Source organism: Folsomia candida, unplaced genomic scaffold (genome assembly GCF_002217175.1).
Source record: "Folsomia candida strain VU population unplaced genomic scaffold, ASM221717v1 Fcan01_Sc016, whole genome shotgun sequence".
Lineage (NCBI taxonomy): Eukaryota > Metazoa > Arthropoda > Collembola > Entomobryomorpha > Isotomidae > Folsomia > Folsomia candida.
The window spans coordinates 2,966,230-3,038,318 of NW_019091208.1; the positions used below are offsets into that span (position 1 = coordinate 2,966,230).

Consider the following 72,089-nt stretch of genomic DNA (forward strand, 5'->3'; position numbering starts at 1 on the left):
CTATGTACTACTTATGAGCCAAGACAAATTGCATACCAAAATTACATAATTTGATCGTGGAAAAACTAATAGCGAAGTTGGAATTATTTTGCAATATTCCACAAATTGAAAAAGTGGGATCAAAAATCAAGGCGGCGGCCAAATTCTGGTCCAAAATAATGTTTAAAATTATTTCGAGCCATACTAAAGCAAAGGTTTAGTCAAAATTTGAATTTCTCAAAATTAACTAAAAATTCGCACATTTTGGCTCAGATCTCGAAAAATTCTGGCGCCCCCCCCAATTTTATTGCGGAGTTTTGATATACTCTTCATTACGGAGATTTTAAGCTATCAAACTTGATCATACACGTTAAAAGGTTAACCCTTTAACGTGTATGATCAACGAGAAGAAAATGCATTAAATCGGGGACACTATAAGCATGTTGTGGTCATGGCGCGGGAGAAGAAATTAAGGAGTTTTTAATAAAACTCGAAAAACTGAAAAATCAAAAATTTAACATTTCGTTGTATAGGGAAATATCCAAAGTTTTGGGAAGAAAATGTTCAAATTTAGCATTGTGTTGGCATAGGAGAAAGGGGTGCTGGGGACCGTTGTTTCCTACGGTCTAGGAATTGCAATAATTTGGAATGGTTTCAACGTCAGGTTCAGAGAGAGGAAGCCGTGACCGTTCCTGTTGGGATATTGAGCCTTCAGGGTCTGCCCTGCCAAGGCCGGTAGGCCGCCTACTTGTTGACAGAATTTGTTTATACAAAAATTCAAAGAAATAGCTCATGTTTTTCTAAGATTTCTAAAGGCAAATCTTCCAAATTGAATAAAATGTATGATTCAGAAAAGTCTGGCAGATTTCAATTTTACAGTTTTTAAATTGAATTAAAGCACTGGAAATTCAAGTTATGCGATTTCAATATATTTAGTTATGTGATTTCAATTAAAAGTCTGGTGGATTAAAAATAACCCCCAAAATTCAAACATCTAATATTTATGTTGTTAATAATAAATATATCTTGTAGGATACGTTCATAAATTTTTTGTTTGTGCTTGCTTTTAAAATTGTGTGTATCAGTCACTTGAATATTTCTATTAAATAAATCGCTCGTTCGAATTAAGTAAAATCCGGGTTCTAAGAAACCGTTATATTTTTATGTTAGTAAGAACAATTTATTAATTCCCACTATTAATGCACCACACTTAAATAAAAATTACCACAATTTACTCAAAGTTGGGTAAAAAAGAGGATGACACAAGAATTAGGTAAATTTATAACAGTTGTGTAAATTTCTTGAAAATTTATGCAATGGTTGTATAAATTTTGAAATTCATGTAAAAGTGTGCTTAATTTTAATGTTTTGAGTGGAAACTTACTTCGTGGAAATTTACGATGTACTTATTCATCTGGGAAAATTGTGCTTGGAAATTTATGATGGCAATGTGGGAACACAAAACGACTTTGTTTAGTTTGAATTCAAGCACACGGTATTTTATTAGAACTTGTCAATTCTAATGACAACCCTCAACTGAGGTTGAGTTCCTAACGTTTAATATTTGGATGAGCTGCATTTATTTGTGTGAAATTAAGTACGTATTTACGTAAGAGATATTTCTTAACTAATTAAAGGATGCAACATTGTGGCTAACTAAATAGTTGTCCTTGCATAAAGATTAGAGATAAGGTAGGCTGCTAAGCACATAAAACTGCAAAGTTGCTGAGTGGAGATCTCACCACTTTGCCTAGTAACTCGGCTAAAGCAAAACTACCTCAGTTACCTAAAAATAATAAAAAGCAAAACTTCCCTCATAACCGTAACAATATTCTCGGTACAGATGGACGGACGGCCGCACAAAACGATCACGTTAGGTGGGTGCCACCACTAATATAATAAATCTTTACAAACGAATATAAAAAAACAGCGGCTGCCACCACTAAATGCCACTAATGTAATAAACCTTTACAAACAGCAGCGACAGAACGATCGAAATTTCCTATAAAATAACCTCATATCGGACAATTTTTGACTCTTAACCTCGTTCTTAAGGTAAATATGTAGGTCAAAAATGTTAACGTCCTTGAAAAAGCGACCAAATTTCCTTCATTTAAAGGCAACAATTGTCATACGTATGGGATGTTATTTTTAAATAGCACCCCATATAACAATTATGTATCTTTTGACCTGTGACCTGGTCACAAGGTCGCAAATCTTAACGGGATTGAATTCGTGGTGAAATGTCCTTTAAAATGACAACCCATATGAAAATTAAGATCAAGCTTTATTTTGGACCACATGGCGTTGTGGGGTGTGGTCCTGATCATTTAAATAAGAGACTTTTTTACATGAAAAGCTTATGTCGCCATTATCTATTCATCTAAAATATTTAATTAATAATAAATATAACAATTCTTGTTTCTTGCCAAAAGCAATTCTTTGCAATGCTGGACAAATTTGGCAATAGTTAAATTACTATCAAAATTATGGGGATAATAATACGGGTAATAAATTTATTATCATGTGGGTATAGTCACATATGTATGTATGCATGATATGCGTGGCGCGTGGTACTACGTTATTACTAGTTTTTAAAGTGTAGGTAAATGGACGAGGGAACAGTTATTTCTGGGTCATAGTTACTGGACGTTTCCTACAAAAGTATTGGTAGGTACGCCTAAGCGAACTATTTATTCCCACAGATTTTTCAGTGGATTCAAGAAAGAAGACTACTAAACCATGACATTTTTATTCATGTAAATTTATCCTTCTAACTAGTTGGAGACGACAATGGGCTGAATAACGTTAATATTAAATGCTGCTGGTGACAAAAGTTTAAAATATCACCGATTTTTTTAAGACTATTTCCACAAATAATATCATTAACATATGTTAACTTCACCTTGTAAAAAATATAAACATCTAAATTATGAGTTTTACGTTGTTTAAAATAAAGTGAATAGCTGACCCGTTTTATAATTCAAGAAATATCGGACACCACCCAACCCGTAGTTCTAATAGATCTGGTAGAATGGAACAAAAATGCTTGCAAGATGTTTTATGAGCATAAAACTGAAAATGTCGCAATGCCGGTTTTTAACGCTTTCAGGGGGCCATATACCCAACTTACATAGGTACACACTCAAAACAAAAATTTGTCAAACCAACACCGCCGGTGTCAATAAATGACTTAACCGACTTGGTTAAAATATTGAATCCGAGTTATGATGATTTTGATACCGGTAGTTTATAATGTTATGACCGGACGGAAAAATTTCATTACCACTCGGAATCACAAATGTAACCAAGGCGGTTAAGTCATATATTGACACCGTTTTGTTTTGAGTGCAGATTTCTGAAGACAACCAATTTAAGAAATGATGTTACTTCCGAAGTCCTGGGCAGGATTATATGCTTGCGTGTGTACGTTGAAAATAATAGTTAATATTATTGAGTACAAAAGGAATTGAATAAATAAATATTTAATTTTACCTCAGCAAAGTCTTTACTTGTAAGTAACGACTTTTATGTAAACATAAAAGTGAGCACTTTAAGAATTAGTTGTATTCATTACTTTTATGGGGCTTGAACATTTAGTTTAGGTTTTAGGTTTGCTTGTGTACACTCCGTCACTTTTCTACCGGACAGGTTGTATTTTGGGACGCCATTTTTTAACACGTCAAAAAAAAGAGTATATATTATCAAATAATCGTATATTGAGGATTGTATGTACATACATTATTTGAAGCTGCTCAAGTTTTGGCAAAGTAAAGAAAAAGTACATATTATTTTCAACTATCTTTCCTGTTCGTAAATCCAATAAATTGTTTCAAAACCGAACCTAATCGAATATCTGATAATTTTTCCTTGGGTTTATCTGGGGCAGAGGTCGACGCCGACAAATTTTCTGCGGCGGCGGCGCCAGTTTTTGATGATATTTCGGCGTCGTCGCAGGCGCGGCGCGCTGTCGCAATGTTGAAGGCACAGGAAATTAAATTTTTCGGCGGCGGCGGCGGGTAAAATAGTTCCGGCGTCGGCGGCGTCGACCTCTGATCTGGGAGTACGTTGAAACTAATTGATATACCACCCAGGTACAATCCTAGGGTATGTATGCTACAAAGAACTTAGGTCCCTCTGTAGGAACAAAGTTGCAAAATTGCCGACAAACACACCGCGGTGCAATAATAAAGTTGCGTATTGTATGCAAGACATTCAAATGCTTATGTATTACCAAGTAATACAACGGTGGAAATTGGTTGCCTGGATATATTTGCAAAATAGTCCAAGTTTCAATGTGTACTTCTGAAGGTACATAAGAAAAAAAATAGTTAAAATCGTCGTATTTTATCCAGACTTTGGTGAAATTAGATGTGGTTGTACATATAGTAGTTTTGTAAATACGTTCGTTCTTCATCTTATCTATGTACCACGTGCTTTACAATTATGAAACTAAATAAATTTATACAAAAAACTTCATTTGAGCTTTGTGGAGCTTAGTGGAGCTTAGTGGTATCATAATTTATCCTACTTGAAGTACTTAAAGGTTTCGTAAACTTTCAGCTGTACCAGGAATGGTTATTCGAGTATCTAATGAAATTTACATATTAGAAGTGCACATTGTTACAATTTTCTCAAGAACACTGATTTCTAGATTGAAATATATGTATAATGCAGTCGAACAATTCAATATTCTTATACTATTTATGCTTTACCCTTGCTTCTACACAATTGGGTCATGCTGAAACTCCTAAGACAGTCTCAAGTTATCACGATCTCCTGGTCAATTTAAGTGCTTGTGACTTACAAATATTTCATTCCTGGGATTATGATAACCAAATGTCTTTCCCTGACTTAAACTTGGTATCGACCACTATCTTCATACCCAAGTATGCACACGTGCCATTATTTGCCATTTGGTCAAAGCTCCTTCCTGTACTGGACGTTTTTAAGTCACGTGTTTCTCCCTGTCGATTATGTTTTATCTTCCTGACTCCAAATACTTTGAATTCTAGGGATTCGTTTCAATATCACGCCGGCGGCTGGATACACATTGCCTCAATGTATCATCTATATTACCGCATAGCATACTACAGCCTCTTAATACCAAATACAAACGCCTTTATCAGTGTGGTCATAAATAAGTCAGCCATGGAACACTTGGCATTGAGCAAATTTGAACAGCCTTTGTTTCATTATTTAATTTTACTTGTTGTCTCGTGGGGAGAGGAATTTGAAATGTGCTTTCCTACAATGACAACCATGAGGCAAGATTCAGTCTGGGAGAAAATGACATGCATAAAGAAAATAAAATTCACTGAAAGAAATTATCCTTACGCCGTTGAAGTGCATAGATCAAATCGGGAGGAATGGTGTGTCGATGAGACCCAGATTTCCCCAAACATTATGAATAAGGGATATCTTGGAAGAACCGAGATTGCGGTTAATCAATTAGCATTCCAGATTTACTCAAATGCGAATGTAACTCTTGCCAAATTTATAGCATGCTCGACTCCACGAGATAGGCATGTCCAATTGAAGTTCAGCCTTGCAAATAGGCCTAACAGTCTTGTACTTATCGAAACAGCCTTTGAAGGATACCAGTTTCTTACTTGTTACTCTGAACCCTACATTTCACTTGATTTCTATATAAGCCCGTTTCAAACCGAAGTATGGGTCGTGCTGGGGACCACCATCAGTACAATTATTGGCTTAACGACAGTCCTCCAACATTTCAGTACCCTATTGGAACAGCAGCCTTTCTCAATATGGATGTACGTTTTGGCGACACTTTTCGACGAGGGGGGCTTCATTCCAAGTCGCGCTGAGAGACATACCTTCTTCCGAATCTCGCTAGGAATCTGGGGTATCATGTCGGTTGTTCTAACCAATGGATGTAATGGAATTATGATCTCTGAATTAAACTCACCACGAAAACAATCCCATCCGGATATTTTTGCCCAGCCAGAATGCAATAGTTTATTCAGAACCGTAGTAAAAAATTCGCATGTCGACCCAAAATTTCTTTCTGAGCTAACTACAAAGGAAATAGATCGAGATAAGTCCAAATGGTTATCTGATATATTTTTTCCATTTCGTACCCACATATTAAACCTCCACGAAAGGTTGCCGTTAAACCCCTATTTTCCTAACCTAAGTTGACGTTAATCTCACCGGCGTGAATAATACATGTTTCCGAATACTCTCCGCATTTGAAGATATTACCCCTTTGAAAGCTCTGCCAGAATTTTTAGGGGTTTTACTAAGTCTCGCATCCCACTATTCCCTAGACCATGTTATTCCAGAGGCCTTCAAGGATTTAATCTTATGGTCTCCAAAGCATGCCTTTTTCCGCAAGAATTTCAGTTATTTGGATGGCACCTTAACTTTTTCAATTTTACGAAGAAATATTGAACGAGAAGTTTTACAGTGTGGGAAAACGGTTTTCGTAGGAAAGTCATCCGAAATTACTGTAGAATATGAGTTTTTGTCGAGAAAATATCCCGACGTAAAGTTTTTCATGAGTGGAGAATCAATTCAGAATTACCCGAGTGGAATTTCCATACGAAACGGGTGGAATTCGCGAGTTATTCGAGGTTTTAAAAGCGTGGTAGAAGCGGGGATTTGGAGCTACGTGGAAAAAGTGGAGTTGCGGGGGAAAAATTTAAATCGCACACCTGCCTTTGTCAGTGAGAAAATGAAAGATGACAGGCCAGTAAACATTGCTACACTTAAAGGAACATGGCCAACGGTATTTGTTCTTGTGGGATGTTTGATAAGTGTAAGCATTCCTGTGGTTATATTGGAATGTAGACGGATCTTGCGTAAATCAATTGCGAACGTTGGTCGTGTAAATTTTTGGCGACTTATAAATCCTATGAGTACGATTGACAAGGTTTCTGCATATTATTCAAGGAAGCATAATTAATTGAGGGATCTATCTTATACATACATAAACGAGAATGTCTGTTTGCAGCGGAAATATTACGTAGTTATAATATATAATGCATATGAAAATGTATACAGTGATTAACTCATTTATAATGTATATAATTATAATATATGTGGTAATAGTATATGATATTATAATTATATTATTACCGTAATATTATAAATATACATACATATATGTATATACATAATATATTCAATAAATAATTATATTTAGTAATATGATATAATATTAAATAATACATTATTTTAACAATAAAACGTTTTAGACTTTTTGCTTTAATTCGGGAGACCGTGAAAAGCCGTCATAAAAAAAGTCTCTACCTTCGGGGTCAACGGCTTTTCACGTTTCCATGTCAGGTGCGGGACAACGGATATTTCCGTGGTAAAAATTATTTAGCTGATTCGGGAAACGGCAAAACACATTGGCACTAAAAACTAAAATTTTTAGGGCCTGGGATCAGAATGGTCCGTGGTAACACTTGGTCACTTTCATGTAACTTCGCCCCAGCTTTGCATTGGATATTTTGCATGCAAAATTTTTGACTATGATTTACTAACTGCTAAAACTATTCAAGAAATTTATAACGGAAAGTTATTGAGCCCAAACCACACCCATCTCGTGTAATCTTGGTTTGCCAGGACATGTTCATTTTTGCTAAATTTCAACGTTGATGAAAAACTAGTGGGAGAAATTAGTTTCGGGTTTTCCCAGAAGCTCGACAAATATTTTGGTTAGTGTACCAACTATCTAAGATAATTTATAAAGGTATAGGGGATTATTTAAGATGCAAAATATGAGGTAAAACTGGCGTCGGCAATAATAAGGGGTTATATACATCTTTTCTTTTATCAAACTCATAAATTATCCAATTAATCTCCTCGTCTGGATTGAGTTCTTGGCTGCATTTGAAAATTAAAATATACCAAATGTACGCATAAATTTAGTCAGAACTTTTGATCCGAATAAGAAAAACCCCTTATACACATCCACAAACATGTGTGGTTTAAGATCAGTAGCTTTATTTTACAAATGTCCTGAGTAGTTTTGTATCCCATAATTTTGCCCATAGTATAGTCATAGTTCATAATTCTCTAATTATCATGTAACTTTGCTTTACACTGTAAAATTTTAATATTCATCATTTTAAATACCATATTTATTGACGTTGTCCCGCAGTTAATTTTATCCCAACGTGTTATGCCGCTCTCCCGAATTGAGCATTTATAAAATCGTCCCGAATCTAAGCAACTCATATAATAAAAGTTTCCAGATTTAGAACTTGTCAGATTTTAATTATTTTTTGGCTTCCCGAATGATCACAATTGTGGTCATCGAAGCGCCACGCAGCAACGCCAAACATAGTTACCGTTTCTCCTCGGCTAAGGGTTAAAACTGCAAAAGTTGTAGAATTTTGAATGATTCTGATTTTGGTTAAAAATTCCGCTACAAGAGCAAATACGCGCATCCACGAAAATGCCAAACTGTAGATATTTCAATTTCTATGTTTCAATAACATAAAAGTCGTCCGATTCAAATCGGAGAAAACCTCTTGATGCTTATATACATACATACGTACAGATATTTTTAGTGGCGTTATTATTTTTTAGTCCAGTTTTACGACGCTTACAAAATCTTAGTAAATAGCTGTCTTTACTTATTTCTCGATAAAAATCCTAAAGGCACGAAGTTATAACGAAATCCCCTAATGTGTAACATATAACTTCGTGCGTAATTTACTTTTTACTTTTTTTTAATTTTCCTTTTTTGCAATTTTTTTTCTCGGGCTCTGGGGGGGCTTGAGCCCCCCCCCCTTGGCTACGCCGCTGATTATAGATAAGTTTACTACTCGACTGAGCTAATCCTTAAACCCATATCAGTTTTACAAATATGTTATCATCACCATTTGTGAATTTATTATCTATCCATGTATGGCATCTACATAGATAAGTTCGACCAGGGATGGGCAATCCCAACACTTTCGATGGATTACGGATTACAGATTAATTAATTTAAAAATTATCATGGGATTACTGGATTGGGATTACTTCGTTCCTGAAATAATGTGGATTACTTGTTGGATTACTGGGATAAATTAATGACGTGGATTACGGATTACGGATTACAGTAATCAGATTATGGATTATTATCTGGATTACAAAAATCTATATTTATGTATTAAGGGGTGAAGAGAAGCGAAATCCCTTCATGGAAAAGTGTTGTCTAACGGTCTGCATTCACGATAACTTTAGAACGGTTTCGAATTTCAACATGCAGTTTTCGCCAACGGGTTCCTAATTTTTTTTAGATACGGATGTGTTCGAAAATGGGAATTGTAGGTCATAAGGTCACGGCGTCACGGTGATGACGCCACAGGTCAAATATGCCATTTTTTGTTTTGGCCGTCTTAGACGTAGTTTCGGGCGAGGATTACAAAAATCTTCATAGTTTTGACGTGACATGACCGAGTGACCGTGTCGACGACGCCAAAGTCGAAAATGTCGAATTTTTGTCATAATAGTTTTAGACGCAGTTTTGGGCGGGGATTTCAAAACTACAATCTAGACATAGTTTTGGCATGCCATGACCGCGTGACCGTCTCGCTCCACCCCTTTTCTACATTTCGCTTGCAACAGTTTATTCTGAATAGCGTCACACTTATATTTCATGATGATGATTAGTTCAAAAAACAAGAGCTTTGAATGATTCATCCGACAGTCGATTTCTTAGGGCAGACAAAAATGTGTTGCTAGTAAATAAACCCCTCTTAATATTTCCAAAATTCTCTAAACTTTGCACCACTGCTGAAGAATCCAGAAAGTAGTTTAAGCACCCAAGTTCATCAAGTAACTCTGACTTTGGAGAAGTTGCAAGATGGAGCTGTCATGCCGTTTACAGGAGCAAAGTAATCCAACAAAGTAATCCGTAATCTGATTACATTTTCCAATATCGTAAATTGTGGATTACGGATTACACATAATTTCGAGATACAGTTAGGATTACGGACTACGGATTACTTTAAAATATGAATTTTTCGTGGATTACTGGATTACGGATTACATTCAATGTAATCTGATTACTTAATCTGATTAAAGTAATCCTGGGATTGCCCATCCCTGAGTTCGACAAATACATGATAACCTACATTTTTACGAAAATGCATATAAAAGAAATAACAGGAAACGTTGGAATCATTTTTTATCCTCTTACTCAGGACAAAGATTCTGAATCTTTTAATTTTGTTTCTATATAGATAAACTCCACAAATATCTTACAAAATATGTCGGCGATTTCTCCGAGTAGTTGTTCCATGAACAATTGTTGCCCCACGTAAGAAAAACATTATACTTAATATTGTTAATCAAATCTACATATGTCTGTATTCGCTTCTTTAACCTCCTCACAGGTGTGGAACACTAATCAATAACTGTCTCGACTTTTACGAACCGAATGTCACTACACATCGACACCGCTGCTGTTCTGTTTTCATCTTGTTCCTCTACAGTGTCATATTCGTTTGTTTGCTTGCGTAAGTCATTCCATTTATATATTTCGTCCTAAAAATGAGATCCAGATATATACCATGCAATAAAGAACGGATCTAGATAAGAATATATGTCTTCAAGGAAAGATCAAGTCCTATCTTACAAATCGTGCTAAAAATCGTTATCACGCTTAATCTACAGGTATTTATGTAACGATCCCATCTCGGTAATAAACTAGTTATCGAATGATAATAAGTTCGCTTGTACATAGTAAATACAACCATGGGGTACAATTTGTTGTAAACTTGGTAATGTATGTATACTGTAAAGCATCTGGTATTGATTTGGTAATAATTCCTTACCGGATTGGTTGTAGTTTGATTCTGAGTGGTATAGATTTCATTACCAGCTCATTACTACGCCGTAACGAGCGATAATACCGATGACGGTAGAGTCGTATATGTACTCCGTCCAGTAATGATTCGTAATAATTCAATACCAGTTGCCTAAGAGTGTATGTATGTATGTGAGCCTTTATTCAACTTTCAACCAATATCAACTAATGCAAACTGGTTTCCAATTCATGACAGAAATGCTATATTTAACAGTTAACCGTCACTGTTCAAGGTTTCTGTTGGGTGATATTGTCCAAGATGCGAAGCAGGATGGGAAGAATGATGAAGGATTTGACAAAGTGGCGCTAGATTGAGGCATATTTATGCTCAAGGTTGCGTAAGACTGCAACATGGACGCCTGTAAGCTGGAGAACTGTCTACCAAGATACAGTTTTAGCCGAGTTGACGTCCTCTCACACGATAGCCATCACACAAGCCTCGATGGGCTATTCGTAAGTGATCCACGAAATGAAGTTGTATCAGATTAGATATAAAATTACTGCTCCATTTGTTGTAAGAGTTCCAATCGATCCACGATTACTTTAACCGAATTATTTTATTATTTGCCCGCAGTTAATTTTATTTTGGCGTAAAAATCATTCGATATTGAATAATTTAAACGCCAAAATACAAACAACTGGTGTTAAATAATAATATAATTCGGTTGATTTGGCTAATGTAATCGTGGATCGATTGGAACTCTTATAACAAATGGAGCAGTAACACTCAACGTTTCGGATCTGTCAGCTACTCCGCGTACAATAAAAGATCCGTCGTTATTTATGATGGGATTCGAATAGTTGTGCAGGTTGAAGGATACGCGAGAGAGTTTACTTGGACAGCACTGTACCTTGAGCTGGGAATCTTCCTGAGTTGGCGAACATCAGTGGTTAGTACAAATCAATAATTTAAGGGCACTCCGAAATTGGCAGTACCCGATTTTAATTCCTGTAGGTGTTATAGTACCACCTGGGTGTACAAGAGACTCTGAAAATTTATTCTCTATTATCCTATTGTCGCCTGTCACGCAAATTTGAAAGTACGCCCCATACATAATAGACTAACCACACTTAAACAAACCTTCACTAAAGATCCAGATTTGCTTGTTCATATTTCCATAATGTTTCAAATTATTTATCCCAGATACGTGGTCGCTTTATGATATCCAATGTCCAATGTTTTTTTTTTCGTGACTTCGAAAGAATTGGAATGTTTGAAAAAGTTTAACCTTTTGCCCTGGAGTACACTGGTAATAGCTACATATCCCAACGTTGAATGTAGACTAGAAATAATCAGTTAAATGAGCCTTAGTGCATATTAGTATGTTTGTATCTTAGGTTGGCGTTGGCGGAATTCTCACCGGTTGCTGTCTGGTGCCTTACCTGGTAAAGACGAGGGATCCGTCGAACTGTAAGAAATGCAAGGGTAAAAACCGCACATGTGGAAGTGTCCACCCGTGGACTCGAAAGGTACTCCGGAACAGCCACTACTTCCCGTTCCAGATATTCCGCTCAGTCCAATAGCTGAAAATCAAGCTCGCGAGTATAATTCGATTAACCAAGTGTAATTTTGTCCAAAGCATCCGAAGTACCACAGTGTTTTTTATGTAAAAAAAATTAAATCAAGTGTATAAAAGTGGAAAATCTGTCTTAATCTGATCAACAATTTGTAAATCTTTTGATTTTTTATTATGAAACTTTATATCCGCTATATTCCTACACAAAATCAAACAATCTGAGCACTCTTTCATAACGTTATGATTAACAACTTCCATTATGTAAATATACTTTCTTCGTCTTTCATTATCTATATTATAATTTCGAAAAGTCCGTCCCGTGAAATTTTCCGTGACATCCCAGCATTCTGATTGGTTGCCAGCTTTCTGAATCCGCCAATCACAGCACGCATGTATTTTCGGGTACAATTTATGCAGCTTACAACCGATGTTACAATCCATGTTACAATCGACGTTACAACCGATGTTACAACCGATGTTACAATCGATGTTTGATGTGACAATCGATGTTACAACCTGTGTTACAATTTATGTTCAAGCAAACACCTTTGCAACGTAAAAACATTAGCTTAGAAACGTACAAAAAATCCATCATCAACGCCTTGAAAATTCCTTCGTAATACAAAATTTCCTTCGCAAAGTTACAACAATTCCTTAGCAACATAAAAAAATTTCCTTAGCAACGTCAAAAAAAAATCCTTAGCAACATAAAAAAAAATCCTTAGCAACATAAAAAAAAATCCTTAGCAACATAAAAAAATTTCCTTAGCAACATAAAAAAATCCTTAGCAAGGTTAAAAAATTCCTTAGCAACGTTAAAAAAATTCCATAGCAACGTTAAAAAACTCCTTAGCAACGTTAAAAAAATTTCCTTAGCAACGATAAAAAAATCCTTAGCAACGATAAAAAATTCCTTTGCAACGTTAAAAAAATTCCTTAGCAACGATAAAAAATTCCTTTGCAACGTTAACAAAATTCCGTAGCAACGTTAAAAAAATTCCATAGCAACGTTAAAAAAATTCCTTAGCAACGTTAAAAAATTTATTTAGCAACATTAACAAAATTTCTTAGCAACGTTAAGAAAATTCCCTAGCAACGTTAAGAAAATTCCTTAGCAACGATAAAAAATTACTTAGCAACGGTAAAAAAAATCCTTAGCAACGTTAAAAAAATTCCTTAGCAACGATAAACAATTCCTTAGCAACGTTAAGAAAATTCCTTAGCAACGTTAAAAAAATTCCTTAGCAAAGTGAAAATAATTCCTTAGCAACGATAAAAAAATTCCGTAGAAGGGTCGGCAACCAATCAGAATGCAGGATTGCCGTAGACTTTTTGTATGTATGTATGTATGTATTCAGTTTATTTCTTGAACTTTTTCAGGCAAACGCCTATAAAGTTACATTCAGTGGTTGATCAATTCAATTACATGAGAAACAAGTTACATATCGTTACGTCAAGTTTCATATCACAATCTTACGTACAGTTACGAGATCTTAAATGTTATAACATTACAACGTAATATACAACAGCGTAACCGGAGACGTGTGCTTTAATTATAGCTAAAGTCCAATTCTTATTCTCAACGAAGTGACGTGGTGATGCGAAGTTGCTCATAATGTCGGTACAAATCACATTTTGCAAGAATACATATTCATGTAGGTTAGGTATGTACATATGTATCTACGAAGGGGTAGGCGTTATTCAGACGGTGTTAGGTTGCACATTCCAGACATGGTGAGGTCAGAATCCCAACAGAGAATGATCCACCCCCAGCTTCCGACAGAAATGATGCATGCCAGGTTCCATGGGTGCGACCAGGCGTCCCCAGAGACCCGATGGTTCCCAGCGGGTGACCTATTGGGCGTCCCCTCAAGGTCGAGGTGTGGAAGGCAAGGCGTCCCTATCCCCGCCACACCCAAAAATCTATCGCGGTTTGTAGGACGGCAGCCAGGGAAGATTGAAGTGATGCGACGTAGTTGACAACAGTTTTTCACAATACAACAATTTGATAACAATTTTCGAATGCAGTTATAAAGATACATAAATATTCAACGTATTAACAGTTTTTAATGGAACTTTTTGTAGGTTTAATATATTTAGATGTGGTATGTTTCTTCTGGAATTATAATGTCGATACAGATTAATACATCACATTATATAATGCTTGCATCTAATGATTTACGTTTGTTGGCTTAAAACTTTAATTGTGGACCGTCTTTAAGACGGGCTTATAGGCTAGTTTTATATAAGGTTAATTAGTACGTACTACCTATTTATTCAAGATTTTATATCATACTGACATCTAAGTAATATTGGTCAAAAATTTATGCCACATGGCAATTGTAAGGCACAAACTTAGGAATGTATTGACACCAAAACGAAATAAATCTATTTTGTTTTATGTAGCTGAAAATTTGAAGCTTTAGTGACAAAAATCATTTATGCTACTGATAAGTGGCGAGGAGAAAAAGTCAACTCGCTCACAAAGATGCACAGACTGTACCCGAACAAAAATCTTAATTTGTATTAACACAATAGCGGAGTCGATTTTTCTTCGTCGATGGTGACAATAGTTCACACACGTCGGAAACAAATTCATTCCGTCGGGGTAAGTTTTTGTTACAACAATTGTAACAAGTGGGTGTGGCCCTCGACGCATTGTCCAAATTTCTTTAAGTATGTGGAAGGAGTGCTACTACAAATATGTATGTAACCGACATTTATGTAAAGGCATTTATGCAACGACATTTATGTAAACGACATTTATGCTACCCGGCGAATATGTAAGCGACCAATTTGCAACAAATTTGCAGAAAGGTTGGGAGGTAATTATTTTTTCATCAGTTCCCGTATGTTTTTTTAAAGATTTCTTTGCATACGCTTTGACCTAAAATTCCTAAAGTGCACCTTATAATAGTACATATATGTGTCGTAGTAATTTAATTATTTAATTAGCAATGATGCATATGAAATACGAGAGCTGTTTGTCAATCATAATATCATCAACAAAACTCAATCCTCGTAATTAGGTGGAATTATTAACAACCTATTCAATTTTCATAAAAATTAACTAAACTCTCGCTCGGCTGGAGACGGGTTTATACGTTAGTTCATCTTCATCAGTAGCGTACTCTAAAAAATCAGGCAACAGTTTCCCAATACCGCGTATTACCGCCTTTGTGGTAAGATTAGGTAATACAGTTCTGTCTCTAGGACCCAAATACTAAGACCTATATAAGGTCGGGGATAATTAATTTTGCTTCCCTGCATCACATACCGCGATCGCGATGCACGTCTCACGCTTATCTATCTTTCTCCTAGGTCTTCTATATCGTTTCAAAATTACAACGCCAACGTTCTTAACTAATTTACCCGCGATCCGCCTGCATTCCACGATAAACACAGGAATAGTGACACTTATGAAACACCCCACTAGCACAAACACTGTTGGCCATGTTCCCTTAAGTGTGGCAATATTCACCGGCTTGTCATCCTTGCTTTTCTCACTGGCAATGGCGGGTTTTCGGCTTAATTGTTTAGCGCGCAATTCCGATTTTTCCACGTGGCCCCAAATCCCCGTTTCGACCACACCTTTAAAGCCTCTGTCAACTCGCGATTTCCACCCGTTTCGTATCGAAAGTCCACTCGGATAATTTTGAATTGACTCTGCACTTACGGCAAACTTTATTTCGGGATATTTTCTCGATAAAAACTCATATTCTGCATTAATATGTGATGATTTTCCTACAAAAACCGTCTTCCCAGTTTACCACCTCTCGCTCAATATTACTCCGTAAAATTGAATAAGTTAGGTTCCCGTTCAAATAACTGAAACACTTCGGGAAAAAGGCATGCTTTGGTGAAAATAAGATCAAATTCTTGAAGACATTTGGAATTATGTAAAACGGCGAAAAATAGTATGAAAGGCTTAGCAAAACTTCTAAAAATTCTGGGAAAGCTTTCAAAGGAATGTTTTCGTCGAAGGGGGAGAGTATTCTAAAGCACTTATTATCCACGCTGGTGAGATTAATGTCATGCTGGTAAAGGCTATGAAAGTTGGACGGCAACATTTCTTTCAGCAGCCGCAGATCTGTTTGAAATGGATACAATGTTTCAGATGACCACGCTGACAGATCGCGATAAATTTCTTTTTTATCTGGTCCAGAAAATGATTCGAGATCGAAATGTCTGTATTTTAATGATATTTTAAATAAACTATGGCATTCTAGTTGGACAAAAGCATCTGGATGGGATTGTCTTCGTGGCGAGTTTAATTCAGAGATCATAATTCCATTATACCCATTCGTCAAAACAACCGACATGACGCCCCAGATTCCTAACGAGATTCGGAAAAAGATTTGCCTTTCAGCACGACTAGGAATGAAGCCCCCCTCTTCGAAAATCGAGGCCAAAACGTACATCCATATGGAGAAATGTTTATGTTCTAATAGGCTAGTGAAATGCTGGACGACTGTGGTTAACGCAATAATTATACTGATCGTGGTCCCCAGCACGATCCATACTTCTGTTTGGAACGGGCTTATATAGAAATCGAGTGAAATATAGGGTTCGGAGTAACAAGTGAGAAACTGATATCCTTCAAAGGCTGTTTCGATAAGTATAAGGCTGCTATCTTGAGGCCTATTTGCCATGTTGAACTTTAATTGGACATGCCTAATATATGTAGTCGAACACGTAAAAAATAAGGCAAGAGTTACGTTCGCATGTGAGTAAATTTCAAATGCTACTTTCCTAACTGCAAGTATGTTTTTCCCATACGGATCGGGATTAATAGTGTCTGAGGTAATTTGAGTCTCATCAATACACCATTTCTCCCGCTTTGATCTATACATTTCAACCGCACGAGGGTAGTTACCTTCAGTTAATTCGACTTCCTTAATACAATTTATATTTTCCCAGATTACGTTTATCAATATAGTTGTTAACCGGCGAAAACACATCTCAAAATCCTCGCCCCGTGAGACCACTAATACAACCAAATAGTGAAACATAGGCTGCCTAAATTTGCTTAATGCCAAATGTTTAAACTCCGGCTTATTTATGACAACAGTGATCAATGCGTTAGTACTTGGTATTGAGGGTCTGTAGTTGGTCACATGGTAGTAAAGATGAGACATTGCGGCAATTTGTATCCAGCCGCCGGCTTGAAATTCAAATGAATCGTTGGAACTATAGCTTTTTGGGCTCAGGAAGATGAAACATAATCGACAGGGGGAAACACGAGACCTAAAAATGTCCAACACAGGAAGCTCACTTGACCAATAGTCGACCAATAATGGGAAGTGTGCATACTTTGGCATGAAGATATTAGTTGATACCAAGTTGAAGTCAGGGAAAGACATTTGGTTATCGTAATCCCAGGAATGAAATATTTGTAAGTCACATGCACTTAAATTAACCAGGAGATCTCGATAACTTGAGATTGTCTTTGGAGTTGTAGCATGACCCAATTGGGTAAAAGCAACGGTTAAGCATAAATAGAATAAGAATGTCGAATTGTTCGACTGCATTATATATTTCAATCTAGAAATCAATGTTCTTGAAAAAATTGTAACAATGTTCACTTCTGATATATGAGTTTCATTAGATACTTATAGAGTATGAGTATGAGAACGAGTATGAGTATGAGTAATGTAATACTTATGAGTATTTCTCACAAGGGGTTCTACTTCCCTAGTAGAATCCACTGTCAAATATGAGGTGGGGAAAGTCGAATCACCGTTCTTGGTACAGCCGAAGACAAACTCTTTAAGTACTTCGTTTAGGATATATGATTAAGCTTATTTCGTGATTTCTAACGAATTTGTAGAAACTTACGAAGATAAACTAATTGCTGTCATACAGATTTGTTTGTTATTTGCTTTTATCCCCTCCCGATTCTTACGTTCCCGTGTTAGCTGACCATCAGTGTGTCCGTCTGTCGCTCTGAACTCCAATAACTCACTTTAACCTAATCCAATCAATTTGAAATTTTTCGAACACTTAAAATACGCAAAATAATTACCATACTTCCAAGATTAGCTTAATCGATCAAGCGGTTTGACAGTGGGAGTCAAACAGGTGGACGGGACTACGATTTTCTGCACAAACATTTTTGTACAAAGTTGACCGTTGACACAGGGTTAGATAATGGCTTCTAATGGGAGAATACGAAGTGAAACTGCATAAATCTAAATAAATTAAATCTAGATCTTAAATGATGACCCACACTGACATTTTAAATCGTTCAAACTAGCAAAACTTGGCATGAAGGTAATGATATCTATCAAATAATCAAATTGACAAAAATACAACTTGAGAAAGCCATGGTGCATATATACCGACTTAATGGTACATACTTACATAGATTGTCGAACAATTCATGCAGAAGTCAAAATACTGGGTCGAACTCCACAAAGCTCTGATAAGTTTTTTATATAAATATGTTTAGATTAATAATTCTAAAGCATGTGGTAAATGCATAACATGAAAAACGCACGTATTTACAAAACTACTATACAACCACAACTAATTTCCCCAAAGACTTGACAAAATATGGCGATTTTAACTATTTTTATCTTATATGTACCTTCAGAAGTGGCCACACACCGAGACTTGGACTATTTTTCAAATATATCCAGGCAACCAACTTCGACCGTTGTATTACTTAGTGATCCACAATAACTTGTATGTCTTGCATAATGTAGGCAACTCTATTATTATTGTAGCGGGGTGTGTTTGTCAGCAATTTTACAACCATGTACCCCCAGAGGGACCTAAGTTCGGTGTAGCATACATACAACGTAGTATTGTACCTAAATGGTATAGTATAAGTATATGTATGCAATTTCAATTAGTTTCGTGGCAACCCGCAGATAAACCAATGAATTCATTTCCACAGCCTCAAATTATCAGACATTCGGTTTTGAAACAATTTACCAACGGGAAAGATGGTAGAAAATAATACTTTTTCTTTACTTTGCCAAAAACTTCAGCAGCTCCATATCAGAGGTCGACGCCGACAAATTTTCGGCGGCGGCGGCGCCAGTTTTTGGTGATTTTTCGGCGTCGTCGGCGGAGCGGCGCTGCGTCGCAAATGTTAAAGGAATAGGAAATCAAATTTTTCGGCGGCGGCGACGTACGTTGGCGCGGCGGCGTGTGATCACCGGCGTCGACCTCTGCTTCAAATAATGTATGTAAAATCTTCAATATACGAATCGTATAATACGATTAATTGATAGTACTTATTCTTTTCTGTAGTATTACGTGCTATGCTAAAGTTTTTTGATCTAATTATCACCGGTAGAAAACGGCGTCCCAAAATACCCCCTGGCCTGTAAATAAGTGACGGTACACAAACATACCTCTTTGCATACGTGTACAAGGCCCATAAAAATAATGAAAAAAAAACTAATTCCAATAGTGCTGACTTTTATGTAAGTAATGTAATGACTTATGTATGTTGAGATCCAATTAAATATTTATGTACAGTGTCGGACAGATGTCTACGTCCACATAGTCGCGTCAATTTCATTTTCAAATTGTCACTGAACTACTGAACCAATTTTCATCATTGATATATCAAATTCTCACAAATTTAACGTAATTTCATAGCACATTATTAGTTTTCCGCTAAAAAATTTATTTTAGGCCAGAGATGTATTTTAATTCAAAATGAAAACAATTGGATGGACAAAAGTCAACGTCCAGTAAGAGAAAACATACAAAAAAACTGTAATTTATAAGGAATGTTATAACAATTAATTTTTAATATTTGGTTGGGCCTCCGTTCGCTTTAAGGACGGCTTCAAGGCGTCGAGTCATAGAGTTTACCAAATTCTTGGTCACATCTTCAGAAATGGTTTCCCAAACTTCACGAATTCTGGATTTTAGGCCCGGAATTCCTGAAAAAGATTGTTTTCTTATTTCTCTTTCAATGTGGTCCCACAGATGCTCAATGGGATTCAAGTCTGGAGATTGGGGAGGCCATTCTAGCTTCGGAATTTTTTTTTCTTGAAGTATTCCATGGTGGACTTGGCAGAGTGTTTCGGATCGTTGTCTTGTTGGAAGGCAAATCGTCGTCCAAGTCCAAGTTTTCGAACAGATTCCTGGATATTACGGTCAAGTATTCCCTGGTACTTGTATTGGTCCATAATTCCGTCAATAAATTCCATTTTTCCTGCCCCACTTGAAGCCATGCATCCCCACACCATTACCGACCCGCCGCCGTGCTTAACTGTGGGGTTGAGATTTTTTGGATTCAAAGCTTCTTTTGGATATCTCCACACTCTACGACGCCCATCTGACCCAAAGACATTGAACTTTGACTCGTCAGTCCATAAAATATGTCCCAGAATGTTTGTGGCTTGGAAATGTGGTCTCTGGCAAACTTCACTCGTTTGGTTGCATTCCTCGGTACAATAAGAGGCTTCCGGACTGCTCTGTGGGATTTCAAATTTCCCTTATTCAGTGTTCTTTGGATGGTCATAGGACTAACCTGTTTGCCGAACATCTCCTTGATCTCGGTAGATAGCTTTGGAGCACTAAGTGAGGGTGTAACGTTGACTTTGTTGAGCACGTGGCGTACTTCTCGGTGAGCCAAAATGGGTTTTCGACCACTTCTGACCTTGTTTTGGACTGAACCATTAGCTTTAAAGTTCTTAATGATTGTCTGGATGGTTGTCCTTGCTAATTTATACTTGGTCCATATTTGTCTCTGCGACAGCCCCCTTTTTGTCCACCCTTCCAGTCCTGAATGACAAGATCTCGAATAGCGATAGGAATTTCCTTGCGTGTCGACGCCATCATATTTTTCTGGAAGAAAATTATTTAAAAATTAATGCGGCATATGTTATTGATAGATTTATTAAGTTACCTGATTTTATAAATTGGAGAGATTTTTGTTGTTGACAATTAAAGTGAAGTGGACGTAGACTTTTGTCCGCTCAAATTTCATCCTCTCTCGCTCTGCACTATGATTCTCAGTTTTCCCAGAATTTTCAGAAATAACTCATATGTTTTATGAAATTACGTTAAATTTGTGAGAATTTGATATATCAATGATGAAAATAGGTTCAGTAGTTCAGTGACAATTTGAAAATGAAATTGACGCGACTATGTGGACTTAGACATCTGTCCGACACTGTATCTATTCAATTCATTTTATGCTCAATAATTACTAATATTTTCAGTGTACACACGCACAAACATAATCCAGCCTAGTATGTACATGTAGCCAACCGAATTCGGGAAAAATTGCAGGCTTAATTTATCTCACGCGGTGGCTATGTTAAAAGCATAGGGAAAATGGCAGGTCTTGATCCAAATATTTCTTGCCAAATATTTCTTGGCAAATATTTCTTGCCAAATATTTCGCGAAAATTTGACTTTGTACCCAACCCTGGAAAATCTTAATATTCAATCTCAATTTTCAAAATCTCAATTTTCCAAGTGTACTACTAACACTTTGCTAGTGTACTAGCATGAAAAAGTGCGTTTTTGGTCAAATTGAAGTTTGACGCAAAAGTAAGAAACCATGAACCTCGAAATGGGGGTAACCTAACCTAACCTAACGCCCCTTGAGGTGCGTTTACCGTTACCTCTATAATATTTTCATAAAGGCAGTATACTTTGGACTGATCCTTCCCCTTATGGTCACAACTGAATGGTTCTACTAATTTTCAAACCCCATGGAATTCGGCAGGATAATGGGTACAAAAATAAATCCCGACGATGAAGAGTCTGCGTTAAGCTCCGACGAAGTATGGCTTTATCTTCATGATTCTTCGAAAGTTATGCTACTCTACGAATCAGCAGGATCCTAAGCAGTGGGTTCGGGAAACTTTGAAAATATTTTTGTGTATATTATGGTTCCGGTTGTGGTTGTGGTTGTTGCAATGAGCATAACTCTACCCTAGAAGTGAGATATAGTATAATCTGGAAATAAGCACACTCGATTAACTCATCGCCAACTTTTTAAGTTGTGCGTGAATGTTTGATAGACTTTGCGCCCTTACATATCAACACATTGTCGGAGAGTATTTGGCCCCAGGGATTTTGTTCACATCAAACTCTAGTAATAAAGTGCTAGTTTTTTCCTTGAACAAATTTTCCAATTACTTATATACGAACTAAAAATCTTTTCAATAAGCTACATTTGCAACCGTGTACTAGCGTTCGACCATTTGACCCCTAAGATTTCTATCTATAGATTTTAGGCTTAGCTAAATCTATAGATCTTAGGATAGATCTACAGATCTATCCCTAAGATTTCTATCTAAGCCCATGTAACATCCGCTGTGGGTACTCTAAATACTCTATTTGTAACCGAGTCTTGAGCTCAAGTTTTCAAACTTTCATAACCTTGTCTATAATCATTTCATTCCCTTCATGCGTTTTAACTTCTTCAAGTTATGTACATATGTATAACCGAGAAACAATGATCCCGGTCTCTAATTCTTTCCGGTTTGTAACTGTAGCCGACGTGATCCGGCTTGGCTTTTGAGCCCCCTATAAATAGAGTATCTACGGTATGCCTGCTAGGACGTCCCATTTGTATTTTTATCCGTGCTGGAAATCCGTGTCAGAGGGGTTAGTGGAGAGCAGAAAAAACAAAGGAAAAAGGTTTCCAACTGCGCGAAACGGGGTGAAAATGAGACCGAACTGAAAACCAAATGAATGCAAATACCGTAAAACCTCTATTTATAGCCCTATTCTAATTATAGCCAGGTCTAGAGACCAAGATTTCAAGATTTTAGCCGGGTCCCCAATTATGGCCGGGTCTCTGTATAATTATGACCTATGTCTTATCAGCTCTGTCCCCGTTCACAGCCCATCCAAAAATGTTGTACATTCCTTGATTGTACGAATGAGGTCAAAATGTACAAAACTTTTAATTTCATTTGACCAAGAATGTATCTAGGTAATCATAACAGAAAGTGATTTTATAATATTATAAATTAGCGCGGAACAAAATTTGGCCGGGTCTCTAATTGTAGCCAGGTCTGTGACACCTAGTTTTGGATTTTAGCCCCGCCATAAATAGAGTATTTACGGTATATATGTATAAATTTCAATCTGCTGTTGGCATGGCGGCACTTTTTGGTGAAAGGAAAATAAATCCGACGATAAATAAATTGTGAAAATCAAATGAAAACAACGCTAGAATGAAGGGTATAAAATAGGCCTTAAAGAGGAACATCCAATAATGTAAGAAATTTTCCGAGGGCGTTCGTTGCCGATAAACTATTCAAATTTTTATAAAGTAAACGTTGCATTTTTATGCCTCAATTCAGTAGCTTTCCAAAAATCCTGCGCACATTATTTTGTATCTTGTGTGAAGTTAAACCGTCAAATAGTATGAATTGAAATAATAAAGCAGAAAAAGAGTAATTCAAGAAGCGAGACGTAGAATTTTTATTGATTCCTCATTTTGGTAATCTCATTCGCGCTACTGTTTTTCTAATAAAATTTCCGTCCGACACGATGCAAATTTCATAGTTACACCTGCTTACAACCAATTAAAATTTTCAACCAGTTCTCAAACGCCAAGATGTAAGAATACAAACTTCGAGAAAAACCTCTTTTTTATTATCGGGTTTTCCAGAAAATATCTAAGAAATACTTTTTTGAGAAATTTTTATGTGAGGCTAATTTATGCAGTACACATATTTTTGTCGTGACGTCAACGGAAAATAAAATACTACATAAATGTGTGTATCTACTTCGTCGTTAAGAGGCTAACCTTTAACTTTAAATTTGTGAATGAGAGGGCTTAAAATAGTAACATTATTTCCTACGTTAGAAGGAAATGGGTTTCCGAAAACGTAGGACCCGAAAATCTAGCTGGTCAATGAATAAGTTATTAACCATTATTAAGTCGAAAGAGCAATAAAAACTGTGACCAGCTACAAAACTAAATGCAAGTAGCGTTCATATTAATTGAAGCGACTTATCACTCGTTGTATCTCATAAACTAGGTAATAAATTAAGAACAAAGAAAAGTGCAATTAAGTACAAACTCGTTCAAACGCATTGATGCAGAAATGATATATGATGCATATGAAAAAACATGTGAATCTGGCAAAATCAAGTTTGGGCAAAAAATTGAAGTCGTTCATAAATGTAAAAACTGCAACTAATTTAAATTGTCAACTTGAATCGAATTAACGCAGGTCTGAAACTTTATTTGATCGTTGGCCAGCTCTGTTATCTAATATTGTGAAAATTACCAAATCTCAAACAGATTTGCGTAATTTTCGTCGACAGAACAGTTTGGGATTTCAATTTGAAATATAATTATTAATATATTTCGGTGATCTAAGCGTATTTCCCAGTTCTCGATGCGTACTTTTCTCTGATTTTTGTGTTGGCCAAAGTGTACTACCCTTCGATCGTGCATTTTTTCCAGATTTTTGGTGTTGGTGGAATTGTACTACAATTCTATCGTGTACTTTTTTCAGATTTTGTGTTGGTCGAAGTGTACTACCAATCGATCGTGTGCTTTTTCCAGATCTTGTGTTGGTCGAAGTGATCTTCCATTCGACCGTGTACTTTTTCCAGATCTTGTGTTGGTCGAAGTTTACTTCCATTCGGTCGTAAATTAATTTTCTCCATATTCTGGTTAGTCGAAGTGTACTAGTTCATCTAGTAATGTGCATTTTCTGCTCATTTTGTATCGGCCGAGGTGTACTAAATTATCGAGGACAGGTGTATGTTCTATTTATTATCTAGTGATCGATGTGAAGTACACCATGTGTACTACTTTCAACGATTGGTGTGCTTTTCTATCAATTTTGTACTAGTTATAGTGTACTTCCAACTGGTCTTGTGTATTTTCTGCTCATCATTATATATTTGCTCGAAGATAATTTCGACCGGCCTTCGGCCGGTTGAACTGTACTACCCGGGGTCCAAGTGTACTACCAACCAGGTTCGTAGGTAGGTAAGATCTTCCAGGGTTGTTTGCACGGCATGTGGTATGACAAACTTTTAATTTCACTAAATTATCTGTCGATTCAGGCTATTCCGAAGGAAATCGAGATGGTATAGTAGTTGAGGGTTCCTTGTAAGAGGTCAACGCCGACCAATTTGGCGGCGGGGGCGCCAATTTTGAGGATTTTTCGGCACGGCGCGGGGTGGCGTCTCAATGAATAAAGAATTAGATTTATCCGCGGCGGCGTTTAAAATGCGATCGGCGTATGGCGGTCCGGCGGCGTTGACCTTTGATTTATCCGTATTATCCGTCTCTAATGCATAGTATGGAAGTAACATCAGCAATATATACTTACTTAGGCAATGTTGAAGTAAACATGTGTCCATGTGTAGCTTACACAGCGGAATCAATGCAATGTTGGGATTTTATATCGGTCCTATTAAAAAAATGATACATTTTATTACGCTGTCAGTCAACTATTCCAGTTGTGTTAGGGAAGCGCGTAATGTAATACAAATATATTTCAAGATACGTACACATTTTTTTAACAAATTAAAGCACCAAATTAGTTTTATTTGCGTCTTCAAATTATTTTTATGCATAATTATAACACAAGATTTTATATATGATTAAACAAATAACACTATTCTTGGTATCAAATTCTTACCTTGGTCCATTAATTTGTTTTCAGTATTTCTGAGATAATTGTATTTAGTATTAGACAAAATTAGAAAGAGGTTGGGTTAGGCTAACCTAACCAAACCGACACTTAACAAACATTATGCAGGACAAAAGTATGTTGTTAAATAGTACAGGAAATGCAATGTATGCATTTATTTATTTATGTTTCCCTTATTCACCAACTTTAGCAATGTTAAAACAAATGACAGTTTTACAAATCACTAGCTAAGATAAGGGGTTAAGGTTTTCTCTTAACTAATTTTTAATCCAGGTTGGGTTTAGATAATACTAAGAAACAATACGTTGAGCATAATTTAAGTATGCATGAGATGCAGCATAACTGATGGTCTCATGACCCGGACAGTCGTAATTTGGAGTACGGGTTTTTTGCTACGATTTCCAGTTTTGATTGTTTTTTTTTTAAATTTTTGAGTTGAATTTTAAAAATGTTTTATTCGTGTTTTATGAAATGACGTTCCCGTTTTTAATGAATATTGACTTGATACTGTGCCATATGCACTACACTCAAAATAACCTGGTGTCAATCCAGTGCGGTGTTGTCACATATAGACACCACGCGGTGTTAATGCGGGCAATTAACACCGAGCGGTGTCTATATGTGACTTCACCGCGCTGGATTGACACCAGATTATTTTGAGTGTATGATCCAAGACGGGGTACGAGGGTGCAGTTCCCTCACTGATGACTGGTTGCAACCAGCTTAACGTCTTATCTATCATTTATCAGTGATACAATTTTTCCGGCTAAGCATAGCCGAAACCTTCTTTCACGTAAAATTGAAAATTGGGAAAAACTTTCATTGGTGAGAAATTCTATGGGTGATTCATGCAATCATTTTTTGCACTCCTAAAAGTTCTGACACTTTCATTATGGGGACAGTTCATAAATGGTAGAAAGATATCAGTTTTCAATACTGATTTGAAATTCATGACACAAAATGCATATAAAATTTGTCTGATTTGTCATTCTAAAATTTAGTAGTTAGTGCAAAATAAAACATTAATACAAACCGTAAAAACTCTATTTATAGCCGGGCTAAAAGCCCAAACCGAGGGTCACAGACCCGGCTACAATTAGAAACCCGGGTAAAATTTTGAAATCTTGGTCTCTAGACCCGGCTATATTTGGAGACCGGATATAATTAGAATTGGGTAACAAATAGAGTATTTACGGTAATAATTCGTCTTAAATTGAGTAATCCTCAATGTGCATACTATTTACATATTGCGCACTTCTCGATACTAGTCCACTAAAATATTTCACAATCCCAATCTCTCCAGCTCATAACCTCGTCGGGTTCAAAGATAATTTTACCATGTTGCCCTTCCCCAAACTTCAAGGAAATATTTCGATCTTCAACCTCTCGTTCCAATACCAGAATGAAAATCGGATGAACAACTAAATTATCATTTTGTTTCACGATTACGGACTGATTTTCAAATTTTTCAATTAACTCCAATATTCCCTTTTCATTCTTAAATCCTATCCTGGTCTTACATATTTTTAAGCAATATTTTCATTGGAATGCCCCTTCTACCAGAGCGGGACAGGAGGAAAATCAAATTTGAAACTTTTTGGGTATAGTTAGTCCCCGATATTATTTGTGACAGGACCTCAGAATATTTATCAATTACTGAAGATTCACAGGAAGTTGAAAAATTTGGAAATAATCGTGACTCCAGAATTTCCAGGGGATTCTCACCGTTGAAGGCTTTGGGCGATTCTCTCATTGAAATTAACAGTGCTCGGAAATCGGTAATTTGCATAAGAAAAAAACTGATGTAAACCTAGAGGATGCCCGTCCAGAAGATTGCAAATTTCCTTTCCTTGGTGGATTTCGTTTTTACTCAGAATTTCTGCGAAATCCAAGCCGGGTAAATTTATATGTCTAATATTCCCTGCGTTTGAATTTAACAAATTAACGTTTCGACTAATAATAACGACGAAAATTTTGCTGAGGTTGTGAAAATCGTACACAAAATATTCCAGATCCTTCGTACGAAGGGATATATTGTCTAAAATGCAAACCCAATATTTTTTTGGAATAATTTCACCAACAATTCGTTGCGATTCAGTTTCCGCAGTACTGTTTCTGGAAGGATAGTCGCCAATACAGACACTTCTGCAGTTCTGGCGAATTAAACTGTAATATAATTGATACCAACAAAATGCCCCATTTTTGCAATCAATCCAAGAATACGATAACAAGTCACTTTTACACTTATGCTTCATAAATTCACAAATTAATTCCGACTTGCCAATTACAGGTGGACCAGTAATGAAAACAAATTCGGATCTATGCCTACAATTGGAGAATGATTCCTCCAATTGCACTAACTCAGCACGTCTCCCATAAAATGGAAGTTCCGGTGTTGGATTTACCCGGATGAATTTTTCATTCAGCAGTTTGGACTTATTTCGAACTTCATTACTCCTAAAATTGTGGACGATCACGGTGTCGAAGATGAATTTAGTTTGTAGTTGATCTAAAACGGTAAAAAGTCCTTAAAACAGTATTTTTTATATAGTATTTATTTACACACCTGCCAAATAATTCCAATCCAATTGTTGGAACGCGTCTTTTAAATTATCCACTTTGCATATCCGATTTATATGAACCCAATACGAAATTATGTTATGGACAAGGACACATGGAATTAGTTTTTAGCCAGTCTGACCACGGTAAATACATACGGCTTGGTATTTTTAGACATTGCACGAGATCCAACCAGTGTAAGAAAAGAAATTGATCATCTAGGTCGACTAAAAATTTGCTACTTCAGGAACCTCAACTTCTTGCGACATGACTTGAAATTACTGCACCTTGGAGTTTGGGTTCCTGTAGAAATAGTTAGAATGAAAACAATACATTTTGAAAAACACGACAAAACTATACTCGTTATTTTATGGTTTTGAGCAAGGACAAACTCCGAATGAGTAGCATCCACATTTTTCACACATGTAAAGCACAGGTGTAGATTGTATATGCTCACCTATTATTTAGAATTTTTGAGCAACAGTTAATCAACTCGTGTGTTTATAAGGCTACGTTTGTAACACTATAAAACTGGGGTATTTATTTTGGCAATATTAAAAGAAGAGTACAATTTTTAAGGTTTTGCCAACCTTTATTCCTCTTCAGTGACCTCGTTCGGGTTCGGGTGATATGAAAATTATACGATCAATATATCACCTTACAGGTAAGGCTTAATTAATCGCAACACTTATGTCAAACCATTGCCCTCAAAGGTCACTGAGGAAGGTTGACTCAAAAATTGTACTCTTCTTTTAATCGTTGCACCATATGTAGGAGTGTCAAAAAATTTAAACCTGACGACCTGACACTAATGATGAAGCATTAATACGAGCTGTAGACTATATAGCTTTGTCAACTACCTAACAGGATGCCTGAGTGATAAAATCTACATACATACGTCCATATTTGCCCTGGAGCAGATAACTGTTTCATTGCAGGAAATAAACACTTGAATTTGGTGCTTTATTCAATTTTTCACTTAACGAAATGGTGAGGTAAACCTTTGTAATTATTTATACCCAGTCGATGAGTATCTCCAAGGATAGGCTTGGATATATAAATGGGTGGACACGTAGGCGATTACTGACAAAACGGCAATGGTGAAGACGACGGGATCGATGACACCCCGTAATTTGAATTGCCAAGATATTACGACTGTACATACATAGTTGTGTGAGGTAGAATGAACGATATACGTCAATGATCTGGCCAGATAAGCATGTCGACATATGCACTTTGTGATATGACTCATACCACGCAATGAATCATATGGGTGTACATATGTGTTCATCTAATCATTTGAGTGCCGAAAAATTTCATAAGTAACCTAGCAAAACGTCACAGGCATTTATGTATATATGTAAATCGACGAAGTAACCGCTAATCTAGGCTAATATTACGACTAATTGTGCAATATACATACATACACAATTATGAGTGGAGGAAGTGTACTTAGAAAGTCAAGGTCAGACGTCTTGAATCCCAGATTTTAATTCCACTTGGATGTTGTGGGGCCCAACATAAAAGATTACAGGTCACATTTAACTAACTCCTATAAAATGCTTCCAGTTTTGGGTTAGTAATAAGATTGTGAGAGAGAGATAAAGTTTGTACACATTTATCATTTAAATTATTACTGATGACTTGTCATGTTCATCACAAGGCGAGTCATATATAGTGACTCACTATATATGTATGACTCGACTACATATAAAAATGAATTTTTATATGTTCAGGGATGTAATTCTGAACAAATATTGGGTTTAATTTTCGAAGTTGGGTTAAAATTCGAAAAGTTACAGGATTTTTAAAAATCCTGTTTTTTGGCTGAAATGTTTCCATTCAGGAAAATGCAAAAATACGGGTCCGCTTATTTCTGGGCCTGAACAATTTAAAATTTATCCAATCAATATCGGCGATAACCGTCTCACATCTCCGCGTTGTAAGACTGCACCCCAAATAGGTACATATATTTAAAATACTGTAGACATAAAAGTAAATGCATACATATTTTTTATGCATACAAATTTGTCGTTATCATTTCCATTCAGTGTTAAGTAAAGATATATTTAAAATACATCACAAGAGTTGACTCTGATTGAATGTTTAGTTTGCACAAAAAATTAAATGTTGAATTTTTTGTTTTAAAAACATGTTCATTTTTTTTAGGTTTGTCATGGTATATTGTGGCACAAAATGATATCAAAATGATATACACAAAACGACGATTTATTCATGCAAACAAAAATTTGAGAGGGACTAACAACTTGTTAGTAACAAGGCAAGGCAAAACCTATCCTATTTAGCGTGGTCTGTAAATAAGAATTTATTATTTTGTTCTATTCACTGGTGTTCAATTCATTGAACTCCGCTTCGTTTACATTTAGATTATACAAACTGCTGTATGGAGATGATAAGCCGAATATAATTTAACTAGTCAATGACTCGTCGAGTCGCTCCAGCAAATAATCTGGATAATGATAACCAGACAGCGCAGGTCGTTGCCCATGATGCACAACAGAAACGGGGTAAATTCACAAGAATTGTGGGATCTTACAATTTAGCGGTGAATAGCTCTTACATATAGCTTACTCGGCTACGTCAGAGTAGTACAGGGTGGTCCAAGAAGCTGTATAAAAGTTTAAGCCACCCCAGTTCAAAGCCGGGATAATAAAATTCCAATTTGAAGCCCAAATCGTGGAGAGCAACTCAGAAAATAGTTTTGTGATTTTTTTTGTAAACCTAATTTCAAAAGTGCTCCGACGGTGATCAGGTGAAGGACAGGTATGTACTAGTGAAGGGCTGTTCCAGTCGATTTTTCACGGGAAACGTTATAAAAAGAGCTTAAAGTATGTTGCCATGGAATGAATTTGCAATTAATTTATAGAGTGGTACCTGGTAGACATATGCAAGGTAAATCCAAGGGTCTAATATCATTGTTACCACTGAGAAACAACGCAATGCTAAACGCCCGAAAAAGCTGAAAATTTGGTTTATCTGACTTAACCAACCACCAAGATTCCTTATCCCAATGCAGCACGGTCCAATGGTTAGATTGCAATAAATCAACTATCCAGAGAACCATTAAAACTGATTTAGGAAATATTATAACAAACATGACCTACAGTGGGTCGACGCATTGAGAGAAATCAAACTTTTTTCCGCTTACTGCGGAGAAATCTCACCAGTGCGCAAAAACGGACAACGATAATTTTGGTTCTGCATTCGTAAAAAATCAAGACACATCAGGTTGGTTATCAGACATTGACCGATTGGATTATTTCGGATGTTTCTTCGTGGAATGACAATTTTTACATTTGACTATTTACGAATTTTCACATACTTTGGAACGTCTAAAATAATCAGTGGAAGAAAAACACCGTAGAAAAGTTCCTGGAAGTTTTTTTATCGGGTAAAAAGCGATATATTCTTAAAGATAAGAACAAGGACCATCACACCCAGCAAGTTTCGAACCCATAAAGTTCCGCCTGCGGGTTAGAAAAATTATGGAATATTTATACAGCTTCTTGGACCACCCTCTGTATTAATTCTTAATTTGTATCAGTAACGAGAAACACATCTAGTCAAAGTTCCATAAATGAATTAATATTTATTAATTCCATGTATGTGAGAGGGTAATAGCCTAAGTAATAGTGCTGAAATTCAGAATTCCTGACGGCAATTATGCTAGCAAACTCATTTTTCGAAGTTTCAAATGGTCAAAAATTATTAACCGTATACATATTTTAGCTCCGAAAGATAAAATGTATTGATTTCTATGTCTGCATATACAGGTACACAAATACACATCTGTTTGAATACAAATATCCCAACTATGTACATACTTTGGAACTTATCGTAAACATATCAAATATTAGGTACATAATAAGATCGATATAAAATGTGAGATTTATTGTGTGCAAAGAATTTAGCATGTTCTGCTACAAATTTGCTGGATTGCTTTATGTACCAAAATTATACGAACATACTTAAACAAAACAACGATCAATGCGTGGAAGCAGAAATTTAAGGGGCATTAATATTTCCTTCCGAATACAGACCTTAAACTACATAAACTTTAACTGATCGTGGGTAAGCTATAAAACTGCCCATTATTTTGACAATAATTTGAGTAAGTATTGCTTACTTGTGTGCCATGTGTCCACATACAATCTTAGAAATGGGGTTACTATTATAACCAAAAAGTAAACGCATATGCATGACTCTACCGCCATGGTTATGAATTTATCACCAACTGGTTATAAATTTATTAGCTCTGATGACAATTTAATACCAAGTCGGTGAAACTTTATAATTAGTCCGTGAGAATTGTAACAACTCGATTACAAATTTATAACCACGGCGGTGAAGTTACACACGTTTACTTTTTGGTTATAATCGTAACCTCATTTCTAAGAGTGTACATACATATATCGTGACTGATACCCAACAGCACATTGAATTGGTTCCATTGCAATTGTGAAAATGGAGATAACAAGGTGATAGTAACAAGTCAATGACTCGTCCCAACAAAATGTTGATACGGTATGATTAGTTGGCAGAGACGTCCGATGCCCGTGATGTGCAATATCGATCGCACAAATTTACAGAAAACGTGAAATCTTTCATTTTAGCAATTAAATAATATTGAGCTCTTTTCTGGCTTGCAATTATTGACTTTAAAATTGGTAATCAAGTAAGTATTTACCAATTGTTTTAGATTATACTTCAATTTTATAAATTATGATAAGATTATAAAACTGTTATTATCTTCCAGCATTTAATCACCTTGAATTGAACTATGGCGGACAGCCCAATTTATACTTCACTCCTTGGACAGGGAGCTTTTGGCATTGTACTAAAATCAATTCTTTCGTGTGAAGCTGAATCTGCAGTCAAATTTATTTTCCCTAATGACAACGATGAGCGTGTTAAGCTTCTTCGTGAATATACGGTAACCAAAGGATTAGAAAAACATGCAAATATTGTACAGATAATTGATATGGAAGAAGAAAGGCTCTACCGCCAAGATATCGAAGAAATTTTCCACAACCTACCAAAAACTGAACAAATTAAAACCCTAAAATCAACAATTACCAAAAAAACGAAAGGTTACAGCATACAATCAATCCGTATCAAGATGGAATTGTGTGGACAAACTCTTAGAAAATGGCTAAATGAAAGCCTTAATGGAAACGACTTGCACATCCAGATCAGACAAAACACCATGGTCCAAAATCTGATAACCGGCCTCAAATACTTACACGATAATAAAATTATTCATCGAGATTTAAAACCAGAAAACATTATGTTCTCCAAAGGACGTTATCAATTACCGGTAAAAATCGGTGATTTTGGACATTCTCGAAAAATTCATTCTGAGGAATCCAACACTGGAGGATTGCTTACGACCGGAGTGGGAACCAGGAGCTACATGGCGCCAGAGGTTCGTCATGGAAATTATAGCTACGCAGCAGACATTTATTCCCTGGGCTTAATTATTTGGGAAGTGGTTCAATTACTAGGAGATAAGAGAAATATTGATTTTGATAAACTAGTATATGATAAGAAAGAGGAATTAGTTGAGGATCACGTTATTATGATTGGGATTCGAAACATAATAATCAGTATGTCTAGAAGAACGGTGGAAGAGAGAATTGGATTGGAAGAAATAGATTTTTCTCCTTGGAATGATAATTTGTCTAAGATAATTGAGGATCAAGGTTGTAAGTTTCTATGGGATTGTATTTTAAATTCCAGCAAAGAATTCGTTGTCAGAACTAACACCCAGCTTAAATTGGCACTGGATAATGCAGTGCATGGTTGTGTGATTAGATTAAACGAAGCAGTATATACAGGCAGGTTTAGTTTGTTGGAGGATAAAATAAGCATTATTGGCCAAGGAAGTAGATCGCTGTTAAAATTTGGTGATGCCATGTCTTTAAATATCTACGGTGATGAGATAAGCATTAGTAATATAAAGATAAGTGTTGCCAAATATAAAGCTAAATATTGTCTTCGGTTAGATGGGTCCAGAAATGTAATTAAAGATGTTGAGTTTAGCAACGGTGAAGCTGAATATATGTTAATGGTTGCCGGGGATGATAATAAACTCGAAACCTTAGCAATTTCTGAGTCTTATGGAGGAATATATGTCACAGGACAGAACAACACAATCACTAAAATCCTGATGGACAACGTTAGAAGCATAGGAATTTTCATTGGTTACGGTTCCAGTGATACCAAAATTTCAGATATAACTTTGTCAAATGTTATACAAGGAATTATTGTCAATGGTTCAAAAGCTCACATTTCTAAGGTCAAACTAACCAAAGCATCCTTGGACACATCTTCTTTGTGGAACAAACCTCAAAGATATATTGGATTGGTAGTTTACGGATCAGATTTTAAGGTCGAGGATATTAATTGCTCAGATTATTCGAGAATAACAAATGATTGGGGAATGATTATTAACGGGGGCTCGGGGGAAATTACTGATTGTTTTGGTGGCTCGATTCGTATAGCTGGAAGTAATGTAAAACTAATAAACGTTAGTTGCGGGGAATTGCTCGAAATTGATAACGATGCTAAAGATGTCACATTAGTCAGCTGCTGTGGACAAAAATTAATGTCCATTATAAAACCGGTAATGATGAACAATCAATTTGAGCTCATTGTGATCCCACTTAGGATATAAACCTACCTTGTAGATTTATGAGTTTCAGTAATTAAAGTAATTTAGTCATAGTTACGTTTACATATCTGCTACAAATAAATAAATAAATATATAATATGTAGTTCTGTCATGACTTCTTTATTGTCCATTATTAGCTCGTCCTGCGGAACATGAGAGCTATTGAATTCCTCTTGTCCGTCTGTCTATCTGTTAATGAGTTTTTTTGCACAAACTGCCAGAATAAACGTTGGTTAACATGAACCACATAATTTCAAAATTTCAACCAAATCGGAGGGTTACACTTCACACCATCACATTGTAAGTAAGGGGCAAGCGAACCTGTGCCAGCCTAAATGTATAGTTCCACCACTGCTTATAAGCCGGGCTAAAAATAAATTATGTTTGCACAGTGATAAACTGGTACGCATTATTTTAGAAAGCTGAACTTTGTTAAAAAGAAAACTCGGATTTGGATTTAATTTAAAAATTTAATCCTTAAAAAGGTTTGGGTTCTTCGGAGTTCAGAGTTTTTGAGATTCCTAAATTCCATCAGCATCCCAAGAAGTTCAATCTTTTTAGCTGGAGTGAGAACTATTTACCCATTTTTTCTGTCTGGACATACTTATATTTATCCGTCGCCACCATAACAACAATTACATAATCCGGTTTATGTAAGTACACTTGAAATTTTCTCCACCTAAAAAAAGAAAAACATAAGGTTGACGTGTAAGTGGTTTATAACTGTAGAATATGAAATGAACCCTGATAATTTTTGAAGTGCAGGTACCTTCGTTATTTCGTAATCATTTAATCCAACTAAAATTTAGTATGGAGGTCGCCAAGCAGTTATTTTACGATGAAGTCACATTTCTAAAATTATCAACCCCAGTCGCAAGACTCACAACGATTATAAAATTTTATTAATATCTTAAACTGAACTTTGGCCTTGTCAGTTATTATTTTTCATTCTAAATACGCCAACTCAGGTTCCATACTGAAATAGAGTTTATTTAGTACACTTAAACCCTTGCCTGTGCCACCCTCAGTCATACCTCAACCAAACAATGCCCATTATTATGTTAACCCTTTTTGGGAACTGTAGACCTATCTATATTTATATGGCTGGCAGGAAACTAGGGTTGCCGCGGGTAACGGGTCGGGTACCCGTTACCCGCATACCCGCACGATTCTTGCGGGTACCCGTTATCTGCGGGTAGCGAGAACTACCCGCAAGGGTAACGGGTAGTTCAGTTTTTGGTTAATTTTCGACATAAATCAGTTCATAAGGAAAGTTAGCAGCAAATTAGTCCATTTACCAGCAAAACCGCCAATTTATTATTTATCTATTTCAAAATTTGCCATTTGCGAGCAACAAGCGTTTATAGCGAGGATGTGTTTTCGGAAGCCACAGAAGCCAACGGCAGCCTCAAATACTTTTCACATCCCGAAAATTCAGCGAAATGATTGTTTCTCAAGCATAATTTGCCTGCTCTAAAATATCAGTAATAATGTGACTTGTATTTGTATATATTTATGTAAGACTGGTGCGATTTTAATTTGTGCTTTGAAGGTGAAAAACCTGAATCCGATTGAAGGCAAAAATTTTATTTGCAGACAACTTTAAAGATAATAAAAACCTCATTTAAATCAAAATTTCAAAAAATCAAGCTATGAATTGAACCTCTTTTCCAGCTACGCCAAGATTGTCTAGCCTGTATATCAAAAAGTCAAGTCAAAAATTAGGAATCGCATGATACTTCCGTTGAATGTCCACTGTGAAGAAAAATATTTGCGGCAAAGTTCAATTTTTAAGTCAATGTTCTGCATCATTTTCCTCCATTGGACGAAAACCACGGTGGACTTTTAACTCTGACCCCAATAGTTTTCTTTAAACGGGCTATTCAACGGAAATATAAGTGATAATTCCTAATTTTTGGCTTGATTTTTTGACATACTTCGCTAAGAAACCCCGATGTAGTTTGAAAACGTTCCATTGTAAGTCAGAAAGTTTGGTTTCAGAAACAACTGGTGACATTTCCATAGCAAATTATGGCATTCGTTACTGGCATAGCATTATCCCAAACTACATATGTATCAACCCAAGTGAGCAAATAATTAATTAAATCAAATTTATTTTGAAGGTGGGTTAGGTTTTAACTTAATTCTCATAACGGGTAGCGGGTAACGGGTACCCGCACGGGTACCCGTGCGGGTACGGGTAGTTGTGCTGCGGGTAACGGGTAGCATTTTTGCTACCCGCGGCAACCCTACAGGAAACTAACATTTTATGTTGTGGATACTGATGAATCTGGAAATTTTCTGAATATTCAACCCAAGACACTCCTATTTATATGTAAAAGGAGGATAGACTTAAATTATTGTCTTCCCATTTTAGTCGTTCTTACACTCTCTTCATAAAATTACATGTCTGCAGCGTGCTTTATTTATTTCGTGCAGCAAGAAAGCCACCTTTTCGCGTATCCAAAAGTAAACTGTGTGCATAATTAGCAACGAGGAATAATTAGCTCAAAAAAACTTTAATTTGTTTTCGTCCACTGGGGTGAGTACATATTTATTTACTTGCTAGCTTATTTTTTCGCACAAACAGACATGCATATATTACACCCTTCTCATATACTTTTCATATGTATGTACTCCTCGTTTTCAACTTTCCATGAACCCAAAAGAGCTTTAGGGCGAGCAAGTCGACGTCAAAAGAAGGCGTCCAGGCACGACGTCCAAGAATTATGTTAGCTGAGCAGCCGAATTATCCTATTATTTAACACCCGTTTATTTGATTTTGGCGTTCAAATTATTCAATTCGTGCCAAGAATTTGGATAGTTGAATGACTTCAACGCCAAAATAAAATAAACGGGTGTTACATAATAGGATAATTCGGCTGCTCAGCTAACATAATTCTTGGACGTCGTGCCTGGACGCCTTCTTTTGACGTCGACTTGCTCGCCCTAAAGCTCTTTTGGGTTCATGGAAAGTTGAAAACAAGGAGTACAATTCTATAGTGTGAACATCAAAACGAGAGTCCATTTTTACCTGGAAGGCTTATGGTATGGCGGACAGGGGTCTCCTTTTAATGTTCGCATCATCTCCGCTTTTGGTTATACACTCTAAGAAACCCGGTAACTAAGTTATTACCAGGCGGAGTATCTATGTAACTCTATACCGAATGGTAATTTATTTATTATTGAGTGGTATAAAATTAGTTACCAACTGGTAATATTTTTAAATTTCGCGACCGGGGTTATTACCAGTTTGGTAACTAATTTTCTACCACTCAATAACAAAAATTAATTACTTTGCGGTAGACTCACATATGTAGATACTCCGGCTGGTAATAACTTAGTTAGTTACCGGGTTTCTGAGAGTGCACCTCTTTCAATAATTTTTCTTCATAGACGTATACAAACATGAAAAATTTTGGTGGGAAATGTATTACCAGTAAAATTCTATCTATCTGTATTTAGTTTTACACAAAACTGGAATATGACTCACGCAGCCATCAAATCGGGTAGTGTTAAAAATGGCAGTATTTGTTCCAACGGGTTCCAACCACCAAACTGGGATTGGACCGGAAATCATGAAGATCGAGTATTGAATCTCCTCGAAACAGGGTTCCAGCATGATTTGATTCTCCACCTCCGCCCAGAAGGGTTAAAAGTGCGTTTATTACCTATATAATTTAACTTGGCGATTTCTTATTTCTATTTCACACACATTTTTTGGCAGATTCCCGTCCACAAAATATTTCTTCAGGCCGGCTCTCCCGTCCTGAATGACAAGATTACTTACGGCGACCTTGGGCGAACTAATCATTGAAAATGTGGACAGTCACGTTTTCAGGTTGCTGCTCAAGGTAAAAATTATTAAACATGAAAAAGAGACAAAAGTGTACACTCTTAGAAATAGGGTTACCATTACATATAACCAAAAAGTAAACGTGTGTGACTCTATCGACGTGGCAATGAATTTGCCACCAACTGGTTATAAATTTATTAGCTCTGGTAACAATTTAATAATAAGTCGGTGAAACTTCATAATTAGTTGGGGACAATTGTAACCACTCAATGACAAATTCATAACCACGGCGGTAGAGTCACACACGTTTACTTTTTGGTTATGATCGTAACCCCGCACGGTGGTCTGGAATATTTAATTTCTTGGCCAAAACCTATTCTCACCGATTCGAAAACAAATTATCCTGTTCAGTACCTTTGACATAGATGTTCAATTGTGGAAAGTTTCATTTGAATAGTTCAAGTGGGTATGGCGTGGCGTATGCCTAAACTTGGGTTATAACATTGGGCTAAATGGGGAAAACTTCAAGTTGAAAATCCTGTCTAGTCCTGTGGTGTTTCGAGAAACCGTGAATACATTATTAATCCCCCATATCTCATCTACTAAAACTGCTGCAACCTGCTGCAACCATCGCACATATCAAAAGAAATTTGAGTTTATGTTAAGGAAAATTGCATATGAAAAATATCTAGAGTGCTGTCATCATAGCTATGTGTGAAATTTTAGAGTGTTCCAAATAAAACAATTATTTCCAAATATGTTAAACACTGTTTGGGGAAGGGAGCATTGCAAAACAAACCCCTCTAAAAAATTTATTACGGTGAGGGGAATTTTATAAAGCGGTGGCCCCTTGAGGAGTCATAACGAAGTTTTTACTTTTGGGTCTATTTTCACTATTAATGATGTCAGAGGACAGAAATAGTTAATAAAATAACCCAATATTGTTATTTGATAAAATTACGTCTCCCAATGCATCGAAACAAAATTTTCAAATTTTTATTTTGACCACACCCCCTGGCCGTGGGTATGCCGATAATGTTCCAATGTTAGTCAGAGTTATATAGAGTTAGATGAGACCTTTCTAATGACACCCCACTTGATGGTGTAACGTGAGAAAATAATTATTGGCCTTTGACCGAACCCCAAGAGGGGGTGGTTTTCAATAAATGTTGCATAATTTTCATTCCTTGAAACTTTATACTTCAATTTCCAAAAGCAGAATTAGAAAAAAACTCGATTGTTCGAAAGATACAGGTTTTGGCACGAAAATAAGCTAATCCAGACCAGTGTGCCCCGTTTCTAAGAGTGTATGTCAAGTTAAATATTTGAGCTAACGGTTTTTTTTACCTTACTCCAGTTTTTATACACCGGAAAGTCTGAGGTACAAATGGGCGATGCACTGCAACTAATGAAATTAGCGACGGATTATCAAGTAAACGGTTTAAGAGACGCTTGTGCCGCCGTCCTGAAGGACGACTTGACCTTGGAAAATGTACTTTCTTTATTTCAAAGTGGAATGGAATGCGCTCACAGCGAATTTATCCAGTCAACTCTCAAATTCATTTGCAAGTAAGAATGGCCTTGTCAAATGCAAATTTGGCAAAATTATTCTTAAGTATTTATTTTCCCACGAATCACAGAAATGCACGAAAGGTTTTGCCATCCAGCGAATTTTCCACGCTACGACTGTTTGATCGAAATTATTCAACAGGATTCTCTCATTGTGAAGGACGAGCTGGAAGTCTTTGAAGCCGTGTACCGGTGAGAGGATGCATAATTACCTAATTAATCCATACCTACAGGCTACACTCTAAATAAAAATAACTAAAATTTACTCAAGTTTGAGTAAAAAAAAGAGGACGACACAACCGAAAGGTAAAACTTGTTCAACAATTTGCAAAATTTACGTACCCGTTGACAACTTTGGCCAATTTTTACCAATTGTTGAGTAGATTTTCCTTTTGGTTGTGTCCTCCTCTTTTTTAACTCAACTTTGAGTAAATTTTGCTCAACTTTGAGTAAATTTTACTCAACTTTGAGTAAATTTTACTCAACTTTGAGTAAATTTTACTCATTTTTATTTTGAGGGTATTAATATTACGCTAATTATCTATAATGAATACATATCTCAAAATAAATATGTAGCTGGGGCCTAGCCGAATGCACCAGACAATCTCTGGATCCCGGAAACTGCGAACATCTCCGGAAATGTCTATCCAAACCGCTGAATTACATCCGATTTCCGTTAATGGATCCTACCCAATTTGTATTAACGGTTAAGCCAAAGAATCTTCTCGAAATGGGTGACACCCTCGACCTAATGACATTTTTCCTATCTCCGCCAGGTGACAGGTAGCCAAGTTAAAATTCGTAGATACCCGTTAAAAAATAATCGACATAAATTTAAAAACTAAAAAAATCCTTGCTATCCTGGAAATATGCCCCCAACTGGAAAACTCGTTTCATACCCTCGCCAATACAAGAATCTCAGTGGTTCGGGAGTCCTACTCACTAGAAACGTTACAGGAGGCAACAGACAAACGATTTATCATGGACCTTCCTCGGAAACTATCATGTCAGTTAAAAAATAACAAGTATTCCTCCACTTTTTAGAGAATACGTCAAATGTTTCAATATTTTTCAATAATCACTTATAGGATTCGTACCAACGAGAAAGTATTGCTCAAGTCTATTTCTATCCCCAAAGCGATTTTTGCCCAGTGTGGGTCAATTGATTATTATTGCTACCATTTGATCAAAGTTGATATCACCGCCACTGTTCAAGACGAACCTGCATCCATACTTAATCATGCCAGAAATGAGGACGTGGATTTTATACGTATTTTTCTCAACCCTCCGTACCAAATTGATGCGGAGGTCAAACTTACCGTCTCACTTTCCCGTCAGATCAAGTACCAAGTTCGAGCCAATCAGTTCCAATCAAGATATAGTTCGAATGAAATGCATACGCGCCACGTGGACGGATATGTTAAAATAGTTTCAAATTATGGAGACTTTGTCGATACACCATGCACGACAGAATTTGGTGTTGAAATAGAAATTAAACGAAGGGACGAGGATAATCTCCCTTTGAATTATGGTTTTCTTGAGAAGCTGGAGTTTGAAGTTGTTTAATAATATCAGTAGTTTTCCTATGGAGAGGGAATCAGGCGTACTTTTATAAAATATTAAATACTTCAATTTAAAACGTTTCATGAAAAAAACAGAGTGGTTTAAATGTCAGGTTACAATGTAAATTTTTGTTGGTAATTTTTTTCGGTAATTGGTAAAACTAATTTCGCTCAAAAGATTTGGTAAATCGGTAAAAAAAAATGGTAAATTTTGCTTGGTAATTTTTGTGTACATTTTTTAAAGCTAGCAGCATTTTAATTATGGTAAAAAATTGGTAAAGTGGTAAAATTGTTTCGTCAATTTTCTTGGTAAAAATTTTCGGTAGTATTAATAAAAAAATTCATTAAAATTGCCAAAATTTCCGATAAATTAGTAAAACCTAAAAAAACCCAATAAAACTCTCCCCCCTAAACTAAAATTTTTTAATTGGAAAAATTTAATTTCCATTAGTTCCGGATTTAGGGTTGAGGTTATTATTAACTTTTATCAAAACTTATGGAATACTGATGATAAAATTCTTATATTGCATTTCAGTAGCAAAATTTTGGTAACTAATGGAGATTTGCGAAGTTTTCCCATTGAAAACCTTTCCATTGTAACCTGACATTTAAACCACCCTGTATAAGTGCTGTGTACATTTCTTATCTAAATTTAATTAAAATTTGGAATAATTATGTCCTATGTTACAATTTATGAGAATCAGGGTATTCCGACCTGGGTTTTAATGGGTTGGGTTTTATTGGGTTTTAATGGGTTTTAATGGGTTGTAAATGAATAAAACCCACTGGGTTTTACCATGTTAAGTGGGTTTTATTTGGGTTTTAATGGGTTTTATTGGGTTTTAATTGAGTTTTACCTTAAAACTACATTCTAAAAGTTAAATACATCTCCTATACGTTAGAAGACGTTATCTCAATTCATTCTTAAGCAGTTTATTTTATTACTATTCTAATGTATGAAAATTCGGAACAAATCAACAATTGACTCCATCCTTTAGCATCACAGATTTCAAGTGTTATAAAACAAAAATAATTTCCGAATAGATACAAATTCCTAATTATTTTTGTTAAGTTATTACTTAAAACTAATAAAACCCATTAAAACCCATTTAAACCCAATAAAACCCAATAAAACCCATTAAAACCCATTTAAACCCAATAAAACCCAATAAAACCCATTAAAACCCAAATAAAACCCAATTAACATGGTAAAACCCATTAAAACCCATGGGTTTTATAATTTTTGATTAAAACCCTGGGGTTTTCCGAACCCTGATGAGAATCATACATGTTCAAGAAATTTTCTTCATTCAAAATTCATTAATTTAAAAATTTGGAAAAAATCATTCGTTCATTTAAAATTAAAAGAATATTCATTCAATATTCAACTACTTACATAAGTATTCATTGTTCATATGCATTATTCATTTTACCAAACCGCATTACTTATTGTACGGATTTCTTACTTTGCGTTCAGCTTATGTAGGAGGAAAGGTGAATTTTAAAAAAAGCAAGCATTCATTCTCTCATTAAATGAACTAAATGGATATTCATTGATTTAATTAATATATACTTCAAAAAATTGAATAAAATACTTATTAATTCATTCGTGTATGCATATTTTTTTTAATTTAATTAAATTTAAAATGACAATGGTGTATTATATCTTTAACTTCAAATTACGAAATAGAGTACACAAATTAATTTCCCTACTGTTAAATGTGTACATATAATTTTTTACCAACAATATTTGTGTTTATTGAGCAATGTACTTTTTTAGCAATTAAATTACGTAATTAATGACAGCAAACTAACACAATTGTATTTAACTTTCCATTGATTCTTACATTGTTCAAAAACTCGCAATGGAGCCGAAACAATGGTCGAAAAATTTGTTCAGACTCAATTTAATTAATTGTTCCCAGTCTCCCACTTTACATTTCTTCTTCGCTCCATGACGACCTACATGACCTTGTTGCTCTGCTGCACTTTGCTCCACAAATTTTCGGGAGGATTCCACCACAAGTTTTCACAACCAGATCATGGGCATAGCAGTAGTAGTCGCCAGATTGAGATATCTAATTCGTAAAATATTAACTAATTAAACTTAAGTTATCCGTAGTATATAATTTTAATAAATATTGAATTTATTTATGTAAATGAGCCAATTATATTTCGGAAGATGAGAATGAAACTAATCGAATTTTGAAAATCCAATTAGGTAGTTATCAGAGCGAAAGATCGTCGGTTAGATTCCGGCCAAGGCCACAATTTTTCCTCATACTTGGTTTAATTGGCTTTTCATAATTCAATGAATTTCATTGTCATCTTCCCAAATAAAATGTAAATGTCAACATTTGCTACTTAAGCAGCACTGCACGACGGATTGGCGAGGTTTGGCTCAAGTCACCACCCGTCACATCATGGGGCGACTGGGGGGAGCAAAGTTTTTGCCCACGTGCCGCATACGCGTGGGGAATTCGCGTGAAATATGAGCCATTGTCATTTTGGGGTGACGATAACTCCGCTATTAATGGGCTCGGCCTCAACTGTATTTTCCGTAAGAATTTTAGAACTTTTTATTTAAATGAGGCAAAGTGAAAAACAATTACACGTGTATAAAGGGTGGTTTAAATGTCACGCTACCAAGGACTTTTTTAAATGAAAAAGTCCCTAAATCTCCATTAGTTACAAGATTTGAGATTGAGATTTTTTTAATTCTTATCAAAACTGATCACAAAATTCATAAAATGCTGAATTTCAAAGACAAAATTTCGGTAACTAATGAAAGTTTACGAACTTTGCCCATGTAGAATTTTCCATTGTAGCGTGACATTTTAACCACCCTGTTCATAAGGAATTATGGTCGGTATTTGATAATTTGACCATTCTTTGTATTCCTTTATCAAAAAAAGGTATAATTATAATATATCGACCATAACATGCACATTTTCTTAGCTGATGGCAATCTCGACGGGACAAATCCATCCAGCAACGTTGGTGACTTTGGAAAGTGGCTGGAATGCATCTGCCCTTCTCAATCGGACCGTGTTGTCGGGGTAGGAATTTGCCGGCAACCCCCACAAGGGGAGGACGACGACATTTCCGCGTACGGATTTTACATCATTTGCAGGGACAGCGGAGAGAAAGTTTGCGTTGATGAAAAACGGATTCGCAAGTCTTGTTACTGGATGGCATTTCGGAATCAGTACCGGGGCATTTGCGGAATTCACACACAAGTCCAGGGCGACCAGGGGTGTAAGTACACTCTAGGAAACCCGGTAACTAAGTTATTTCCAGCTATGTGACTGTTACCGCGTGGTAATTAATTTATTATTGATTGGTAGAACATTAGTTACCAACTGGTAATAAAGATTTTCAAATTTCGCGTCCGGGGTTATTACCGGTTTGATAACAAATGTCTATTTACCACTCAATAATAAATAAATTACCATTCGGTAAAGTCACATATGTAGATACTGCGTTTGGTAATAACTTAGTTACCGCGTTTCTTAGAGTGTGTGGCAATAATCAAGCGCGTTTGTAATTAAGTAAACCATGACATTTTTTACTGATGAAGATTTGTATTTTTTAACTAGTTGAAGACGACACTGGGCTCAATAATGTTAACATTAAATGCTGCTGGTGACAAAACTTTAAAATATCACCGATTTTTTCAACAAAATATTTCCACAAATAATATCATTTCTGTTTATTACCCCTTGTAAAAATTTAAACATCTAAATTATGTTGTTTAAAATAAAATCAATAACTGACCCGTTTTATAAATTTAAAAAAATGCAAATCTGAGCTTTACACACTCTAAGCAGAAATAAGTAAAATCTACTAAAGGTTGAGTAACGAAGAGGATGAGAGGGTTTTATCTATTTAATAAAAGGACTGGAAATTCACTTTTGAACTCTTGATGTGGCTTGTCTATTTTTACGTGTTGAAAAATTATTCGTCTCTACAAACCCACTTCGTGTCTCTTGGTTCTTAGATTTAATCAAGGTAAGTTTTCTCCGTTGTTAACTTATACATTTACAGGACTTCTGGATAAGCATAAATATTTAAGATGCCTCTTATTGCTTCACGCATTGGTTAGGTTCATCTACCACGCAAGGAACTACATGTGTATGGACGCACTGAAAATATGGTTTAAAAGAAAATGAATTGAATAAATAAATATTTTATTTTATTTTAGCACATTACAAAACTTATTAATTACATAAATTCTTTACAAAAGCACTTTAGCACTTTGCAAATTAATTCCTTTTGTAATCTCCGTCGTTAAACTAATACATAGACCTATGAAGCTCATCGTCTGATGCTATATCTTATTCGACGTGTTTTAAGTTTGTGTAATATTCAAAGCTATCGAATAAGTTTAAAGCTGCTTATTCAGTTATCTAATGTCGAACTGATTTACGAAATACAGACAACACGGGAACATTAGGCTTGGGTGGGGTTAAACAGCAAAAAAAATTATATATTTATTTAGCAGCCGTTAGTTTAGTTTCGTAAATTTTCGGTTCTTTAAGTTTATTAGCAATTACGAAATAACGCTACTCGTATATGTATACAGAGGATCACAGATCGTATTTGCACAGGTTTTAAAATTGATCTCAAACCTTCAGTCGGCGTCGATGAATTTGTTTCTTTTGTTCAATGCGTTCCTTAGACCTTTGGCTAGCCAGCCTATGTCGCCGTTTTCACGAATTCATTAGTTTTCCTATGTTTTGGAGGGCAATCTTCTTCAACTCCTCTTGAAGATTTTTCCGAAACACCAAAAAAAACTTGAGCTCATCTGACATGAGGCTATGGTTTTAGTAGTCTAACCCCATTAAAAATCTAAAGTAGTGGCATCAGGACTTGTCACAGGTATCTGGGAATTAAGAATAATTGAAATCCCAAACTTTCGTTTTAACCCGGCTGCAAAATGGGTCGTTTTCCCAGAGATTTTCGTGGTGAAGTTTGTTTTCGCGTGAACTTTGGCCCTTTTTTGACTTGTTTTTGAAGTTTGTTGTTGATGGCGCAATTCGCATGCAGCTGACATATTTTAACAACTTTTCCAATTTAAGTTTGGGTCAGAAGATTTTCTCGCCTTGTCAGGGCGTCGATTTTGCGAAAAACGGTACGCGAAAACTTTTTTGGGGGCTGTAACTTTATTGGGGATGCCACTCCCGCTAATTTAGATATTGATCTAATTAAAGCGGAATTAAGTTCACGATATGTTGACGAACGAGCAACACTGCATGCGGATATGTTCAGTTTCTCCACAATTTTCATTTGTGACAATCTTCCTTCGGAAAAGTGGGATACAAGATGGTCGACTTCGGTCGGTCATTACTTGGTCATTTTTTGACCGATTTTTGTCAACTAAACGTCTAATTCACTCCAAACAACTATGTTTTGAGAGTAAAATTGCGGAAGTAAAAAAAAACCTAATCCGTCCACGAGTTTGGTCAGTTTTCTCACTGTGCAAATAGGATCTGTGACCCTGTATATCCTTAGTTTACATACATGCTTCAAAGTTTCGTACATATGATGGTTTGGACTGTACCAGGAGCAATTACGATAAATTCCTTATTAGCTCACCCTGCGTAGCACGGGAGCTATTGAATTCCTCTTGTCCGTCTGTCCGTCTGTCTGTTAACGACCTTTTTCTATCAATTGATGCAAATTAAAATGTACCAGGTCCATTTTTTAATAAATTAATAGCACCGTTGGTATCTAACAATCACTAACACAAAATGATGCGAAATAATTGGTTGACACGATCTACTGCGCACCAATAGTGCAGAATTTCCGGGAGAAAGAGTCATACAATTTTGACAAAGTTTTCAAAATTTAAGATGGACCATTGGCACACATGCTGCAAAGGTGGTGCATACTACTTCGCCCTACTCATCTTTTCTCCGTTTATTTTGCCCCCTTAGTGCAAGAGTATATAAAAATTATGATCTCTTTTGTCGGCTTATTCTGCACCTTTGGTGCAAAGTTGTCTAAATCATTATGAACCTTATTTTGTCGCATTAGTGTACACTATTGATGCAAAAAAATCTTAAAATTCTACACCTACATATTCCGATTATTATGCACCATTGGAACCAAATTATAGAGTTTTATACTTATTTTGTGCACTTATTCGGCACCATTGGTGCAAATTTATATACATCCTAATTTATATTACAGGGTGAGCTACTTCTAACGTTACTACGGTTTATTCTAGGTGAAATTAATTAAAAGTTAACATAATATTGTTTCAAGTAGGGCATGCAATACCGGTATTCGAGTACCGGTATTCACCGGTATTACCGAATACCGGTATTGACAACCTCAATACCGGTATTTAATTTATAAATTTGACATATTGATACCATCTTTCAATCAAGCAAATTCCACTTGTTCAATGCAAAAGTTTAAATTTTTGACAGATAACAATTATATACAAATTTATCGCTCACATCCGACATATGTTCAACTTGTTTTTGAATATTCTAGAACAATTGCGGACACTTTCCAAAGTTTAAAAGATTTCTGAAGATAAATTTTAAAACCTGACACCTCAAATAAAATATCGAATATGCATGTAAGACTTTTAGGGAAGATTGGCGTATAGAAAATTTTAAATAGTTTAAAGCTTAAGCGATTCAGATAAAGCGTTTTACGTATATGCGACTTGTAAAATACCGCATATCTTGAGAAACCGTAAATTCAAAACTTTAAATAGCCGAATCATCATTGTGTAGAAGATACAAACCAAAAGAATGCTTCACTGGTACCGCAATTTGATAAATTGACGCATTCAACTAAAAACTCAACTAAAATTATACGACACCATGAGCAGTTTTTAAATTTACGGAAAATATTTCTCGCATTTATGAAAAATAGGTGTTAAAACTCAGTAATTCAAACCTGATTTAATCTTTCCACACCCCCTGCTACACCCACAATTTTTTTAATGACCTTAGAGTCAAATTTTTCCACTCCCGTAAGTTGTTTGATTTAATAATTTTGAATCAAATTCGCGAAGAAGTGTTTTTAAGAACGATGCAATATTTTCATTTTTAGAACTTGTGACCTTGATTTCATGTCACCTAGGTCAAATTTAAAAAATTTGAAATTATATATTGTAGCCAAAGGTCAAATGTTCCAAAAGCATATTTTATTTTTAAAATCGGCGTGGAATTGCAAAAATGGCTAACAATCAAAGTTCCAATGCTTATAAGCATGGGCGCCATCCGCCATCCGCCCATTTGGCATCCATGGGCGGATGCCAAATGTTTCAACAAAATTGAATAGGAAAATGCTGCGGTTTTAATAGATGAACCATAGGAGCAATGCTTGCACAAAATTCATTTTCGGGTCATGTTAGAATTTTAAAGGTTTGGGAAATTTTCGCTCAAGGATAAGCGCACATACTTATGTATGTACATATGTAAAAAAAATTGATGAGTTTATGACATTGATCAGGTCAACATGATCCTCGGGAACATAGTCAGCATATCGGATAATTCAGTAAAAAATTTGAACCGGACATAATTGTTTGACAATGCGAGAAGCTTGGAACCTCCATAATTTCAGGTCTAATTTTGCATTACTAATTTTGTGTTTGACTGAACTATCTTTAAACTTGTATGCTTATTTTTGTAATATATGATTTCGCATCAGCATTTAATACCTTGCAGATTTTTTAACTATGTATTGTCTTCTGTAATAATTTTCATAGGTGAATACATATTTAACATATAGTGTCGGTAATACCGGTATTACCGAAGGTCCCAATACCGAAAATACCGAATACCGGTTTTGGAAAACAGTACCGGTATTGCATGCTCTAGTTTCAAGCGTTTCAAGAATAATCATTTTTAGATCAAGATATAAAATGTGGCCCACGAATTAAACATTCCTGCACTACTTAAGCTTAACCATTATTTTATCAATTTCGGTAGTGCGGCAAATACTGAGGCAATCTCAAGTTATCGCGATCTGTTGGTTAATTTAGGTGCTTGTGATTTACAAATATTTTATTCTTGGGATTATGATAACCAATTGACTTTCATCGATTTAAACTTGATATCAGCTACTGTCTTCATGCCAAAGTATGAACACCTTCAATTATTAGCTCACCCTGCGTAGCATGAGAGCTATTGAATTCCTCTTGTCCGTCTGTCTGTCTGTCTGTCCGTCTGTTAACGGTGGTTTTGCATCAATCGATGCTAATTAAAAATCCCCATGTCCATTATTGACCAACTTAATCCCTCCATCGGTATCTAACAATCCGTACGGAAATGGTGAGAATCAATTGGGAAAATTGAAGGAGGAAGGATTACAATTTTGTAATAAGTTGGACCGTTTGTATCGAATAATCGGTTATCCAAAATGATGCGAAACAATTGGGAGAATCGATACAAAATGTGCCAAAAGTGAAGTATAAGTGGAAAAAATACTTACGAAAATTTGATACCACTATTTCATGGATTCGTAGCAAAAATTAAAATTATGTCAAAATTAGATATATGTATAATTTGTCGCCTTATTCTACACTATTTGTGCAAATTATATGATTATCAGATATCAATTCATGCCGATTATTCTACATCAATGGTGCAAGATTATATAACAATTACACACTTATTTTATGGGCTTATTTAGCACCGATAGTAACACTTGATGCAACTTTCCCCCATTCCATATTATCCAGCAGCAGCAGAAAAGCAACAACAACAACAGCGACAACGACGACAATAGTGCTACCAAGTCTTTCTCTAAACGGGAAGATAGTTCTATAGAGAGTTGAGATCGAGAGAGACAGAGAAGAAAAAAAGTAGTGCTAGGAAAAGAAAACGTCTCCTGACTTCAAAATCCAATGGACATGATACTCGAGATATGTTATTCTCTATGCTTCGCTTTCTCTCTCTCTCCACTGCCACAAGGAAAGTGAAAAGAGCGAGTCGTCGTCGTCGTGGTGGTGGTGATGAAAGCAATCACAGGAAAATTAGGTTACCAAAAATGATGCGAAACAATTGGTGGATTCGATGCAAAGCGCACAAAAACTGCAGAATAACTGATGAAAATAATTAAAATGGACCAGCTCCATTTCTTAATAAATTAATAGCACCGTTGGTGTCTAACAATCGGTACCACAAAATGATGGGAAACAATGGAGCGATGCAAAACGCACCAATAGCCGGGAGATGGAATTATCGAATTTTGACATTAATTTTTCAAAATTATGTGTCGATTTTCGCCGCTAATTCTGCAACAGTTGTGTCAAATTTTTCCGCCCTGCCTCTATTTTTCTCGGGTATTTTGCAACTTTGGTACATAATAGGTATAGAAAGCATGGACCCATAGATCCATAGAATTTAAATTATTCTACACTTCTGCAAAATTAGAACCAATTCAGTACATATTATAGGGTGAGCTACTTCTAAGGTTACTACGGTTTATTTCGCCTTGGGTTAAAGAACCTTCCTGTACTGGATGTTTTTAAGTCACGTGTTTCCCCGTGCCGATTATGTTTTATCTTCCTGACTCCAAATACTTTCAATTCTAGGGATTCGTTTCAATATCAAGCAGGCGGCTGGATACAAATTGCTTCAATGCATCATCTAGCATACTACAGCCTCTTAATACCGAGTACAAACGAAAATACGCATGTCGAACCAAGATCCCTTTCTGAACTAAGTAGAGGAAATGGATCGAGATAAGTCCAAATGGTTATCTGATACATTTTTTCCATTTCGTACCCATATAAGGGAGCTCTACGAAAGGTTGCCGTTAAACCCCTATTTTCCTAACAAAGTTGACGTTAATCTCACCGGCGTGGATAATACGTGTTTCCGAATACTCTCCGCATTTGAAGATATTACCCCCTTGAAAGCTCTGCCAGAATTTTTAGGGGTTTTACTAAGTCTCGCATCCCACTATTCCCTAGACCATGTTATTCCAGAGGCCTTCAAGGATTTAATCTTATGGTCTCCAAAGCATGCCTTTTTCCCCAAGAATTTCAGTTATTTGGATGGCACCTTAACTTTTTCAATTTTACGAAGAAATATTGAACGAGAAGTTTTACAGTGTGGGAAAACGGTTTTCGTAGGAAAGTCATCCGAAATTACTGTAGAATATGAGTTTTTGTCGAGAAAATATCCCGACGTAAAGTTTTTCATGAGTGGAGAATCAATTCAGAATTACCCGAGTGGAATTTCCATACGAAACGGGTGGAATTCGCGAGTTATTCGAGGTTTTAAAAGCGTGGTAGAAGCGGGGATTTGGAGCTACGTGGAAAAAGTGGAGTTGCGGGGGAAAAATTTAAATCGCACACCTGCCTTTGTCAGTGAGAAAATGAAAGATGACAGGCCAGTAAATATTGCTACACTTAAGGGAAAGTGGCCAACGGTATTTGTTTTAGTGGGATGTTTGATAAGTGTAAGTATTCCTATGTTTATCGTGGAATGCAGTCGGATCTTGCGTAAATCAATTTCGAACGTTTGTCGTGTAAATTTTAGGGGTCTTACAAGACCTAAGAGAACAATTGTCAAGGCAGCTGCATGAACCGAAATCGCGGTATATTATTCAGGGAAATAATAAATAAATAATTGAATGATCTATCTTATAAACGGGAATATATATCTGCAACGGAAATATTTTCACTCCGTCTGAAACGGAAATGCTTTGGCTTCCGTCTGCAGCGGAAGTGAAATTGGAGAAAATTCTGGCACTGACTATCTCGAAGTAGACAACCATCTACTACGCTGATGTCTATGTACCAAAAACTACCACCCAATCTCGAACCAGGAGCCTCTGCGGAAAGAAATGGATGCTCTAACCACTCAGCCATGGCCCCGGTTGAACATTAAAATAACCCTCTTCATAACTGCTTGTCTATCGCTCAGGTTACGATGCATTCCTACTTAAATTACTAAGCTGCATTTCTTAATACTAATAAGCATACTAGTCAACGTCGTAGAATGATGTAATATGTGCCGAAATAATTCTCAAGGACACAGCATCCGATTTCTCATTATAGTGAATTGTACACACAATAAATCAGTTTTTGTTGCAAATTAATACGGGTGGGATTGAAGTTTATTATATTAAAATTAATCTTCAAGATTAGTATATAGATAGTATCCTAAATTGAGCAGTAGTAGCAACGCGCGACTCCAGTCTCGTGTGAGTGTAATTTACCATCCCTGCCATCGCCATAGACGCTAATGGACAAGCCGACTGAATAACCGGTTTCAAAAGTCATTCCACTGGGGAGCCACTGGTTATTTGTTGGGTAGTGATAAGATCCATAGGCATTGTATAACGTGCCATCTGTCCAACAATAATCTGAAAACCAACATTATCACTGATAAGTTCATACATATATGCTGAAATTCGAGTGCATAAAAGAATTTACCTATAGGAGTAATGTCCTTAATATAGTTTATGAGCTGTCGATGTAAACCGTGCAAGGTGCATACCAAAATTGACACAATTTGCTCTAGCGGTGGAATGAGTAGCCTGTAAAATTCAAAATTCTCGCACATCTCGTACAACTTATTCGTCTTTATACCCTAACAGGGTCGATATAGTAATTTGTCCCCTCATAAGTTCCAAGAAACTGGAGTTGCCGGAATTGTAGCAAGGTTTCTTGCACGTTTAAGTCCAATTGATCTAAATTGAATATTTAATTAATTTTAATTAAGGGAGTTGTGTTGTTTTTAATTGGTAAGGCTGGTTTTCCATCTGTAGATGATGACTCTGCAGCCGACAATGTCACAGTTATAGCGAGGAAAAGAAGAATAGACATGTCTGCTTTACAGTTCGGAGGATGTGTGATGAGTAGTGTAGCGCTTTGTTCCTTTTTATATCCATTTCAAGTGTGTTCATCAATCCATCTACGTGATCCTGGCAGTCTGAGTTAGGGCTTGTGTGTCTATGCTGTCCGTCGTCTATTGATAATTGATTTAAACACCATGGAATCAACATGAAATTTCCACAAACATGAGGGATTCAGAGCTTAATTAATTAATTTGTAAAATGAGGAAATTATTAAGTAGCTTCAGCTACTTTATGTGAAGACTTTGTCCCTCTGTCCGTCCGTCTGTCCGTCTGTCCGTCAGCAGGATTACGGGAGAATGGATCGAGATAATCGAAATCGGTTTTCGCCATCATACGTATGACCCTAGGGGGAGGATCCTATCACTTTTGGGGGCAACCGGACCATCCCCCCTGGCGCCAGGGGGTGTGGTGGGGGCAAAATGAGATTTTGAGAAAAAATTCATCTATACATGAAATAGAGTGAAATTAAGTGTTCCCGAATTGTGCCACACCCCCTCGGCGCCAGGGGTGTGGTCGGGGCAAAGTGAGATTTTTGAAAAAAATCAATCTGTGGATGAAATATAGTGAAACTAGCCTAAAAGCCCGTCTTAAAGAAGGCCGACACCCAAAGTTTTAGATGAACCCACCAAAGCCATTATATGAAGGCACTACATAACTGGTGTGATGCACTAATCCATAACAAAATTATAATACGAAAGAAAAAAATCATCTAAATATATTTAAACCTCGAATAGCCTGGCCTATTAAGCTTTCCACGACATTCCTGCATTATGAATGGTTGCCGGCTTTGTAAGTAATTTTCTAATGTTGCTAAGGATTTTTTTAACGTTGCTAAGAAAATTTTTTAACGTTGCTAAGGAATTTTTTTAACGTTGCTAAGGAGTTTTTTAACGTTGCTAAGGAATTTTTTTAACGTTGCTAAGGAATTTTTTTAACGTTGCTAAGGAATTTTTTTTAACGTTGCCAAGGAATTTTTTTTAACGTTTTGGCTGCTCATAACCTAAATCACAACCGAAATCATAACCGTAATCATAACCGAAATCACAACCGAAATCATAACCAAAATCATCACCGTACTCATAATCTAAATCATAACCGAAATCATAACCAAAATCATAACCGAAATCATAACCGTAATCATAACCGAAAATCATAACCGAAATCATAACCGAAATCATAACCGTAATCATAACCGAAAATCATAACCGAAATCAGAAATCTTATCTGTGCTGTGATTGGTGGAGCCAGGAAGCCGGCAACCAATCAGAGTGCAGGAATGTCACGGAAAATTTGACGGGTCGGACTTTTCGAAATTATAATATAGATTAAGTGTTCCCGCGATGTCATGGGAGTGGTTGGGGTGAAGTAAGTCTGAAGCTACTTCCGTATGCGCGTTTGCGACGGTTTATTTTTAAAAAAGAGGTAAAAAAGAGGATAATTGACGCACCCTTTCCGTAGGATGTGGAATTTTAAAATTGGAAAATGCATAAAATTCCAAATCTTGGAGAAAAGTGAGGGACCCATTATAAAGTTGATTCCCTAACCGTAAATTTTGCAAAATTTAAATCCAAAGTTTGAATTCTTTCGAAATGAGACCATGAATAGCTAGGAAGGTGACCTGGCTCGGGCAAAGTGAACCGACACTAAATGTAGAGATAAGATTTCATAACTTGGTCAAAAATAATTGTGCTGGGAGCAAAATTCAATTGTTCTCCGTCTGTCTGGTTGACATCACCTGTCAATATCCAAGGAATTGTGTAGTTGATATCGATTAATATGTAGGAAGTTAGACGAATTTTAATTAAAGTGTTATCTCTGATTCGAATTGACACATGTGTCAATTCGAACCTAACCAAACGATCCCATGTTTCTGTAATCTGTATGTAACTCCGTAAATACCCAATCATTTGGACCAGCAGAAGTAATATGAATTTTGCACCCGTCGACGAGTGCAAAATTCGGCCGTCCCAAAAAATATCTGCGCTTAATGTTAGGTGGATATGATGATAGTGAGCTACGTATCGATGAACAGACGTCGGACAGAATGGACAAGCAAGCACAGTCTCGATGCCATAACTCACGTTGCTAGGCTCACGTCGACTGGTGCACTTGAGATGGATATAAAAAGCACAAAGCGCCACCCCGTTTACCACACCTAGTTCCAACTTACCCAGCAGACATGTCTTTTCTTCTATTTTTCGCCATGGCCGTGGCAATGACAGCAGCGGAGGGGACAAATGCGGAATATGGAAAACCAGCCTTTGCCAATTAGAAACAACACAACTCCCTTTGGTAATAATTTTCAAAATTATGTGGGCGGAGATGATGATGTCGCCGTGGGCTCGGTAGGGGAATATGGGCGAGTCTCATCGAGTACCGGACGTCAGGGTCCTTGGGGGACGGATGCGACACGCTTCTGATCACGGACACCTTCACTCGCCACAGGGGGGTAGCCTAGATGAGAGCGACGACGGGCACGAGGAGGATGAATCTGATGCCTCTCGCTTAGCACTGTCACACCGACAAAATTATGTCTCTTTTTTTCCACTACGGAAACTTTTTATGCACGATAGTTCACTAAACTGCCAGATAGTTTTTCCGACTCACAAGGAATTATTATTATGGTTATGTGCTACAAAGAAGACCGACTGTTCAATACGCCCCAAGATATAGCTTGACAATAGTTTTTCGGATTTATTTAACACCAAATTTCAAATGATAACTTGTGTAATAATGTATGAAATGTGAACTTGTACGAGGAATATAATTTTCAAAATGGCAGCCACGCAGACGGCGTGGTGCAAGAAAATAGGGAGAGAAGTGTTGTGTAGGTGTTCACGCTGGGAACACTCGGGCCGGTCTGTGTGAGCTGGAGAGAGGTTCTTCCTTTTTACAGTCGAACTCGGCCACGGTGGCTTCCGTGTGCCGAGTAGTAGGATCGTCGGGTGGGGGATATCCAATCCCTACAATTATGAAATTGTGAAAAATAAAATTAACTATTTTTATCAGATCAATTAGACCTTCATGTGCAGGAAAAGTTGCGACAATTCCGCCAAATTAGCTTCCTTGGAACTTATGCAGGGACAAATTTCTATGTCGAAAGTAGCGTCGTATGTATACATATACATAGACTAATGCACTTGTGTGCGAGTAGAATTCCAAATTCTTTATTTACACACACTTACAGGCAGATCATTAGACAGCAAGAGCAAATTGTGCAAATTTTGGTATGAAGCTCGCAAGGTTTACTTCCCAGGCACAAGTAAATTTTGTAAATTCAGTTACTCCTCTTGGTACATAAATTGTTAATGAATACGAAACATTTGCACTTACTCAGTGATAACATGAATTATTTATTAGATCATTGTTGGACCGATGCGAAGCAATATAATGACCACAGATCCTATTACTACCCATCTAATAACCAGTACCTTCCAAATGTGCTACCTGTTGAGGGTGGTCACGAAGTCGGCTTAACCATCAGGGTTTACAATGAAGGCGGATGATTGAGTCCTACTCTGACACATTTAACACGTTGCTACTATTGCTCCATTTAGAGTGTTATTTGCATTAAAAAATTGTACAAGGACTCCTAATTTTGTTTAATTTAATACATTTGACAAAACAACAACATTGCATTGATTCCTTGCAATATTTTAAATGCGACTAATAAGGGAAGGGAAGCTTCCTATAGTTTCTTAAACCAAAATTCACATCACAATATTAAAATACAAAACGTTGGGCCTTAATTATTTTATGTAAATCTACTCAATTTGTGGGAACGGGAGTGGGGGAATTTTTGATTTTCCGAGGGTACATTTGGGGAATGATTGCAATTCAACGACACAACTTTTCGCCAAATTCCGTTCAATATTTTTTTCATGTAATTTTTAGTCATTCAAAATTTTAATCAAGAATAAATGAACTTAACTAAACCATTATTAGTCGCACATAAAATATTCCGGAGTAATAATTTTTTGTTTTTTTCAATAAAATATAAATTTCCAAAATCAGAATCTAGGTTGATAGTTTTGATATTTTTATTGCTGTAACATGTTACGTGTGCAATTACTGGCCGTCGAAAAAAGGAAGTATGGAATGTAAACGTATGTGTGAACAAACAAATGACGATTTCACTAATGCAACGCCAATTTTATTGTCACAATTTAACTCTAATTATACCACCAATTGTCTATGTATTTGTACCACTGTCTTTAATACTTTTTTTACCTTCACTAAATACACGGTTAATTGTTCATTGCCTTGCCTTTCTCTTACCAACTGACGACACCGCGAATCAAAATATTGGGGCGACTTAAAACACAAAATACGAGAATGATTTTCATGCATGAAAAAGCTTATATTACTTACGTAAAAAAATACCATGCATGTTCAATACTAAAATTAATTTCGTATCCTTACTATTGCTACAAACCTAATACTAGCACTGCCAGTGAGTTGTTAATGAGTCGTAAATGAGTTGGCCTGTAACTTACTATAGAATCTTGTCGTGAAACGAATCGAATAAATCCAAGTGATGGTGCAGGACCTACTCCACTATTTCAAAAGGTACACAGCCATCTACCATGGAAACGAGATTCCAGAACCTAAGTCCATCTTCATAGCTACGGCCGAAGCTAACAATATGTCAGCCACAGCGGATGCAAAAAGCCTCTATTTTGCCTTAATGGACAAAGTTTGCGGTGGCTCATTCCCACCCATGAAGGGCTGGGTATGGACAAGATACAAGTGGAGCACATAAAAGCACGCAAGGAAGCGATGAAACTGTTTGCGGCAAACTAGAAAAGGGGTGGTGACGAGTTTTCGGCCAAGCTCAAGGACAGTCTTTCCATGGTAGGGAAATATTATTTATTATTATAATATTCTTTATTAGGGAATTATTCTTAACTAGTTTTAAATGTTGGGTTATGTAATTTTGCTATAGGAAATTGAGGATTTGTTCGTCCACTTCCGAGCACAAAATGATTCCAAGGATTTTTTCAAATGTTTACGTGCTCCAGCAACAACACCCGCAGTGACGGCTTTTCTTTACGTGGTGTCGGAACTTGTACTCCGATTGAGTGGGATGTGTGCGATTGCAAATAAAATCAACTACGTGGTGGGACCTGGTCTAGTGGTGTTGGTAATTTGGGCTTATGTGTGGTAAGAGTAATAATTTATTAGAGTTATGTAATGTGAATTGGACGAACAAATTTTAAACGGTGAAATCCACAATTTTAGGTATAGACTTGCAAATAAATCACCAAGAACGATTAAATTTCATGGCCAGGCTTATACAGAGATGGAAATACCATCCTTCCAGAAAATTTTGCGTGAAACCCCATAAATTACTTTACAATGTTGGTGACCAAATTAATCAATTTATTTCAATCAATCAATTTATTTATCAATCAATTTATTTATTGATAAGATAATTTTAGTCGAAATTTAGTCGAAGCATCGAGTTCTCGGTCGCAGCAGTAATTATCATTCATGGCCTCATTCTCTTTTTTGGAATTGAAGCTCTTATGCTAAAATTTTATAAGTTACATAATTATGTACAGAGCCCTTTGCATGATTTATTTTCAAAAATCTTTGTTAAATAATATAATTCCCGGGATGAGTAACATTTATTTGGTTCAGCAACGCCATTAAATAAAAAAAATTCTGAGACGTTGAAATAAGAATTGAAAAAATTGCACAAAGAGCGGAACACCCAATTTATTCAAAACTCCTTAGCAACCTAAAAAAATCCTTAGCAGCCTGATAAAATTCCCTTAGCAGCGTAAAATAATTTCCATAGCAACATGAAAAAATTTCCCTGTTTTTGTTTTTTTAAGCAAACACCAGTGCACACAATATCATGTTTATGATACAGGGGATAAAAGCTACCTGTCCAGGTAAAAGCTGCCATTCCTCTCAACACACAAGAAATTCTCGTTTCTCAACATGAGAGGAAATTTAGCCTACAGAAACTCATCATTAAAGGGCCTCGAGAACATGCAGCACTGAAGTAAGAGCTTTATCACAAGTATTGGGAAACTCGAATCTGGGAGAAAGAAATACATGCGAGCCTTGTGCACATATGTACTTTGAGAGAAGAAATCGGGTCACGATGACAACCAATTACAACCTCTGCTCGGATTCTCACCTGAAGGTAAAATTGTAAATGTATGTCAATCTCACATTCTCACGAATCAAATGCGTATCAATATCGTATAATCAAATACATTTTTGCATCTATTTACTCCTATAGCATTGTAAGTATTGTAGGATCGGAGAAAGTTATTAGCTTTCTGTGTGGCTAGATTTCCTTAAAAATTTAAATATTAAATAGATTTAACTGTGGTAATAAACGGAATGGACTTGTACGACTTTGTATACATAAATATCATAATTTTTACGATAATCTTCCTCCTCGCGGATACGATTGAACTATTGCTATACGAGATTTCGTATGAGGATCCAAGGTAAAATAAGTTTAAGACTTGTGGATCTTCCGGTTGGCGGTATTGCTTGTAAATAATTAAACACTTTTTTTTTACAGATTCTCTCATTCCTCCCTTTTAAACAGGGAAATCTCAATAGGTGAGCCAGCAAATGAAACCCGGTCAGTAACTGGACGTACAATTTGTGATGATGATTGAATTAAGACGCATTTTACGTTTAGATGCTGTGTATTTGCAGATATGCGGACGTGCAGATTTGAAGAAATGTGCAATTAAAAAGATTAGATCAAATGAATGAATTTTCAAGCGATTAGTGACAATCTTATACATGGAGGACCAACGTCTGGATCATTTGTGGATGATGGTCTCCGCGGTGGTAAAACAGCACAAGAGCACCTGCAAACCTAAGAGGAATGGTTACAGAGGTTCCAAGTTTGCAAAATAGTTCGCAAGTTGGACAACCGATGAGAACTCTACCAAGAACTATACTGAATTGATGAAATGACAATTATTAAATAATAAATATTAATGATTTCCATGGATTGCTTGGTACGCAATAGATTGATAAAGCGTCAAATGATCTTGTATGTATGTATCCAGTTATGGATATGTATGTACATACACTAGCCCATAAGCCCGTCCAAACGAAGTGCCACACTTACAGTTTTACCTGAACATATCAAAATTACTAAATTAAGGGAGGACAGAACTGGTTCTATGTGCTGATCTAGACGGTGAACACCAACCTCAAACATGCTAAATCCAGTGGCGGGTTCAAAGGTATTAATTTTATTTTGGAAATTAAATGGAATTGGTTATTTTAAATACTTACTAAGAATTTTGACGTTTCGAAGGAAATTTTTTAACGTTTTTGCGGAATATTTTTAATTCAGCTGGAGACTTTTTTAAATGTTAGTAAACGATTTTTGTAACGTTGCTAAGGAATCTAAATCTAAACCGAAATTACAACCGAAATTACAACCGAAATCTTAACCGAAATCTTAACCGAAATCATAACCGAAATCATGTCGGTGATATAATTAGCGGACTCTTAATGCAACCAATCAGAATGTAGGAAAGTCAATGAAAATTTGACGAGATGGACTATTCTAAATTATAATATGGATACATATATTCTCATTACATGCACACATCTTTATGTTCGTGGGATAAGCACCTGTCACTAATTATCTAAAAGCGACAGGTGCTGGAGGAGAATGACATTGGCAATTAATCAACTTTCCATCATGCACAAGGTTAGCCTAACAATTTTCGTCGCTTGCATAACAACCATGCACAAGGTTTGTATAAGCGACCATTTGAATATGTTACCAAATTTATGGAATTTTCAACTTTTACCGGTTTCTTCTAATCCTCAGGTAATCAGGTTTGCTTTAATAATTTTATTGAGGGTATTCATCGCATGGTTGTATTGCAAAATAATTTTGAATAAAAATGCCAAACAAAATAGATGTCCAATTTTGCAAATGCATTTTTAAGCCAATTTTTTTACAAACTTGTGGAACTTGTAACGATTCGAACTCGTAATCAATGCTTTCATAAATAACTAACAATGAGGAGTTGTAAGTGCGTTATGTCCCATATAGTCCTGATCAATTTTAAATTGTTCAACTCCATGCAGCAATAAGTAAAACAATATTTGGCCAACACATAGATTTTCTAAATGTTGCAACTTGTTCGAATTTTAACCTAATTTCAAAAATTAAATGGAATTAAGTATTCCCCAGAGTTACTTAGGTGAAATTAAAAAAAAGAAATCATTTTAAAAAAATTTTTAAATTGGATATATACATGCATGTATGTATTTCCATGCAGTTCCTGTATTTAAAAAAATTATTACTAATCATATTATTGCATTTAGTTATTAAACTACATTTTTCCAAAATGGTTTCTTTTAATTCCGGCTCGGGTGCATTCTGGAAAACGCAAAAATTCGGGTGGCGTATTTCTGAGCTTGAACAATATAAAATTATCCCCGTAGATATTCGCGACAAGCACCATACACCTCCGCATTTTTATTGTTAATAAATAGGTATGTTTTCCCTAAATCTTCAGCCACGCTACTTCTCCTACAATGGCAAATCACCCCATTGCAAGCCATCATCCCCATTTATATTTCCAACGACGGTGCTGGAAGTGCAGAAATTAATCATAAATGCAGCATTGTTTCGGCACACGGTAAAACCTCTGGGATCACGTGACTCCACGACGGATATCATTTGCACGGATGGGATTCCACTAGACATGAGAAATTTTAAAGAAATGAAGCTCAATTGGGACATGACGGCGTAGGGTGACCATACGTCCCGGTTTAGCCGGGACATGTCCCGGTTTTCAAAACCTGTCCCGGCGTCCCGAAAATGTCCCGGTTTTGACAAAGTGTCCCGGTTTTTAAAATCGTAGTAAAAAATTAAATTATCTCACTTTTTCGCAAACATATTGATGAAAAAGTAGATTTTAGCACGTAAATACCAGTAACGTGCAAGTAATATTAACTTAATTCCCTTAGCTATTTATTTCTAAAAATTCATTGATATCTCAACCGCCAATCACTATATATTACGGAAAATTTTCTCGCCAAGCACTAGATATTATGCAAAAATTTTTCGCCAAGCACTAGATATTATGCAAAAATTTTTCGCCAAGCACTAGATATTATGCAAAAATTTTTCGCCAAGCACTAGATATAATGCAAAAATTTCTCGCCAAGCACTAGATATTATGCAAAAATTTTTCGCCAAGCACTAGATATTATGCAAAAATTTTTCGCCAAGCACTAGATATTATGCAAAAATTTTTCGCCAAGCACTAGATATTATGCAAAAATTTTTCGCCAAGCACTAGATATTATGCACAAATTTTTCGCCAAGCACTAGATATTATGCAAAAATTTTTCGCCAAGCACTAGATATTATGCACAAATTTTTCGCCAAGCACTAGATATTGTACAAAATTTGATAGCCAAGCACTAGATATTGTACAAAATTTGATAGCCAAGCACTAGATATTGTACAAAATTTGATAGCCAAGCACTAGATATTGTACAAAATTTGATAGCCAAGCACTAGATAGGTATTATTGAAAAAAAATTTTGCCAAAAAATGTCCCGTTTTTGGTCAGGACAAATATGGTCACCCTACATGACGGCAACTTTTGGTAGTGGCGTTAAAATCACGGATGCGTCGGAATTCTTGAAAGAGCGGGGAAAAGCGTTTATCCACGTGCCGAGTTATGGTTGGTTTGTGTTTAGACTATATTATTAAATTTAAGGTAAAAGTAAGCTAAACAAAATTATTGAAATTCTTATAGAAGAATTTAAAATTATTATTCACATAATAATTAGTGGAGTAATTAGAGGAGTGGTGGACCAGTATGGCTATTACCCATATAATATAGTGAAATTAAGCGCTCTTGCGTTGCCTTCTACGTGGTTTGGGGAAGTTGGATACACCGTTCGTTGTTGTGAATACCCTTAGAGTTTATTTAATCTTCATTAAAAATATTTTCACTACTTTCAGCTAATAGAATTAGGGTATCGGTTATTCAGATTTTTTGAATATGTAACATTTACATTTCTGAAAATTGAATATTTACATTGTAAATATTCAATTTTACTTTCGGCTAATAGAATTAGGGTATCGGTTATTCAGATTTTTTGAATATTTAAATATTCAATTTCCAGAAACGGTGATTTTAAACGTGAAAGAAAGAAAAATATCATACTTTTCACAGGTGGTTCAACAATCGGTGGTGTCCTTGGGACTGGAGCACATGGCTCTTCCCTCCGCCATCCTTCCGCCCTTTGCGAGTAAGTCGTCAAACTGCGAATTATTGACGGGATGGGAATCCTTCGATCAATTTCTGGCCCCGAGTTGAACATTTTCAGGATCCATCTGGGCATGCTAGGTGTACTAATTGACGTCACGTTTGAAACCGTGCCATTAAATATTTAAACTAGTGATGGACGCTTGGACAGAATCGGATATTGTGTTAGCAAATGGAACAGTCTATAGGATTGCGGACCGGTATGACTTTTTTCAAGTGGCATGGTTCCCAGCACTAAAGCAGGTCTAGATTTCAATTTTATTTGTTTACTTGCGTATCAGCCCGTCTCCCGCCGGGCGAGAGTTTATTTGATTTTCGCGAAAATTAAGTCGGATTGTTCATAATTCCACTGAATTGTTTCTATATACATAGTCCGACCATAAGTTCCCGTGAATGCATTTCCGGTGATAAAGCCCAAAGTATTAGAGCTATCTGATAGAAATTTTTGTGGATGAACAAGGTATTAATCTTGTTTAGAAATCATAACTTCGTTTTCACAATTTCCTCCACGGGCTTGTACACAAGACATAAGTCGTGGCGAAAACTGCTCGATCGCGGCACGCACGGATTTCCAGGGAAAAGCGCCAGATCTTCAGTAAGTGCGACCTCAGCCCTTCCACACTTGGGTGAAATTTAGAGCATACTTGTACCTATAATTTTCACCACCAGTCATAATTTAGGGGATTAAGGTCTGCAGATACTGAGCACCGTTCTACGGATGAAAAAAAGTCATGAAAATTCGTCTGAAGCCAGTTTTGGACAATTTTGCACCTTGCGCAGGAACAGGGTCTTGTTGAAAGGTCCAATGTCGATTTTCGGAGGGTCCAGGGTTCAGGTTATTAACGTTTGGCTTTAGGACACTCTGAAAATAATTCTTGGCTTCAACTTGTACCCTTTGCGGTAAAAAACAGAGATTTCATTTCTCCAGCCAACTTGCTCCCATGCACACCACGGTGATGACTTCGTATTGACTTCCGCATTCTTAAACGGATGTCAGACTTCTGTACAACAAATATCTGGCCTTTTTTTCTATTAAATTTTTTGCCAACGGTGAAAAGTCTGAAATACTTTTTGCACGAAAATTGGCGCGTACCACGATCAACCTGTGGCCGTCACGAGTTATGTCTTGTCTAATTGCCCGTGGACGAAATCTTGACAAAGAAGTTATGATTTCTAAACAATATTAATACCTTGTTAATCCATAAAAATTTCGAACAGATAGCTCTAATACTTTGGGATTTATTACCGGAAATGCATTCACGAGAACTTATGACCCCACTATGTAAGTAATTAGCTGGAAATGCCTGTTGGCAAGGGAAGTGAAACATTCTCCATTTTTACTTCCATTACAGAAAACTACGTTAACTTCCGTTGCAGACAAACATTTCCAGCTTATTATATAGATTTGTCTGTGCCCCAATCGTAAATCTATATTTGTAAAGATAAAGCGGTACATTCCTTTGTTGCCAACGTAGGTATGCAGACATTTACTTGATACATACGAAGGACCGATCTCAAATCTGGTAATACATATATGGGTGTCCCCAACATACGTATTGCAGGTCGTTATAAATACTGGGAAACACACGAGTGACACTTCACCTGGGGACGCGCGCTGGACCTTGTTTCCCGAAATGGAAAAGTTGGACGCCTCCAGGGAACGCGATGCCGTCGAGGGACTTCACAGGTCAAGAAATATTGCGGGATTTAACGCATTACAGAAATACACGATGCTATCTCTCCATAAAAAAGTTGTTCGTGTGTTTAGACATTTTAATTTTGCCATTTTACACATGTCAACATGTCCTTCACTCCTCCCTGGTTTTCGCCCCCTGGAGGAAAAAGCAAGAGAAAATTTCCGCAAAAATTGGACTCAACCGCCAATATTTTTCTTTACAGGGGCCATTCAACTGAGGATAACTGTCACGTGACTTCTAGTTTTGGGATTGATTTTTTGACATGACTCGCTAATTATGGAGGAGTGAATACCCTTTGTAAAATTGTCCGTATTTTATCTCCGTATTTTAACCCGCGAGGCTCGGTCGGAAATGGAAATTTAAGAATTTTTACCATTGAAATGTTTTCCATTGTAACCTGACGTATGTATAAACACCCTGAACACACTTATTGGTATTTGTTAAGGGAGCGTCCATAAATCACGTGATCGATTTTTGGACAATTTTGACCCCCTCCCCCCCCTTGGTGACCAATGGTGATAAATACATTACCCCCCCCCCCGTGGTCACGTGACAGATTACACATTAAACCTAACTTACTGTAAAACGCATGAAACTTATTTTTCGCCAAGTGTGATTTTTTGTGGCGGATTTTTGTTCGCAAAAAGTTTTTTCGCTAAACTGACCTATTTCCGACATGACAACCCATAGCACAAATTAATCTAATAATAATATTCCTGTGTTTTTTTAAATCCAGTTAAATTAAATTTTAAAATTATCGAAAGAATTATTTAATACTAATGAGTAAGTATACAAAGTAATTTAACATTCATGACATCTTAAGGACAACTGCCTACACTTTATTTCTGAAAGAATAATGAGAGTTCTATTAATGTTTACTGAAATTTGGAAGAGTGGTACATATATGCAAACCAGACCCAAGATTGTCAAGTAAAAATTTAAAAATACGCCGCATAACGAATTTTAGATAAAAGAGGTTTACTATTAAGTAAACACATATTATTAAATTTATTTAAGGCGCGTGATAGTATGCGAAGAGACTTTATTGTTACTCTCTTCACATTTACTGACCTCAGAAATTAAAAGAAAAACTTTTCGTGGCATGTCACGTGACTGCCGACCATTACCCCCCCCCTTGGTGATAATTGGTGACAAATTTCAGACCCCTCCCCCCCTATGATCGATCACGTGATTTATGGACACTCCCTAAACAAGTATGTGCTATTCTAAGGCCGGATACCTATCCTGACTCAGGACAACAAAACCCTCGAGAATCCCGCCGTTGGACCAGGTTACAAATTAATGTCGGCGACATGCGAAGAGTGTGGTTGGAGTTACAGAGACGATTCACCTACCTGGCTGGAAAATTCAGTGGCTTGCCCGCTTTATGAAATGCACAGGATTGTGTTCAGAATTAAACTAATCCTACTCGAGATTCCGGCGGGACTTTCCAAAATTCTGATAAGATTTCAGCCAAGCTCGAAGACACTGCTCTCCTTTGCCAACAGAATTGCGGACACGGTCATTTTTGAGATTTCTTACTCTGGGAGGAACAATCGGAATGAGGCCGTAGCTGGATTGGGATTTTTTCAAGGCGTTATGCAAACTTTGGTAAGCCGAGAAAATGACAGCTGATTGGAATTGAATGATAAACGACGCTGATCGTTCTCTGGAAGCCCGGGCAAGCAATCTCGATTTCCGTTTCGATATTCAAATCTATATTATAATTTCTGAAAGTCCGTCCCGTCGAATTTTCCGTAAAATCCCAGCATTTTGATTGGTTGCCAGCTTTTTGGCTCCACCAATCAGGCACGGGATACTAATTATGCTTATGCGTATGATTATGATGCTTTGTAACCAAAAAAATTCTTTAGCAACATAAAAAAAATTCTTATCAACGTCGTAAAAATTGGTTAGCAAGGTTAAAAAATTTCATGTGGCCCATCTTTTGGACGGGCTTACAGGCTAGTATGCAAATAATTTTGTAGCAATTTACATATAAATAAATTTAATCGTTTGGGGTGTGCCAAGAATTCCAACTTTGGGGTGTAACCCAAGAAAATTTAAATTTCGGAATTTTACCGGTGTAGCCAAGGCAATGGTCAAGTTTGCCTGGTGGGTAACCAATGTAAAACTGAACTCCTGAAACTGTGGAGGTGTGGCGATGAATCGCATTTTCCTAAGTTAAGATTTGTTTTTTAATTTTCAGATTCGAGAACACCTGTGCCGCCCACATGGGGAAAAAAATGGTCTATATTACAACACTGAACCATTGCTATGGACCCCAATCTTTACTGGGGACCCTGTCACGACTTGGCCGCAGTTGGCCAGAGATGTATACACTTATGATCCCTTAGGCGTATTTCGAAACAAATTTGCCCTCCGGTTTCTCGGAGTTTCCAAAAAGATTCTGACCCCGAAATTGGACATTGTGCCGTCGTTGACGATTGCATTTGCGAGAAAGACACTGATTGTGGAGAGTGTCAAAGGTGTGACGGCGAACTGCCAAGTATAGGACCACCCACGGAAGGACTTTACCATGTGTGTCGGGATACTCTCGTCTACGAGAATAAGCCACTCTTGCCGTAGGATCCCTACAATTACTCGTCCATTTTGGAAGCTATTATTTAATAAATTTCCTAATTGTCAGAATTTTTAAAAAGTTTTTTAGTACGGCTAAGGTCAGGGTAGGGAAAACCCGGGGGATTTGTTCTCGAAAACCGGTATCTCTGGGTTTTATGTGGTTTTTGGGGTAATCTAGGTAGTCTGGATTTTGGGGATAAACTGAGTCAGTGTCTCATGTCTTAAGTTGTGAAAACAGTATGCTTTTTCAGAAATTTCGCAACAAAGCTGCCTATTAATTCAATTTTAGTAACCTATTAGATTGTAGAATTGTTAGCTGCTTTAGTTTTCCAGATTAAGAATTAATTACTTGGATGAAACGTTGATTTTAAAAAATTCGATGGTAATTTTTCTTCAAACCACGTAGTTCAATATATTGCTAGTAACTTCCATAAAAATAATTTTCTAACATCTACATATTCTTGAGAAAATGGAATTTGCACTTGAGTAAAAAAATCGTATCTACACTTTTGTTACATACTGTAGTCTTACTTTTCTTTCCTCGTTGGATTTTTTGAAACGTGTCTTCAAATTTTTAGCAAATAATATATCTGTATTATCAAGCATTGAAATAAAATTTAAAAATAATCTATAATTACCCGTACCAATCGTATTTAATTTGCCAAAATGCTACCCGCTAACCCTCAGTATATACAAGGTAGGGCAAAATCGACCTCCCTAACGTACCCTCATTTTCGTGAGGGCCAGTGCGATGAGGGTGACCGTGGAAATTATCACATGAGGGCAGTGGCGGGTTTAGCCAGCTCGGGGCCCCTAGGTGACTTTTTTGTGACGATTTTTTATATACTTATAATGTGCAGACTTGGGCTTCTCCAACTTTGACCGTTGATTTTAAATTGCTCAGCAATAAAGAAACCCTCATTGATGAATGCGCGTGCTTTCGCAATTTTCGTGGCGGAATTTTTAATTAAATTTCGGACAAACTAAGGACTTTTCAAAACCCTATTACTTTTCTTATTTTCAGCCGATGTAACAAATTTAAAAACTAGCTTCTTCAAAATTACCTACTTCAAATTTGGAAAATGGATTTCTAAAAACGTCTGACATTTAAAATTCTCATTCTTGTATTTAAAATTTTAACAAATGCAAAAAAAACTCAAATTACTGAAAGTTTGATGTTTTTGAGAATGAAATTTTGTAAAGTTATGTAATGTAATTCTGAGTAAACGTATACTTTAATGTTTGAAATTTGTTTAAAATTTGAAAGGCTGCAGCTTTTTTAAAAAGTCATGACCAACTCATGATGAGATGCTGAAAATCAATCAAAAATTCCTTCACGGGTGGCAAAACTCGTATTCAACTAAATGCAAAATACGGGTTCTCTCATTTATTTATGAGCGTCAATAACTTAAAGTTAGTTCAGTGAAAATGTCCTGAGCATGCCTAAGTTAAGTTAGCAGGCATACGTAATTTTTCTAATTTAATTAAATCATTAATTCTAGCTTGACGGTGAAAATCACATTATTTGCCAAGAATTAACCTGACTTTCGTTTGGCAAGACGGGAAGCCAAGAATTCGCAACCCGGTTAACGGATTTAAAAAGACTTGATTAAGAGAAATTTAATTGGTTAAACAACGTTTAATACTATCTTAGGCATCAGCCAAAGCATGAAGGACGAAATTGTCAAACTAGTGGAGAAAGGGATCACTAAACCAAAAATGATTCAGACGGAGTTACGTAAGATCGATGGAACAAACCCAACCACAACTCAACTGAAAAACTTTTTGGCGTACCATCGCTCACAAATTCATCCGCCAATTGTTTCCCTTGGAGCCCTCCAGGCACTGGCAGACAACATTTCGGAGGTCCCAAGTACCCTTGATAAACCATACGTAGTCCACTCAAGGTTTAATTATGACGATAAAAGTTTTGGAATACTGGTTTCCACGCCAAGACTTTTGACAATTACTCAGATGACTCCACTGATTCATGCCGACGCAACTTACAAGTTAAACTGGGAGGGGTTCCCTGTGCTAGTAGTGGGGGTCTCTGACAAAAATCGAACCTTTCACCCAACCGCCATTGCTGTTACAGCTGGAGAGGCGTCTAGCGATTTTAAGTTTCTGTTCGAAGGCCTTAAAAAGGGGACGACATGAAAGTTGGACCCCAAAGTGCTAGTTGCGGATTCAGCTGAAACTATCACTGGAGGATTTGGGGAAGTATTTGGTAAAGACTATAAAAGAGTATACTGCTGGTTCCACGTTATTTTAAACGTCGACAAGAAGCAATCCCTAGTTAAGGACCGAGCAATTTGGCAACAGTTAAGGCAGGACATAAAAAAGCTTCAATTAGCTCGGTCTCCTGAGGAGTTTGAGGTCGGGAAAAGTTTATTGATAAAGAAGTACTCTGTTGATGTAACTCAAGATTTTGTGAATTACTTCCGAGATGAATGGATAAACAGCCGAAAAAACTGGTATGAAGGGTACGCTCCTGGATACCCGTCCACTAATAATGGGCTTGAGTCAACCAATGCTTGGATAAAGCAACAAGGCACCTTCAGGGCAAGGTTGCCAATGGGAGAGTTCATCTCCTTCATGTTAAGCCAAGCCAAAGATTGGTCGGAGCAGAGGGACCCTACAAATGAGAATCATAAAACATTTGCAGAGGTTCCTACTATCTCGCTCAGACTTGAGACCGATGCTTTCAATTGGAACAAATCAAAACCAAGCACAAGGTATAAGACATCTGAAGATGAAGCTGATCTTAGGCATTATTTCGTCGCTGCTTCGGGTCAACCTCCTTTGAAAGAGGACGATGTAAAAAAGTACTTGCGAATGAGTACTAACAAATCTTGGAGAAGTTTTGACTCGTACGTGGCAAGTACAACAAGATTATGGATGGTTAAATTCCACACCTCCCAATGGATGGACTCTACATGTTCATGTCCCGTTTATTTCAAAGAACATGTTTGTAAGCATTTACTTGGTTTAGCAATTCAGAATATGCTTTATGATGTTAGACCGGAAGCCAAGACCGTTCCATTGGGTGAAAAGCGCAAAAGGGGTAGGATTGCTAAAGCTAGGAAAGCGCTAATTGTTATTTAATTCAAGCTGTATTTTAAAACAAGACGTGAAAGATTATAAATAAATCATATTATTGTAAATTATATTGCTTTTCCAACCCGATGCTCATATTAACGTTATGAAATACGATAATGGCTGTTCATCTAAATTTATGGTAACCATCATCTTAATAGATGGCTAAAAAGGCTAAAGTTGGAAGAAATTCATCCGATGGCAAATTCAGCTAAAATTTGTGGCAAATTTCATCTAATTCGGTGGTGCATTAAATTTAACCCAAATTTAATAATCTAAACAGAACAAATTTTATTTTATTTGACCAAATAAGTATGCATAAAAACACGAATCGTAGGAATACGTTAAAAATCATGTATTTTGGCTAGCATGCCACGGGGCCCCCAATTTTGTTAAAAATTATTTATCTGGCAAATATACAGAAATTTTTCACGTGCAAAAATTATTGGAGCCCTTAAAT

The 72,089-nt window shown here is 36.4% G+C and overlaps 1 protein-coding gene and 2 long non-coding RNA genes across 4 annotated transcripts; 2 read left to right on the top strand and 1 right to left on the bottom strand.

Moving 5' to 3' along the window:
• Nucleotides 1-24,452: 24,452 nt before the first annotated feature.
• LOC118437847 lies at nt 24,453-29,301 on the bottom strand. The gene is made up of 5 exons (XR_004836416.1): nt 29,265-29,301; nt 28,957-29,030; nt 28,507-28,802; nt 25,617-28,449; nt 24,453-25,548 (listed from the first exon to the last, which is right to left on the bottom strand). It is a non-coding gene; the product is annotated as an uncharacterized LOC118437847 (long non-coding RNA).
• A 1,689-nt stretch (nt 29,302-30,990) lies between these two features.
• Nucleotides 30,991-35,290, top strand: LOC118437851. Its single transcript, XM_035857238.1, has 2 exons — nt 30,991-33,195; nt 33,277-35,290. The coding sequence occupies exon 2, from the start codon at nt 33,301-33,303 to the stop codon at nt 35,194-35,196; it is 1,896 nt and encodes a 631-aa protein (XP_035713131.1). The 5' UTR covers nt 30,991-33,195; nt 33,277-33,300; the 3' UTR covers nt 35,197-35,290.
• A 2,130-nt stretch (nt 35,291-37,420) lies between these two features.
• Nucleotides 37,421-42,303, top strand: LOC118437789. Of its 2 annotated transcripts, XR_004836356.1 has the most exons (8): nt 37,421-37,735; nt 38,659-38,851; nt 38,921-39,047; nt 40,347-40,558; nt 40,630-40,750; nt 41,135-41,341; nt 41,473-41,564; nt 41,647-42,303. It is a non-coding gene; the product is annotated as an uncharacterized LOC118437789 (long non-coding RNA). The 2 variants fall into 2 exon arrangements; XR_004836355.1 differs by lacking the exon at nt 37,421-37,735 and having other exon boundaries at nt 38,565-38,851; nt 41,135-41,564.
• The last annotated feature ends 29,786 nt before the right edge of the window (nt 42,304-72,089 follow it).

Bases quoted from the DNA above. Each gene is read 5' to 3' on its own strand.
- LOC118437851 (XM_035857238.1), top strand. From the start codon at position 33,301: ATGGCGGACAGCCCAATTTATACTTCACTCCTTGGACAGGGAGCTTTT.